Consider the following 72,089-nt stretch of genomic DNA (forward strand, 5'->3'; position numbering starts at 1 on the left):
ATTGGACTGCCTATTACTCCTGGTGAGAAATAAAAAATGCCAGCTGTGGGATCCTACACCAGGAACTTTCTTTTTGCAACATTTTAAATTAATGAAAAGAAGACTGATAATATTAAATATGTGTGTGTTTGTGTGTGTGTGTGTGTGTGTGTTTGCTCTCACACGACAGGAGTCAAGAGAACAACAGAAAAGGAGCTAAAAGAAGGAGAAATTGATTTAAGCAGTAGTATAAACTCTACATACAACACCTTAAATCTCACATACACTCCTGAAGACTTCCAACGTTTGGTGAACCTCACTAAGTACAACATTACCAACAACAAAAAAACTATAATAAGAGCACTTAAGACATTTTTAAAATTGGAATAAAATGATCTTGTTTGCAATTGCCTAGATGATAATTATGGAAACTGCAAAGTTAAATAAGGAATGATGGATGAATTTAGGATTGAGTGTATTAGGTGTTAGTTTAAACCACAGCACAGTTAAATTCTTAAATCTGATTACCATAAATTAACCATTAATCGATTTTTATTAATACTAATATGTTACATTCAATAGCTACAGCTGATTCACAGGGATTTTATGGCAGAGGATAATAAGACTATGTAACACTTTTCGCTTTTTGTCTTTTTGGTTGAGGGTAAAGCTCTAATATTACCAATGCATAATTAAATCCTTCATCACAGCACTCCAGTGGCTTATTTTCATGTAAAAGCATGGTCTGTTGTGAGTTTTCCATTACATGTTTTGGGGAATTATTGTGCTTAGCATTTGTGTTTGGACCTACAATATGTGGAGATGAGTAAATATTTTCTGTAATGACTTTCTGGAATAAAATGGATCTGATTCTACTACAGTATGTCTTGATCTGATATTGTTTTGCCAGTCAAATGAGTGAATGTAATTCAGTTAATATGCACCTGTCTGCGAAGTGTAAGCGACACATAGGGATCACGTGTCTGGCATAGGGATCAAGTGGTGGCATCCGTTGTCTGTCATCACATTTTTATTTTATCCGAAATTTCTCCAAAATGGTTAACAGGAATTTTATTCAATCTTTACAGAACCTTTATAAGGAAGCACTAACTAGGTAACATTACTTTTTCCCTCTACAGCATTAAAATGGAGCCTGTGTAGTTGGCAGGTAAAATGTCTTCTTTGGAAGAAATTTTATTTTTTTTCATTCTTTGATATTTCAATTGATTTATCCATGCCCAAAGCCTTACTGGTCAAAGGCAAACCGTCAGGTTGCTCTTGCAAAAAAAATTAATTGAACATCCCCTGCCTCATGAAAAGCCCAAATCTGCTAATGCACATGAAACAAGGTTTTACAAAAGTGCACCCACACCTTGGTGTGGTTTTATTATCTGAATAAGATTATTTGGACTTTAGTTGGCACTATGAGTATCAGGCTATTCTGTATAAACTTATTAATATGCCTATATGTCTTTCAAGCTTGCAGTCACCTCTTGAATAATATGAAAAAATATTGTTGGTTAAATCAAAATAAATAAAACATAAATAAAAATATTAATAGTTTTAACAAAATCATGTTTCATAATTCTTAGTTCCCTTGCATTTTTAAAAGTAAAGAAGGTGATTGGATGCCTCCTTTAAGCGATTAATTAGGAGGACTTACCAGCAAGCTAGATGACAGTGATCAAATTTTAGAGTCCGTAAGTGCAGGACCTAAAACCTACGGTTACAAAACTCTAAAAGGAAAAACAACATTAAAAGCTAAAGGTATTATGCTAAATTATACAAACTCTGAAATTATCAATCTGAAATCTCTGACAGAGCTGGTGGTCAATCGAGTGAAAAATCCCAATTAATTCGATCAATTTATAACTTTGTACAATCAAATCATGCGAGATAAAATACGGTTTCATTTGAAGAACCGTTTACAGATTAAATGATTCAGGGTTGTGTACGATAAGCGTGTTTTATTATCTGATTTCACTACTATTTCTTATGGTTATTAAGTTTGTTCATGTTTATATGTATATATGTATGTGTGTATCTATGTATATAGTTCATTTGATTGTTTCTGATGATTTGTTTATTAGTTATGGAAAATCTAAATGTGACTACGTTTGACACGAGGATGCAACTACCATTTTCTTGTATCGTGTGTGGACCTAGTAATAGCGGTAAATCGTATTTTATTAAACTTTTGCTGGAAAACTGTGATGCGGTAATGTCGAAAGCCCCCGAAAACATTGTGTGGATTTTTTCATGTTGGCAACCTCTGATGAACGAGAATAAATATAAATTTTATTCAAGGAATCTCTAATTCTTTGTGTTATAATGAACTGTTTCCACCCAGCAAAACAAACTTATTGGTAATAGATAAGTTAATGGAATCCGCAAGTAGGAACGACGAAGTAGAAAAGGCTTCTACAAAATACACCCACCACAGAAATCTGAGCGTCATCCATCTTGTTCAAAATTTGTTTTTTTAAGGTAAGACTAGTAGAACAATCAACCTGAACACCAACTACATAATTCTTTATAAAAATCCAAGAGACAAATTACAAATAAGCGTACTGGCTCGTCAGATGTATCCGAGTAACAGCAAGTATTTTTTAGAAAGTTTTCAAGATGCCACCGCTAGACTATACGGTTATTTATTGGTTGATCTAAAAGCTGGAATGCCAGAAGAACTACATCTCTGGTCAGGGGTGTTTCCACAAAAAAAAAACAGGTTGTTTACATCCCCAAGAAGAAGGAAAGACTTTAAATTAATAAGAACAATGTCTTATCGATTTTAAAAAATTTCCTGCCGTATTTAAAAACATTAAACAAATCTACACCACAGCAGAGAAATGATATATTACGCGATGCAAACAAAGATCTAATTTTGAGCATATGTAAACTTGCCTTAAACGTGCTCAGAGGGAACGTGCCGCTGACACTGAAAAAACTGTAAAAAGTTATCAAACTTTTTGCTGATAAAAAAACATCTATAGAAACAAAAAGGAAAGTTATTAATCAATCTGGAGGATTTCTTCCTCCGTTGCTCAGTGTAGCCATTCCCTTTAATAACCAGCTTAATTGCATCTCGTAACAATTAACATGGAGACTGCAGAGAAACTGTATTTAGTCCCTCAACATCAGCTTGATTTTAGAAAAAGAGCTTGAGAGTTTAAGAAAAACTGTTGAAAACAACTTAGACGAGGCAATTCGTCACATTTTGTTAAGGTCAGATCTGAAAAAATATGAGAAGGCTAAACTCTACACGTCGACTCTGCAAAGGTTTTTAAACTTGGTTAAACTAGGAGAGCAGAAAACCACTGAACTTACCCTAAGCCTACCTAAAATACCGGAAAGCAAAACAGTAGCAGCCGTCAATGAACGTTCACAAACTCCCAGAGAATAAATTGTACAAGAGGTAATTGCCAACGTTTTTGCAAGGAACAAAAGAAATGCTTCATACATTATGGAAAAGATTCTTAAATCTGACAATGTTGCTTCATGGAACGATAACTGTGAATTTATTTTTTTAAGGAAACACTATCAAAGGGTCTCACATGGGTGATCTGCTGAAGAATCTCACTGCACCTTATAAAGTATCTGAAGATCGGAGACCTTTAGGTTGGAAGGAATTGTTACACGAACCTAGACATACCCTTTTTTAACTATACCTAACGGGGATGTTCGACGCAAAATAACAGACATAAAAAGATCTAAAGACCTGTACTCCCCCAGTCTTGTTTCCTGATCACCCGCTAAAAAGAAAGACTCTTTGACCCCCGAACGTGTTTTTAAATCACCCGAGCCTAGCACATTTGTCTGGTTGGATTTTTAAATGACTGACAAGGAACTACATTTGTTGCAATGTATTTTTTTACCATTTATTTCAATAAAACTCTTTGCATCAAGAATTTTTGTGAAGCATCATCAACCTTTTGATTGACCACTGCACACATTATTAAAGCATATTCAAAGAGCTAGTGCATTGTACACAACTAAATGAATGCATTTTATTTACTCTAGGGTAAAATTTTTAACAAAAGCCACAATTGCATTATCATTGCTACTTACATAGACATAATATGATTTAACAATAACCTTTAGCTCTATGGCACAGAAAAAATATACAGTGTTGTCTGCAACAAACGAATAAAGTATAACCGTTGGCATACTCCTCTCTGTTGATCGCCATCGACTGATCCTTTAAGACAGTTACTTTCTTCACAAAAAGAGTGGCGTTGAGTACAAATGAAGCCACGTCAAATAGCCGCAACAGGGGGATATCGTACAGCTGCCCTATGGACGCCCTAGTCCCCCCTCCTTTTCCTTTCCAGAAAGGCGTGTCAAGATTTTACAGTAAACACACCCATTCAAGCCCTATTTATTCCAGCACTGGTTCCACCACTAGATGGTACTTCGTTCTCAAGAACACGTTAACACAAGCCAGCAATTTTGCAATCACGTGATTATAACAACCCACCCCCGCCGAACTTACGCTATCAAACTGCACTACAGAGATGAAGATGGCGGCTTAATAGACTATTTGCGGTAAGTGGTGTTTTATTTTATAAAATTTGTTCGGGATTAGTTTACAGTTTATTTCCCAGTTTCGTTTTTTATTGGCCATTTTAAAAATCACTGGCAGCACCAGGAGCGGTCAGATGTGACATTAGATAACTTTATGATCTGTTTACCAAGTCTGGAGTTAACATTACAGCTTACTGACAGTGTCACAAACTCACAATGTCACTCATCTTTAACTAAAAAAGACACTAAAGCTTCGAAAATACTATTAATTGTCCCTTTTACAAAAGTTGCACTAACTGAGAAAGGTTTTTGTGCTCTCTGAAAATACATTCAGAATCTGACTGCGTGTTGTCTGGATAAATTCAGCATTTATTTATTCTTTGGGTAAGAGTTTATCTGCAGGTTATTTCAGTGGCTGGAATATAATTTGATGCAGTTTATAAAGGACACAAGCTGAGGATAGATGTACAGGAGCTAGCAAGCTAAACGCTCATAACCGGGTTTATATTTTACCCATTTTGACCGCGAGTTTGCACAGTAGCGCCAGCGCTTAGTTAACGAGCTGGATAAAAACCCTGAAGTGTTTATCAGTTAAGGAGTGGGGGAAGGGAAAGGGGTGGGGGGAGGTGTGTGTGTGGCAGCGGGGCTTCAATACTCGGTAAGTTATAGTTTGGCTTCAGAGATAAACTAATGCACATATACGAGTGTTATATCACTTAACTTATTTGTATGAAAAGCACATTAAGTAAATTCTCGGTTAATTTAATGCAGATGATAATACAGACAGACAGTTGTTAACACTAACAAAGTTCACTGGTTAACGTTAGCACAGGCAGTTTATTTACATTTCAGAATTCTTAAAACAGTATTTTACACACTCTGTGGTGTAGGTTTACTAATATATTTTATATTTATTACAACTGGATATTCTGTAAAGTTTCTTTATCTTTGTCTTCACTAAATTCTCCTGTTGTCTTTAAGCAGACCTCCGCTGTGGAGGATTGGGGGGTCAGACGGATGACGGTTGGCCTTTTGGAGCAACTGGAGGAGCCCGAACAAGCTGTTGAGGAAGCTGTGGGAGGGATGACATTACAGTGCAACAGCTTTAGAATGATGTTTGGTCAGGTCTACTGTATATTCTGAACATAGAATTGCAAAACGTCTGATACTGCATTTTGTGGCATTTTGTGGCTACTTAGATATTGCACGGGGAGGGGAGGGGAGTTTATTTCTGTTCTCTTCATCCTAGCTTAATTTCATCTGAAGAAATAATAGTAAGTTTTGGAAAGTCTGAGTTCATCTTCCCAGCCAGTGTTGTGTATGGACAGGGTAGCATCATGGCAGGATTGGTGTAATTTTTATGATCTTTTTAGCCGTGCTGCATAAGAGAAGAGTAGTGACAAATTCATTTCTTTCGTTACTAGACATGGTCTATTTTGTCCGCAAGTGAAATGCATCAATACGTTAATAATTTACACCACGATAACATTAGTGCAGAAGGATCTGAAAAGACGTGACTTTGAGACGTTCAAAGTATATTCAAACCGTAGACAGTGTTTATTTTGCAGAACATTACCAAACAGCCAGGTCCAATAAAACATAGAATCTTAATAAACCACATTGGTTTCGAGTTAGAAGTAAAATTAATGAAAGACTGAGAAGCCCCGTAAACTTGACCCTGACAAAAATAGTCGATTGTTTTTATAATTATGTTTTTTTTATATATTTTTAAATGTTTAAATGAACGTTTTAATGTATATAATTTGTTGTGTCATCTGTTTACAGCGTTGGCTGATTTTGTGATTGAGACCCATGGGTTACATTGAAATAATTTTTTATTAGTAGTAGTAAGCCAGGCTTTAGTAACCTTGGAAAAATCACAATATAAGCCCTCTCTCGCACACATGTGCTCTCTTTCTCTTACTCTCTCTCTCTCTCTCTCTCTCTCTCTCTCACACACACACACACACACACACACACAAATAACACATGAAATCGCGTAAACCCAAATGAAACTATGGCGAAAATATGTAAGCAGTGAAAAATACAGTAGTATACTGTAGGTGATTCCTGTCCTGATAACATAACATCAGCTATTATAGCTGAACTGCCTGCCACCTAACACACTGTATAAATGCAGATCATTTACTGCTTTCTGTTTTACCCAAATGAGGATTGGTTCCCTGTTGAGTCTGGTTCCTCTCAAGATTTCTTCCTATTACCATCTCAGGGAGTTTTTCCTTGCCACTGTCGCCCTTGGCTTGCTCACCAGGGACAAACTGACCATTTTGATTCATACAAATTCACATTTCATACAAACTTAAATAATTCTTTTGATTGTGTAGAGCTGCTTTGCAGCAATAAAAATTGCTAAAAGCGCTATAAAAATAAAATTGAATTGAATTGAATAACAGGCACTAACCCTCTGGAACTGTTTAGTTCTGTTAGTAGTGTTTTTAAGTGTGAATGTTTATGGGGATTTAATCTGTCTCTGCTGCCGCATCTATTCACAGTTGTGATAAGTGATTAATGTCCCATCAGATCAGAAACGTTATGCTGGTTAAATGACTAAAGACATATACTGATTCATATGGACAGATATTTATTCCAGATATTATGCGTTATTAACGGATTTGTTATGCCAATTTTTGACTATTAGCGTTAAAAAAATCTGCGAAAACATCAAAAATATACCGAAAACAAACCCAAGCAGAAGTTGCTTTGTAAGCTTTGCAGCAAAATATTATCTACCAGTGTGTTAAACAGAAATAGATAAAATACACCGTAATGTAAAATATTGTACATACTGTAGCCCGCACTTGTATTCCGTACCTACAACGACTGGTATAGATAAATTATAGATGTTACTGTGTCTTTAAGGATTATTAGGAATGTCGTGAAAAATATTGCAATTAATATTTTAAATAATTAATTAGTTAAAAATAGCATAAGCATCATGGGTTGTGTATTGAGTGATTTAAATCTGTTTTATTAATAGTTTTTTCCCTCTTTTTTTACCACATCATCTATTTATGAAACTACGTTGACGTAAGTTATGTTATATATAGAATATATTAACCAGCTGCTTGGACACTGCAGTTAACCGAAGCAGTCAGTGCTCCATCTGGCGGGATTATACAGCATTGCAACCATCTTTTTAGAAAGCACATGGGGCCTTTATGGGGCGGGGCATCATTAACTGCGTCATCGCAGGGGATCACATTCAGTGCATGGATCGAGCATGGTCCTGTCATGGACCTGTCATGCTCCAGGCGGCTGTTTGACCTAGCTCCCACTGTATTTTAAGTGTGAAATTGGCATTTCCTTCTTTCATTAAGCAAAATCCATCTTTACTACAAACCATTTTAATCCTCAAATCGACGCCATTGAATAAAAGTTTATCTTAAATAAAAATATATCTGAGTGAATATGTCCAATCAGGTTAAAGGTGTTGCTTTCAACACTGAATCAAGCCCTTTTTTTAAGTCCATAGTTTCGACCATCCGGATCAGTGACATCCAGTGTCTTTGTAAAATATTCCGGTGCAAAATTGTGTTTCCAGGATATCTTTTCCATAGTTGAAAAGACATTCAAAAGCAGCGTGGTATGGGTAGGTACTGCTGGACTGAAAAATAAGACAATCCCATAAGACAACATCCACTTGTGAAAAAAGTGATCCTATAGGATAGTTAACAAATGCCACCTTTGCATCAGTAGCAATGTTGGAACCATCTGCAGTTACAATTTTACCAGCCCCATACATGGTGGGAGTTCCATAAATTCCGGGCAAGCCATTTCCGGCTTGTAATATTCGATATAGGCTTGCGGATCTATATAACCTCTATCCATCATTTTACAGACAGAACGAATGCTTAGCTGGTCTGAAGTGTATTTTAGCTATAAGTGAAAGGTATAATCTTGTTTTGATCAGACTTGACTTCAATTACAATATCGGTAACGTGGTTCTTGGTAAGCGGTAATGTGGCTTATCATAAGTAATAGTGACAACTTTGTTGTTCTTACCCGATATCTGTACACATCTCAGTAACGGGACAAAGCTGTCACCGACTCGTTGATACTTAATAATGTGCGTCTATACATACATTGTGTAAAAACCCGCATGAATATTCACGGGATTTCGTGCTTCTTGATGTCGGAATTTCACTGGTATGTCGGGTATTGAATCGAGCATATAGGCTAAGCTTCCATTGGCTTTAAAAGTATATGGTTTTAAGCTATTCACGCATATTTTATTTTTCATAGGGTTATAGAACATCTCCATGTCAAGTTTCAGTGCTTTTATAGGTTTGTTAATTTCATTAAACAGTTCTATGATACTTTTATAATACTCAGGACTGAAAAAAATGGTTGTGGATTTGATTTCCCTCCTTCACATTAATGTGACATAGAGAGTCTTGCTGTGTTAATAAGAGGTACCAGCTATGGATACATTATATTATTCGGATAAATATCCTTCGATGCGTTGCTTGGAAGGGTCACAAAGAATCCGCACTCATTTATGGCTTAGTGATTAAAGGTAACAGTTATGTTTGTAACGAAGAGGAAGAAAAGGCAAAGGGAGATGATAAAGACGAAGAAGGTTCGTTAACAGAAAAATCCCAGGATGAGATGACTTCTCCCGTCACAATGGTGGAGCGAGGAAGCTGCTCCGCTCTCCATGACCTGCGATTAATCGAGATGAACAACAGGATTACACATCTTTTCTTCCATTAATATTTGCTCTCTTATATATTTATGCCACTAATGTTTTTCCCAAATCTAACCTGGTTAATATGACTAAAGTTGCGTATAGTCTACTTTGCAACTTTGCAGTGTACACTACTGTCTCATAATTTGCCTAACTGCTCTGGTCGCTAAATAGTAAAGCGCAATGAATTTCTAATGTTCCTAAACCCTGTATTAAAATGAAGGTACTAAAATTGCTCAACCTGTTAGTGAGTGTGTTATTGCTTCTATCTCTCTAAAACCCAGTCTCATTTATACAATGCTAGGGCGGAGTCTTTAGGGAGGGGTGGAGGTTGGGGTTTCCGCTCAGGGGAGATCAGAATAAAATCATGTAGTTTTACTCTTATTTTATTCTCTTATTTGTTTTTTTACCACATCGTCGAATAATTAGTCGATTTGATTAAAGTAGCATTGCAGAACGTACCAACTGGTTCTCTCATACCTGAATTCACAGTTCTCTTTGTTATCAGATGCGCAGTCATTGACAGTAGTACCATAAAAGTGCAGTGAAACCTGGTCCTCTGAGAAAATTGTGGCTTTGATGCGATATATCTGTTGCAGAGATGTACTGTTTTTCCATTTTCGCGTGTAGGCCTCTGATGAAAAGAAACCCATTTGAACAATGTAGTCAAACTCTTTGCACCATTTGCGAAAATTTTTCAACCACACTGATCAAAAGATACGGTCTCAGTAGCGCTGCTCCAGTGGATGTGACCAGGTCCTGATAACCTGAACAGCACTACGACGGCTGAATTCACATTGAAAAAAAAGCCGGCTGTACACCCCTTTGATAATGACCAATACTTAATATTTGCACACTCTAAACTTTTTGAACATCTTGGCAGAATAGTTTTTTATTTTTTTGGGGCGTTAGGACAAACGGCCATAGTTGCACTAGCAAAGATATTCTTCTCAACATTTTAAATTTTCCAAGAGGAGAGAGCAAATTATTTGAATGCGGTGTGTGTGAGTTTGTACCGAATTAGCGTATGGGATGGTGGTGGTGGGGTGGCTGGGGTCTGTGGAAAAGGGGGGGGGGGGGGATTTTTGATGACTCAGGGCGTTTGTGGGTATTTTGACGACATCGGGGAAAATGGGTTTGTGATTTGTCAGCATATTTATCAATTACTTGTCAACATGTTTTTTAATTACTTCCTTAATTACTCGTAGGCATTTTTTACAAATTATGATGACCTTTGACCAAGACATGTCAACATATTTATTAACTATGATTACCCTTGACCTTTTTGACCTTTAAGCAATCAATCAAAATTATCCTACTTTTGACTAGGAATGGAATATACACTCCATTTCTCTCTTTCTGGGAAACTGGGTCGAGCATTATTGATGGTTGTGTTGAGTGGGCATTTGTTTTGTCTGGTTATGTTCTGTTTGAGTTTGTTCAGTTATAGTTGGCATTTGATTTATGGAGCTGTTTAAGTTAAGTTTGTATTTGTCTTGATTTAGTATGTCTCTTTGTCTTTGTCTCTCCTAGCAGGATTAGCCTCTAGGAGAATTAGCCTCTTGTGTGTGTTTACCCTAGTGTATAAGTTACCACCTCTTGCATTTTTAGTTCTTAGTCTGTATAAATACTAACCATTGAACTACTAACCTGTTTAGATTCTAGTCTGTTTAGTCTCCTAGTCTGTCTCGTCTTCACGTCTGTTTAGCTACTAACCTGTATAGTTCTTAGTCTGTTTCATACCTAGTCTGCTGTGTACCTAGTCTGTTCGTCCCTTGGGTCTTTGGCTACTAGTCTGTTTAGCAAAAAGTCTGTTTAGCTACCATCTAGCTTGGCAGCTAATGTGCATAACAGCTAGTAGGCCTAGCCAAGTCTGTCTTGTGTGTTTAGTTCCTTGCATGTTTAGTCCCTTATGTTTAGTCCTTAAGTCTGTTTAGTTTGTTTAATCTTGCTTGTTTAGTCCCTAGTCTGTGTATTATTTGATTTATGGTTTTGGTTAAAACATGCTCCAAAGTAAAGGCAACTTCCTTTGTCCATGTTTAGTTCATGTTTTTTTTTATCATTAAAAATACTTTTTATTTTACCATCATCCCCTCTGTGCCCATGCCTGCATTTCAAGCCCACAGTCCAACATTTACAGTTCATTACAGTAATACAGTAAAAGTGGCTGTAATGTACTTACAATACAATAAATATACACCTAAATTTCATTAATTACTGTCAGTTATGTACGTTAGTACACAGATAGCCATATACTTTAAGTGTACTAAGTATACCTAAAGTTGTTCAACTTTAGCACACAAAAGTATACTAAATACACTTAAAATTGTGCTTTCGTACAATTTATTTACAACTTAAATGCACTTAGTACAAAAGTAGTTGTTACAAAATAGCAAACTTTAAGTTTACTAGTCATTAGTCTGTAGCGAAAAACAGGGCTCCTGAGAGAGCAATCCAGGAATCACAGTCCAGACCCCCTTTTCCCAGCATGCATGGCGTTATCCTAATAACCTTATCGTCTGTAAAACTAAGAAACTCCACAAGGCCAGATGATTTGAAGTAGCCCCCGAAACCGAGGGTGCAAATCGGCTATTCGGGAAACAAAGCAGACAGTTTTACAGCTTCACCCCGAGCTGGGGGGAGAACCTATCACAACTGGACACTCTCTTGACCTCTGGAAGACATGCCTTTCAATGAACAAAGGCATACGGCATGGACACTTTGGACACTATTTTAAACATCTCTAAAGTATGCCAGTAGGGCAAAACGTATTCACATATATTTACTCAGTTCCTTTTATTCCCGTGTATATGTTTGATTATTCTGCATAACTTTAAAGGTGTAATCAGCATTTACAAACCTTTTTATTAGATAAAGGAAGGAATGAGTGGGTAAGATATGTTATGTTTGGTGTTAATCTCAAGCTGGCTTTATTCCAAAAATGTTAGTGAACACGAGAAATTGGTAGCATGAACCGAGCTCATGCAAAATTACTTTTTATAAAGTATTAAAAACTCCAACCGAATGGCTCACACGTGACAGCTGAAACACTGGGCTAATTTATGCACAACAGAAGGAACCACGTGAGGCGTGGCTAAGCCCCGCAACCCCATCCGATTGGACCAATCACCCGTGGGGCAGACTGACCCCGAAGGGACAAAAACCCTAAGGAAGTCTACAGAAAGTGGTAAAAGAAAAGAGGAGAAGAGAAGTTAACATCACAACTGCAACCTACAACATCTTCCAAGCAGCTCGGACTCCCGCCCTTGCTGGCATCATTTACTCTTCAAGAACGCTCAACGAGACTTTGTGCCAGAACTCCAAAGTCCCGCAACGAAGGAAACCCCCCTCAGGCAATTCCCCTCAGGAGAAGTTCCAGAGCGCAGCCATCAGTAACCAGGCAACCAACGCCTCACTGAAGGGCTTTCCCAACAGACGTCATCTCTACAACAGCGCACAAACCAATCAGCGACGCCTTAATTCCCTTCGCTGGAGGCGAACCAACAGATGAGAACGAAACATGACGCAAGTATACAAACAAAGCTGCATACCTTGCTGAACTTGGTGCTCGTTTCATAACTAAACTGTAAGATTAAACCCAAGACTCTGCTCTTGTGACTTTCGTTGATCTAGTAAACAGTACTAGAATAACCTCATTTCATTTTTATCCTCCAAACTGTTTGTGTGTATGTGTGTGTGTGTGTGTGTGCGTGCGTTCAAGTAGTGGAGTTTCATGTATCGTAGACTAGTCAAATAAATTCTCGTTCCTTTATAAAGTACTGTTGTCTTGATCATGTATTTTAAAGTCTAAACATTTGCCCAGATCTTGTTACCTTTCTCATAATTGCTAAATACTAGATTTTGTGTTATAGCCGTTGGCCATGTGATAACCAGAACTGGTAAGATACACTAAATTGTGCTAAACGTGGGACGGGTAGTCGATAAAGTGTACATTATAAATTTTGATTCAGTTAATCAAATTAACCCGCATCGTTAAAGATTCGATACAACTCTGACCCAGAGCTAAACATTACTTATTAATGATGAAGGATGCGTTGGCATTGTGTCCACAGTAAAATGTCTACACTTATTGGTGTACAATGCAACCGTCATTCGTTGTCTTTATTATGTAAACCCTACATATTAATGATTGAGAATGCCGGCAGCCATTCATTGTCATTATTACGTTAAAACCCTACAAGTCTGAAGCAAGTAGACTTAAGTATGCTTTGCCATGCTAGGAATTAATATATTTACTGTATCATATATTTTTTTTCTTTTTTACTTGGGTGCAGTGCTGGTCCCAAGGCCAGATAGAAAAATAGGAGGGTTAAAGTTTCACATGAGTGTCGCTTCTTCAATGTAATACAGTTTTTATCACTTGTTCTGGTGAAACTGGTTCCTACAGTATCACTAGTTTATCATTTAAATGCAATTAATTATTTAAATGTTTTAAATTGGTTTTCCTTTTAATAGCTTTGCTGGCAAAAAGAATCAGGGCGTGGGTTATTGTATAAGTCGTTACAAGCAAACTGGTTAAACCAGTTGTCATAACCTTTCAAGCATATCTTGCATACATTAGTATTAGGCTTTGTTCTATGAATGTGTCCTGAATTGATAAGCTGTTCTCAGGTAAATATGAGACAAAAGATGACTGCAGCATGTGGGGACGTCACAACAGACGCCTCCCCAGTAAAAAAAAAAATTGTTTGCACTCACTGTCATAAAGCGATACTTGCACAAAATGCAGCAGCGTTATAACTCAGCAACTATTCCAGCCAACCCAAGACTAAAATCGGCGCCACACCAGCCAATCAGAAACTTGAGGCAGGCAGATTCGGACTGTCTGTTTCCTGATTGGCTGGAAGCTGCATCATTGTGTGCGTTAGTTCGTATAGATATTATTTTATTTTTATCGGCATAAGGTAAATTAAACGTTTTTTGTTAGGTAATTTGTAATTAAGTACATACTTTAAGCTATAAAATGTATTGACTAATGCATTATTGTTAATGTGTTATGTACTTTGCTTGAGGTATAATGGCTCCGTAGCTCTCGGCCTATTTTCAGTCTCTGTGTAACAGCTAGAATCAACACACCAGGTTTAAACTAATACTGTACCTGTATATTCTAATACTAATGTCCAATTGTGTTTACACAACAGTTGAAATTTTTGTTTGTGTTCCTGAACACGTTTTGGTGAACACAAATAAACTATAGTATAGCTTTTTTGTAACCATGTGCAAATCTGTTGAACTCATATATTACTGATGTAATGCTTTTTAAAAGCATGTTATAGTGTAGAAAATGCATTTAGCATTTGTAAATTATCCTAAACACCTTTAGTGTACTGGTAACACATTTGCAATACTGTAGTATAGAAGGTTGTGTGTACTGTATGATACAATAAAGTATATTTGTATTAACCACAAAGTGTACTTTTTTAGAAAGGCTGCACTGTAATTCCCCATACAGTGTTGCATGTATAATTCTGCCTGTGGGGTGTTCCCTATGTTTAAATCAATTTTGTATTTTTCTTTATGCTATGCAGTGCTGTAGTACTGTCTTGTCCTTTGTTCTGTATTGCAATGATATTAGTAGTCAATAAATAACAGTAAAAACAGTAAAAAGAGTAAATGTGTATCTCTTGTGACCTCCTACATATATTAAAATGTATAACTTTATACTGTTGTAAATAATATGTGCTATACAAAACTGCAGACTTGTTTTTTCAAAATATGTGTCATCGTCTATACTAATAACATGCATGTTTGAACTGTCTTGTCTGTGCATTTTATCCAGGTGAGTCATCCTTAACTGTTGCTTTCCTGGTGGACCTGTAAAGAGACCTTGATCTTTTTTTGAGAAATGTTTAGGTAGCATGGTGGCATAGTGGTTAGCACTGCAGCCTCACACCTCCAAGGGTTCGAATCCTACCTTTGGGTCTGTGTGCATGGAGTTTGCATGTTTTCCCAGTGCTTGATTGGCTTTCCTCCAGGTTTAAAGACATGCAGTTTAGGCGAACATTTCCAAATTGTCTGTACTGTGTGTGTGTGTGTGTGTGTGTGTGTGCGTGCGCGCGCCTGTGTTCTTTGATGAACTAGCAACCCATCCTTGTACACAGTCTTGTGCCCTGAGACCACACGAATAGGCTCCAGGCCTCCAGCAACCCTGTACAGGGTAAGCGGTATAAAAAAAAGAGTGAGTCAAAAAGTGAGGAATGCCCCAAAGGTACTGAGAAAAGCAATTTCGCCTTACACTTCTTGTAGCATCTTCAACAAGTTGAATTGATTCACCATATTGTTCCCATAGCATGTCAATAAGCTTGAGTGATTGTACTCACAGAAAGGGGGCACTTTTTCCCTAAATAACTTTTGGAACAGTGCTTTGGGTTATTTTCCTGCTGTAGGATAAAACTGGCTCCAATAGTATGGCATGGCTTTGCACAATGCAATATAACCTTCCTTGTACAAGATTCCGTTACCATTTTACTAAGATTAAATCTTTTGGCAACACATTTTCAAGGAAAGGGGCTTCCAATACCTCTGGTATGTGTGCATGGAGTCTGCATATTCCTGAAGAGTTTCTAGTTTCTTCCAAAGTTCAAAATGCATTGTAGCCTGATTGGTTTGGAAAAAATAAAACAATTGTTTGATTTGGGCACACACAATATTATGCAGGTGGTTTTAATTTCACAGCTGATTGGTGTACACTAAAGGGTGTGGTTTTATCACTTCCTGATTACAGTATATAACTAACGAGAAAAACTTTGACATATTCAGTCAGGTTTTTCAGGCTTTCCTTTGTAACAGACTGTTTACACCACTTCTTGTATAAGAAACTATTGTTTCTTTCTTTATCTAAAGCGAAAGAATATTTTGTGGAAGTTCAAAATGCAGGTACCATTTTCTCAATTTATTGATTTTATTAAACACTTGTAACATTACTGTTTTAAATTACTGGTGGTAATTAGTATCTACATACTATAAACAGATAATTTGGCTTTAGGATAATAAGTAAACATGTACATGCTGCAATCAGAAATTTGTTTTAGTTTAATTTAAACAGTTAAAACCAATTCTTATGCTTTTACAGTTACTTTATCATAGCACAGGGGATACTTAAACACAGTGCGACTCTGGTGGGCCCACTACTCACAATAAGTGATGAGCAGCAGAAGGACCATAAAAAAGTGGCAAATTTGTGTTGTAATCATATTAAGTGTGTAAGAAAAAAATTAGATGTAAAGAAAAACTTCTTAACAAAAGTAAAAGAAACAAGTTAAAAACTAAGTTAAATGCCACATAGTCAGGTTTAAAACCTTTATTATATAAAAACAAATTGGAAAATTTTGTGACTAATTTAATTATTACAACTGGGGTTCTAGCTGTGAGGGGAATGGGGAGCGAAAAATCCAGTCTGTCGGCGGCGTTCCGTGCTCAGGTGTGTCACAGGGACAGGCCGCCGGGGTCGCTGTGTTGGGGCCGGCGTGACAAGGTGGCAGGTGCGTGATAGCGGCGGATAGTGGCTCGTTTGCGTTCCCGAATGATGTCCCTCACGGACGTCAGAATCTGAAAAAGAGAGACAAGAATTCCTCCTCCTATTCTTCCTCCCCACTGGCATGCGCTAGTTCTCTTTTCTCTGGGGCGGTCGACCGGTGGAGGGTAGGTTTTTCCCTGTGGCCACTGCCGGTGTATCGCAGCGCCCCGCCCCTTTTTGGAACACAGAGTGGTTTGTAGTTTGGGGGTGGCTTTTCTTTAGCGAGCGAGGAAGCTTTCTCTCTCCATGTGCACAATTTATGTTTATCTGAGTTATCCTCTCACTCTTCTATGCGCTCACTTTCATAAAGCTAAACTTGCACAAACTGCAGCATCGTTATAACTCTGCAACTACTCCAGCCAACCAGAGACTAGAATCGGCGCCACACCAGTCATTCAGAAATTGGAGGCGGACAGATTCGGGCTGCCTGATTGGCTCCCAGTCATCCGCTTCTAGTTTGAATTAACGGCTGGAAGCCATTATGATGATCATAACAGCCTACTGCATTTAATTCTTATAATAACGCAAAAACACATCGACATCTGCTGACGCAGTAGCACGGCCTGACAATGTTAGAATTTTTATGATAATTTATTTTTCGCTTATTTCAGGTAATAAATCTACTACAAATTTAAAGAGATAAAATATAAGATGACAAAAAACATACATTCATAGCTTTTCTAATTACACATGATAAAATTTATCATCTATCTAAAGGCTCACTGTGTTATGTTTACTTTGCTTAAATTCGATCCTAATAAGATTTAATTTAATTTAAATTCTACATTCGTACTATAATTTTAATACTGTGATTATGAATTCGTTTGACTACAATGTTTCACTTGTTTTAATCGTAAAAAAAATTAACTGATGCCCAAGGCGTCAGTCTATAGTTATATAGCGCCACTCAGCGGTAGAAGCCAGCAAACACACAAACCCAAATGTCGCCACCGTGAGGCGTGGCGGTAAAACCAGAATACCGCATGAGTATTAATTAACATCTGTAGTTAATTTCATAGTTTTTGTTAGTTAATTTGTAATTAAGTACATACTTAATCTATTGTCTAACGTGTAAAACATAAAAAATGTATTTTCTAATGTGTTGTTGCTAAATCTTATGTACTTTGCTTGTGGTATAATGCTCCGCAGCTCTCGGCCTGTTTTCAGTCTCTGTGTAACAGCTAGAATCAACACACCAGGTTTGAACTAATACTGTACTTGTATATTCTAATACTAATGTCTGTCTGTGTTTACACAAAAGTTTAAATTTTTAGTTTGTGAACACATTTTATTGAACAGAAATAAACTATAGTAGTGATTTTTTGTAACCTTGTGCAAATTAAATCTGTTGAACTCATGAATAAATTTTTCCTCATAATTACTGATGTAATGCTTTTTAAAAATATGTTATAGTGTACTGTATATTAGTATATAATACATTTATCATTTGTAAATTATCCTAAAGACTTTTAGTGTACTAGTAAAACATTTGCAGTACTGTAGTATAGAAGGTTGTGTGTACTGTATAATATAATAAAGTATATTTGTATTAACCTCACAGTGTACTTTTTTAATGTTTGTAATTGATCAGAAGTATTGCAGCATGCTACTGTTGCAACAAGAATATACTCATAGTATATTTATCATGTATTTGTAACACAGTAAAAATAGCTGCAATGTACTTATAATACATTAAATATATTCTTAAATTGTATTAATTACTGTCAGGTATGCACGTTAGTACACTCATAGCCATAATCTTTAAGTGTACTATAAGTTGTTCCACTTTAGCACACAAAAGTATACTTAATACACGTAAAATTCTCCTTCTGTACAATTCAATTACAACTTAAATACACTTAGTACAAAATTAGTTGTTCCAAAATAGCAAACCTCAAGTATACTAATCATTAGTCTGCTGCAAGCATCCTTAAATATGCTTGGATTAGATATATTTAGCATACTTTTTCACATTTGTACACTTGGGTTTACAAATGTGCAAACAGAGCTACAGAGCGACAATACAACAACGTAACACGTTTCAGTCCTTTTGTTGTAATAAGGTATGAGTTGAGGTGGTGAGAGAAAAAACAGTAAACATTTAACATCTTGTGCAAAAAATAGCAAGAAGATAAATATTGTGCAATATAGTGAGAGATGTTGAAGTAGTAAGTAAGAACATCTGCCAGCTGTTCAGCACATTCTCTGAGCACTCTGCCTGGGATGTTGTCTGGTCCAGCAGCTTTACGTGGGTTGACTCTGCGTAGAATTTTCCTCACATCAGCCGTTGTGAGACACAGCACCTGATCGTTCGGAGAAGGTGTGGTCTTTTTCGCAATCACATCGTTCTGCATGTTGACCCGTGCGTAGAAGCTGTTCAGCGCATCTGGAAGGGAGCCGTCACTGTCACAGGCATGTGATGATGACCTGTAGTTGTTTAAGGCTTGTATGCCCTGTGCCCCGTGTGACACCGCTGTCCTTGAAGTTGTTGTGGATTCTCTGGCCGTGGGCGCGCTTTGCATCTTTGATGGCCCCGGGACAGTTTGGCCCTTTCTTGTCCCCCACCTCGGGTTCTCAGAAGTGCATGCACCTCCGCAGTTATCCACGGTTTCTGGTTGGGTCGTGAGATGCTCTTGAAGACAGTGATGTCATCTGTGCACTTATTGAACATTGATGATGTGTACTTCTTCAAGTCGGTGAAGTCACTGTAAGTCGCAGCCTCTCTAAACATGTTCCAGTCTTAAAACAGTCCTGAAGAGCAGAGGTGGCTCCTGCTGGTCAGATTTTCACCTGCTTCAGAACCGATTTTAAACGCCTGACGAGTGGTCTGTATACTGGAATTAATTAAGCCAAGATGGGGTTGGGGCTCTGTCCGATATGGGATGTTTGTGTAAACAAGATCCAGCTTTATTTCCCCGCTCATTGCAAAGTCCACATACTGATGGAATACGTGAAATAAAATTTAGGAAGCACTGATTTAAGTGGCTTATTTTAAATCAGTTTACAAAAAAAAATGTTTAAAACCAAAATTATAAAAGTATCTAATGATAAATCATCATCACTTTATGCCTTTAAAAAAAGGGTGTGTGCTGCTCATAGGAGCGTGGGGGTGCAGTGTGAGTGCATACTGTAGGAGTGTGTGTATGAGGCTCATAGGTGTGAGTGTGCTTAGGTGAGTATGGATGTGAGAGAGTGAGTCTGGTCTGATGCCCTTGACGGCTAGAAGGAGTGACTGGATGCGGGCTGGCGTGAGGCAGGATGATATCCGAGTGGAGTCCCATATGACGCCCAAATAAGAAGTGACGCATGAAGGCGTAAGCACACTCTTCTTGGTGTTCAGACATAACCCCAGCACTCTCATGTAATCGAGAACTAAGTCTCAATGACGGGCCACCATAAAATGGGCAAGAATCAGCCAATCGTCGATGTAATTCAGGACTCTGATACCTGACAGACGAAGCGGGTTGAGAAAGCTAGGCCGAATGGAAGCACCCAATACTGGTACGCCTTGCTCCCAAAGGTGAACTTCAGGAACTTCTGATGTTGAGGAAGGATGGAGACGTGGAAGTACGCGTCCTTCAAGTCTATCGTGATGAACCAGTCGCCTGGGCGGATTTGCTCCGGTTACCTAGTATGCCGTTAAACCGTGGTGGGGGGGCTTCTGAACTGAATCCTGTAGCCCTCTCCCACTGTACCCACTGAGACATGTCTGGAAGAGCTTTCCACTCGTTAATGCGTTCTACTAGAGGAACCAGCCTAACAAGACTGTTTCCTGGTGATGGGGTCTCCGAAGAGCTGAGTGGAGCCAAGCTCGTGGCTCCTGGTTGCGGTTGCGAGAAAGAAGCGGTAACGACCACAGGGGCTGACGAGTTTCACTCTGTTTCTGAGTCAGACGATGGGAGGACCTTGAGCTAGTGCTGGGCTGATCAGTGGCGGCATGCACATAATCATCTTCAGGACCTCCAGATAAAGGCGGCGACATCGTGGACGGCACCGCCAAAAAGCCCGGAATGTAAGATCGGTGCGTCCAGCAAAAGCTTCCGATCCTTCTCCCCAAACGACGCCAGGCTGATGCCTGTAGGGAACCACATTGGCCGCGGCCTCCTTAGCCGCCCTAATGGAGAGATCGGTGGCGCGACACAGCTGCTTAATTGCTTCAGGGCCTACTCCCTCTCCCCCTTATCCAGCTCCTGCAGGAGGTGAGCCTGGTATGCCTGCAGCAGACTCATAGTGTGCATGCAGGCTGCAGACTGACCCCCTGCCGTATAAGCTAGAGGCCGAGAACACGAGAGAAATATGGCTTTTTCCAGGAACGAGTTGGCTCATGATGCACTTCCTGGAAAAAGGGCAGACTCCTCCTTAAGGGTTTAATCCTAGGTTCTAGGATGCGTTTGCCCCATTTTCCTCAAACTACTGCTTCCTGCTGAACTTGTCGCCAGGAAATATCTAATTTCTCTGTAGCCTGAACTAAACACTCAAGCAGCTCTGTATCACCTATAGGGGGATCATGTTTCACTGGCTTGTGCACCACATGCGGTGCTGGCCCCTCCCCCTCCTCCATGTCTGACTCAGACACTTGGAGATGCCGAGGCGAGCTAGCGGCTAGCGCTAGTGGCGCACTAGCACAGAATGTGCCTAGGCACATCATACACAAAGCGTTTGTATCACCCAGCTCGATGAGCCTGGAGCATGGATGAACACAGCGCTTAGCCGCACACATAGTTTCTGTTTTATTGAACATGAGTGTAAGTTAAGTATTGTGTGGTTTTTCAGTATTTTTGTGAAGGATCAGTATTCTGTCTCTGCTTGTGAAGCAAAGGATGCTGTAGTAGGTTTGTCTGACACCTATACTCTTCCGCGTGCCGACATCAGACAAAGCTGCGTCGCTAAGGCGATGACGTCGTAAATGTGAAGTTGATTAAATATGTCTTCAAGACGTGATTTCTGGAAGCAATCTTCGTAGCTGTCACTACGTGACGCGGCTCGAAGTTCCCCTGAAAGGGAACTTAGTGTTTGGCATGGGTGTATATTGTCACAGGTTTAAGCTGCGACGAGAGTGCGCCCAAATTTTCCCTCCTTGTTTACTCCTTAGGCTCCCTCCTATGGTGGCACCCCCTTCTGCAGGTGTGTGAGGTGGCGGGGCTGCCTGATACATGCCACATAAAAGTGAGGCAGGGAGCTTGCTTTAAAGTACAGAATAACAATGGCGAGAGTTTAAAAGTCTGAGTTTAGGGCACAGAGCCTAACGTTAAGCAGTGAATGCTAAAGGCGAGATCAAGCAGTACCATGCCATGTGTTGCAAGGACTTCGAATGCAAGTAAACTGAATGCCATTGTTTGATCACCAAATGGGAAAGAGTGATCAAAGGACTGTGCACCTTGCTGCGGCACTTTTATCTGCACCAGGCACCAGGTTTTGCAAGCCAGTGACATGGTTGATGCACCCCTCTACAGGCTGGGCACTTCCTGCACCAGACTTGCAACCTTCACTACTTTCCCCGCTTTTTTCCTTCTTCTCTTCTCACTTCCCTTTCTTTTTCCTCACTCACTCACTCACCTAATTTTGCATAAAGGGTCACAGGGGGCCTATCCCAGGAAACTTAGAGCACAAGGCTGTGTACTCCCTGGACAGGGTGGCAATTTATCATAGGGCACATGCACATACACACACTCACATGCTCATTTACACATTATGGGCAAATGGAAATGCCAATTTGCTTAATTTGCGTGTCATTTGACTGTGGAAGAAAACAGGAGTAGCCAGAGGAAACCCACCAAGCATGGGCATACCATTTGGGTGTGCCAACAGCAAAGTGCATGTACCAAGGGTGCAGGCATTAGCTCACCAAGATGGCGTCGGTGAGGTCATCTGCCAACACAACTGCTCGGACCCCCTTTTCTTTAAACAAACTTGATGACCTCATAACCAGGGTAAGGTTTCAGAGAAACAGAACTGCAGTCTCCTCTGCTTCACTGAGTCATGGCTGAACCCAGCGGTGCCGGACCACGCCATCCAGCCGGCCGAGTTTTTCTCAGTTCACCACATGGACAGGATCATGTATCAAGTATCATGTATCATGCATGCGCTTCCTGTTTTGACGTCGGGTGTCACATGATCACAACTAAGCCAACAGTTTTTCTCAGTTTTGCGCTGCGGAATTGTAGGTAATCGTCTCCCCTTCTGGGTCTTAGTCGCTCAACAGGGAACGCATTCTCATTTAGGTGATAGCGGTTAGCAGAAACTGTTTTGCAGTTCTACTGTGTGTTAGGCAGATGGAAGTTCAATGTAACAGAAGACGTGTTAATAAATTAATATTGTCCAGTTCATTATTGGAGGCTTAAGTACAAAATTGTAAGAAATTTCAGTCCTGAACTATCAGGTGACTGCTGTCACAATTCCTTAAAGAAAAGCTGGGACCATTCCCAGTCACCACATGCATCCCAAGCAGAGCACATGGGACCTCCATGCCACAAGATCTCCAACCAGAAGCAAGGCACCAGGATGAGTCAAGCAGGTCTAGACACGGCCATGATTAGTCTAAGTATTGAAAAAACAAATACTGTACTTCTTGAGTTGTTATTTAAAGATTGTCAAAGACTCTGCTGTACAGACATCTAGAAGAAGTTCGTTCCACCGCCTAGGTGCCAGAACAGAAAAGAATCTGGATGAATATCTTTTTCGATCCCTAAGAGATGGGCATGATCACAGACATGCTGAGATCGAGGTGGAAACCTGAGTGTCTAAGGGAGGAAAGGAAAGAATAAGCTATGTGACATCTGCATAACAATGGTATGAAAATCCATGCAATGATATGACCTTACCAAGAGACCAGATATAGAGGAAGAATAGAAGAGCCCTGAGGGACAGCAGTAGAGAGTCTGTGTGGGGCAGATCCCCTCCATGTCACCTCATACAACCTATCTTCTAGGTAAGAAGCAAACCATTGCCACGCTGTTCCACAGATTCCAAGGCTTGTATGAATAGTTAATAAAATCCTGTGGTTTTCTGTGTCAAATGCAGCTGACAAGTGCAGAAGGATGAGGACAGATGATAGTTTAGCTTATCCAGCAGCATGCAGCTTTTCAATGACTGACAGAAGGGCAGTTTCTGTGGAATGTGCCACTTTAAATCCACATTGGTTGAGATCATTAAGGTTGTTTTGTGAGAGATAGTTATAAACAGTCCTTTTAAGGATTTTGGAAATAAAAGAGAGAAGTGATCACGGGCAATAGTTGCTAACTTCTTCTGGATCTAGGCAGGGTTTCTTGAGGATGGGAATAACCCTTGCCTTCTTAAAATCAGCAGGAACATGCCCAGATGAAATGGAATGGTTGATGATGGTTATGGTGAAGGGAACGAGTTCTCGTGAGATGGCCTGGGGCATTGTGGAAGGGATTGAGTCTAATGAACAGGTGGTGGGGTTGAATGATGATATGATCTGATAAATCTTATCAGATGAAAGGGTTGAAGAATTCTGCTAAGGGAGGGGAGGGAAGGTCATGAAGTTCTGGTGTAGGATTTGTGTTAGGAGCAAAGGACTCACTTATACCAAGAAATAACTGCTAATTAAAAAATGTTCGTACGTACCCATTTTTAAGTGAAGAATTAACTATTTTAACAGGGGTTCCATTATTTCTCGCACTATTTGTTTAAGAAAATGTTTTGGCAAAGCATCTAGTACACAAGTTGATGATTTGTCAGAAGAGATGAGTTCACTCTCTTAGAGGGAAGAGATGTGCCTTCGTTGTAGGGTTTAAGCGCAGAGTTGTCTGATGTATGTAGGTACTGGCTTTTGGCCCACTGTAACACAGTTCTAGTCTCAGATCAGAGGTGGTGACTGTGAACTCAGTGTGCTCTAAAGTTGTGGTCTTTCTATTAATTAAATTACTAAAACAGACTGGATTAAGCTCAGGGAATAGACACAGTCTCAATATGGTAAAACCTGAGTTAGCCTGTTTGTCTGCTACCTTGCCTGGTCTCTGGGTAGTCCCTGTTTAACTAGACCTGTTCAAAGACAATGATTGAAAGAAATGAGAGCAGCACCTTCCCAAGTGGGATGGACATCAACCTACCCTAACAGGCCAACTTTGCCCTCAAAAGTACTCCATTTATCTATAAAGCCCACATTATTTTCGAAGCATTACCTGGACATTCAACGACTATTTCCTGTTGTAAGTTATGTTTTCATGTCGCAATGCAATTGGGCCAGAGTGTACTAATACATTAAACATTACCTTCGATATTTTTTAAACTCCTCTGTGAAGTTATTCCTGCTAATCTCTGACTGATGAAGGCATATATTAGCTTCAGATTATATTATCCTTAAGAACCTATGCTGTCCTTAGGCCCTGAGATTATCTTTTACTGTATGTCTGGAGCCCTGGTTCCCAAGATACACCTAACCACTGCCTCTGGTGCCCCTGAAGGCCTAGCCAAAAGTAATGAGTGCCTCCGTAAAGACTGTGCTATAAGCTGAGCCATTTCAGGTTTCTCAGTTGCTGCTTTACTGAGAAGAGCAAATCTATTGGACACATAAAGCGCAGAGCAGGTATGCTCTGGTGGGCAGAAGAAAAATAACTAAACATCTGTCCTGCCCTCAACATACTGAACAAGCTGAATGTTAGCTATGAGAATGGACCAGAGTCTGGATTTTGTTGTTAGTGGATGGATTGCCGATGTAGTAAACGATTGTCCGCTTTTTTTTCTTTTCAGTTTTCTCTTTTTAATCTTTGGCTTTGTCATTGTCTCTGTTACCAGAGCGACTAGTTCTCATACCTGGTACTACCTGATGTGTGCACGCCGAATGGCAATTCTTGGGGGCTTAAGTAGGCACGCAGCCCGATAGCATGCAGTTCTTCAGATAACGTCATTTGCTTTGTCAATGCTCCAGTGTAACACTTTGAATGCCGCTTCCACCTAACTGAGCGTAATAATGCACATACATGATAGTACATGTCGAAAACAGGGAAATAAGAGCAGGCCCAAAAGAGGTTTAAATGTGGTTGTTTAAGTTTAGTTGATACAATTAACTTTAAGTGTACTATTTTTTTTGGTAAGTATATGTTCTATGGCTTATGTTTCTTGTAAAAATAAAGTATAAACAGGCCTTTTAAACATGGGAAACGAATCTATTGAAAGAAAGTGAGAAATTTATATTTTTAACAAATTTGCAATTATTACAGATGTTTAATGATGATGGTTATGTCTATGTGCCGCACAGCATATCGTGCAATGGATATTTAGTTGGCATTTCTGTGGCAGTTATTTACACGGTTGGGTTTTTAGCTCAAGCAGCGAATGTATCTGAGCATTTGGGGGTAAAGGACCTTGCTCTAGGATCCAACAGTGTCAACCTGGCAGCATCGAGGCTCAAGTCAGGGACTTCCTGGTCAGCAGTCCAACACAATAACCACTGAGCCACCCCCTTCTTACAGATGTTTATAAGCCATATATGTACAACTGCCTGTGTTAAATTATCAAAATATACACACACTTAAAATAGATATATTAATTAATGGTTCATATTTCAGTTCTTCTTATTACCTATGTGTTATAGAAAGCAGAGGGACCTCACTGGAACCTTTCTGTCACCATACTACGAGGAGAGTTTCAGCATTCATATGACCTCTGTACGTCAGCACTCATACACACAGTTTTATACTTTTGTAATTAATAAGCATAAACTGTATAAAAGAAAGAACGGAGGAATGATGACAAATATAAATGCAACAAAAGTGTGAGAATTTTAATGTACTTTGACACGTTTTATAAATATTTTACAAGAAATCTCTCTCACAACATAAGACACTGCTTTTTTCCTTATTTTTTATTACCTGTTTGTATGTTGATGTACTAGCTGTTGTTCTTGTTAAATACTTGTACATGTGACACAGTGACTAAAAGCAACACTGTTCACATGTATCAACAGTTTCACTGCCTGACCTTTATGTGACATTACACCTACCCACCGCCTCAGCTTGTATTTTGAGAACTAGGACAATCAAAAATTGCAAGACACCTGAGTGGACTGAAACCTTCTGCTTCCGTGCTTATAGCCAGGTCAAGGTGAGTGAACAACCAGGCTAAAAATCAGACCCTTTGGTTTCATCCCTGATTCAGAAGGGTGCAGGTCTCTTTTTTGTAGTCCAAGCCTGAGACCTAATACCAATACTCAGACACGCTTGATACAATTTTTTTTTTATCACAAACACTATGTGCAAATTAAGCTATGAAAAGCACCTGTACATGTATAATAGAATGTATAACATTTCTAACATTTTTTGTGTCGTTTCTTATGTTTAGTAAACGCAAAGTATTGTTTTGTTAGTGTTAGTTCTTTTGATTATTTGTTAATAGGACAAATAGGCATAGATTACCTCTAGGCCTTATATACATATAACACAAACTGCTGTGCAATACATTGTACACTGCTCTAGTTTTGCCAAGAATATGTCTATTATTTAAAAGGGAAAAAATTTAAAAGAGGCTTTTTGTTCGCCCCACTAGAATATTCTGGAGCTGAATTTGTATGATGAAGATCTTATCAAGGATGAACTATGCACCAGTATCCTGTTTGACATCAGTGCCCTCAAATTGGGTCAGAAAGAAAAAAAGATGTTTATCACAGATGATAAGGTCAGTTACCAGGAAATTTACAAGTTCAGAAATGACTCATCTGGTGTCATAGGCATGGTATTACATACAGTAGTGCTACAGAATCCTATTAAATCACCTTTATCTTTATTTTAAAGTACAAAAATGAATAACAAATGGGCTTAAGTGGACATACTGTACTTGGGCAAGGGAATAAGAGCTTCAATCAGCTTTGCACTGCAGAGAAAAACAAGAGGTTTGATTACTGCCCTTAGCAATTTTATTTATATAACCGTTGAACAAGATCTTTGGTACCCTTCGCTCAATGAAAGAAAAACTTACAATGGTCACAGAAATAACTTTAATCTGACAAAAGTAATAATGAATAAAAATGCTATGAATGTTAACCAATGAAAGTCAGACATCGCTTTTTAACCATGCCTTACGGAATTATTTTGTTAGAGAATAAGAATTTATTATTGCTTCCGATACCTCAGTGTTCACATCACGCAGGACCTGTCATGGTCCTGTCACATCAAGACCGTGGTGAAAAGGCCCGACAGCGTCTCTACCACCTCAGACGCTTGAGAGACTTTAGACTGCCCTCTAAGGTGCTCAGGAATTCCTACTCCTGCACCAAAGAGAGCATCCTGACGGGAAACATAATGACCTGGTTCGTAAACAGCAGCATGCAGGACAGATTAGCTTTACAGAGGGTGGTGCGATCAGCTGAGCGCATTATCCACACCGAGCTCCCTGACCTGCACTCAATCTACAGCAAGCAGTGCTGGACCAAGGCCAGGAAGATCCCAACAATGGACTTTTCTCTCTGTTGCGTTCTGGGAAGCGATTCCGCTCCCTAAAGGCCAATACAGAAAGAATGAGGACGAGCTTCTTCCCTCAGGCAATAAGGTCTCTCAACCATAAACCAACACAGGACTAATACCATCTTTTAAACTTCCAACATTGGCCGGACAATTAAGGACACTATGGACACATTTATACACACTTATTACGCACTATATATTTATACTTTCATTTCTGAACCATTGCACCAAGACACTTTAATAAGAAACTTCAGTATGTCACTTTTTATGCATATTTGCACACCCATGGTCACTTTCAAATTTTTAAAAAACTTTTTTTCTTCTATATTTCTATATTGTAATATTTTTTTATTATGCCCTTATTTGTGACATGGTGTGTATCACACTCAACGTGGACCAGAGGAAGTGAAAGAAAGAGTTGTCTCAAGATATTCAAAAGAAAATTAAAGACAAGCACGTTAAGGGTAAAGGGTATAAGATCATCTCTAAGCAGCAAGATGTTCCTGTGACTACAAGTGCACATATTATTCAGAAATTTAAGATTGTAGCCAACCTCTGTGGACATGGCCGCAGGAGGAAAATTGATGACAAATCAAAGAGATGGATAATCTGAATGGTAACAAAAAAGCCCCAAAAGACTTCTAAAGAGATCCAAGGTGAACTTTATGCTCAAGTAACATCAGTGTTAGATTGCACCATCTGTCGTTGTTTGAGCCAAAGTGGACTGCGTGGGAGAGGACCAAGGAGGACACCATTGTTAAAAAAACAAATTATTAAAAAAAGCCAGACTGGAATATGCCAAACTACATGTTGACAAGCCACAAAGCTTCTCTGAGAATGTCCTATGGACAGATGAGACAAAAATTTAACTTTTTGCCAAGGCACATCAGCTCTATGTTCACAGACAGAAAAAATAAAGCATATCAAGAAAAGAACACTGTCCCTACTGTGAAACATGGAGGAGGCTCTGTTATGTTGTGGGGCTGCTTTGCTGAATCTGGCACAGGGTGTCTTAAATCTATGCATGGAACAATAAAATTTTAAGACTATCAAAGGATTCTAGAGAGAAATGTGCTGGCCAGTGTCAGAAGACTTGGTCTCAGTCACATTTCAGGGGTCTTGCAACAGGACAATAACCCAAAACACACAGCTAAAAACACCCAAGAATGGTTAAGAGGAAACCATTGGACTATTCTATAGTGGCCTTCTATGAGTCCTGACCTCAATCCTATTGATCATCTTTGGAAAGGACCTGAAAGGACCTATTTTTTTTTATATTTCCATTGAAACATGGTAGAAAAGCAATGTCTGATTTTCATTGGTTAACCTTCATAGAATTTTTATTTATTATTACTTTTGTCAGATTAAAGTTTTCTGACCATTGTGAGTTATTTTATTGACCGAAGGATACCAAAAATTTTGTACACGTGTACAGTGTATATATATATATATATATATATATATATATATATATATATATATATATATATATGGCAATACTTCCTTCTACTGTTGGCCATCCGGGAAGATGCCTCTGAGTTAAGCCTTTTATAATTCGATGAGCAGTAACCCTTACAGTCAACAAGGTATTACAGACCATACAGTGTGGCAGGTTTTACAGCTCTCTGATATCATAATTTCATTCAGTGAGAAAGTGGTGACGAGAGGAAAAGAAACAAGGGTGGAGTTAATTGTCCTTGAAGGACCTTTGGGATAGGACAACCCAAACCTCAGTTTCTGAGACAACTAGAGGGACAATGTGGCTGAGGTAAAACAGTCTATAAGGCAGCCTGTCCTTTTATATGAAAGGGGAGTTTGTTGAAGGTGAGGGTTGCAAGAGATGCAGAATTATAATTCCAATTGTCATTGCGTTCAGGTTCCCATTAAAAAGCAGGTACAGGCCAGACTGTGACAGCCCTCTGATTGGACAGTCCCTTTTGAACTTTTGATGGAGAAATGTCAAATTCCAGGAGGAAACCGGATTAATAATAAAATTCACACGCTATTCGATATATATCTATAAGATTAAACTGAATAAGACTATCAATTTACTGTAGTGTGTAATAAGATTTATACTAAATAAAAATGACAAAGCTAGGGTATAGGTAACCTGAAACAAAAACATGAATACAGCTGCTAACAAAAATAAAATAAACATGGCTTTTGGGATAAAGCTTATTTTGTATATATTTATTTATTTTTTAAGTCAGACTAGTTGATCTTGTGGTCCGCGTTGATTTTAAGCTCATTACCAAGGAAATGCATTGTCATAGCTGGTGTCATACGGGCGCATTACAGTCACCCAAATATTAATACGTGCATCTAGTCGTTACCGGTTCAGCTGTGCTACTTTTTCTTGTAGTCGGCGCGTTGACTGATAGTTAATTTAGCCTGAATCACAAGCAACTTTGATTAAAGAGGGCTACCTGGTTAGCTTACATGCAGCAGTTACTGGAGGTATATTAGCATACTTGCCAAAGAGGTAAAAGTGTAAAATATTGTTATAACTCGGGAGAAATGCGGGAGAATTTTGACCGCAGAGTAAATTACTAGCTAGTGAAAAACAAGAGGATAAGCAGGTCTGTATATTTGTGAGAGGGTCAGTGTTTTGTAACACCCCAGCATTTTATTGTCTCAAGCGGTGAAATTAATAAAGTTCTAACGCTAACAACCTAACTAAATGCCTGCGTCATGCTAGCTTTACAGTTAACAGTTTAGCGTTCATTCATCACTTCACCACTTCGTACACCCTGCAAACATTCTACAAAGAAAGATAAAAAAAGCTCAGACATCTTAGCCGTTTCTACCTCATACTGTACCTCAGACCAGCCTAAAAGTTTGTGTGTAACCTAAACACGGTAACAGTAATACATGTTACATATAGTAATACTTTTTTAGTCATATGTGACTTAGGTGAGTGAACATGTGTATACAGACCTTGTATTTAACATCATTTTCCCTTAAATGCACAAGAAGGATGAACCGTCATCAGCGTTCAAAAGAGTAGACACAAAGCTAACAGCTGCTGAATACACCGGTGAACTTTGGGGGAGGGGCCAAGCAAAGTTCAACCCAGCAGCTGGGTTACACAAAAACTACCCAACTCTTTGTAAATAACCCAGACAAATGACCCAACAGAGGCAACCCAGCGTTTGAGTAGAAAAAAACAACCCAGCGTTTTTTAGTGTGTAATAATTTTAGATCGATAACAGCATATTTCAATGAATTAAAGAGTAGGGTAACAACCATAATAATTAAAAACATGAACTGGTATATCAATGGCTGGTTACCACCACAATGCTGCATCTTTTTTTTCTCCTGCAGTCAAAAGTAGATTGTGAAACTTACAGGTAAAGTACTGTATGTCTCCGCTAGTGCAATTTGAAGCAACAATTATCCTAACATACAGTATATAGTATATAATATAATATTAAATATTATTATTGTATTTATATGAATATAAAATATCGCTGATGGATGATTGCTGTTCTTGTTTTCAGTTGAAGGATGAGTTGTGGGTGGAATTTGAGCTCACAGAGAGGTAAAATAGATAGAGATTACAGATAAAAAATTATGGAGAATATTTTAGAAATATTTTACAAATAGTTTATAGGCTTAAATTAATCAATTATTACAAAAAGAAACACACACCTAATGCTATCATTTGCAAGTCCATGCTACAAGGATGTATGATACTGTACATACATTAGACTCTATGGGAATTTAAGACATTATAGAAGCTTTCCTACTATTTCAGTTTGTCAGTAAAGCATGCAACTGAACAATGCTTTTATTTTTATTTTTTCATACTTTTCTTAGGTAAGATATTAAAATAATATAAGCATATTTTTATCTATATGTGTTTGTTTTACAGTGCTGATGCACCTGGTCAGTACCACTCTAATAGGGTTCTGGTGGTAAGCACTTTTTTAACTATTATATTTTAAACAGCCAGACAATTTTAAGTGATAATAGGAAAAAAATGAAAAATACTATGGTGTAACTATATATGTGATTTTGCAAAAAACTCAAATTTAAGGTAAAAAATAATTAAAGTTCCAGCACACCCCACTCACATACTGTACTACGGACAATTTGGGAACACCCATGAACCTACAACACTTTCATGGCCTAGAAAGAACATGCAAACTCTGCACACACATACTAGAGGCATGATTCAAACCATTAACCCATCCTAGCCACCATGCTGCTGTACATATATACAGTGGTGATTAAAAGTTTGTAAATGCTTTAGAATTTTCCATATTCTTTATAATATCAAGATAATTTATGTATTGAGTGTTTCACTAATTAGTTTTGGTCTATTTTGCTAAAGAATTATGCTAATTAGAATGATGGTGTCCTTTTGACACCGTCACAGGTGGGCCTTCAGTAGGTTAGATAGGTTTGCAGCAGAGGGTGAGGTGGTCAGTAGTCTAAACAGCACTTCTAAATCTAAGGCCATGTTTCTCTCCCAGAAAAGAAAGAACCCATCCCATCCAGTTGGAGGAGTTTAATTATCTTAGGGTCTCGTTCACGAATTATTGCAAAAGGGATTTTGAAACTGATTGAAGTAGGGGTGCAACTTCTGCAGTAATGTGGTCGTTGTGCCAAATCTTAGTGGTAAAGAGAAAATTGAGCCACAAGACTTCTGATTTACCAGTCGATCTACAACCATACTCCCACCTATGGTCATGAACTTTTGGTAATGACCGAAGCAAGATGGCAAATACAAGCTGCTGAAATGAGTTTCATTGCAGAGTGGTCAAACTTGCTGTACTGTATAAGATCAGATGAGAAGTTTTAAAATCCAGTTGAGGTGGTAAACTTTGTGCTTGGACTCCAGTTATTTGTCGAGAACTTAGAAGAGATGGGAAGATAAATGCATACTTTATGTGGGTTCAGTATAATACTAGCAGAGAAGGATGCATAAAAGTAAAACTTTTCAGCTAACCTATCTTTGAGAGCAGCCAGGAGCTGATTGACAGACTGATGAAAGTTGGAAGGTAGATGACATTATTGAAAAATTCATTATTCATTGTAACCCTAGTCATAATGAGACTGTGAAAATTTTCCTTTTTAAAAAAAAAAAAACATGTAATTTTGGAACTTCGAGAGACTCACTTATAAGGAATAGAATTATTTGTGGAATTCACATAAGAGGGAGATTACTTTGTGAGAAGACTACAATGTTGGACACATGCATACAGCTTTGCATAGAGCTATTACACCAGTGCATAGTGTAGAGAGTGTAATTCAAGTTTTTTTTTTGAAAAGACATGAGAAAAGCAAACATTGATACCCAGCATGTAGTAAGAAGAGCAAATGATGTGGCAAAGACAACTACTTTGCAGCTAAGTGCAGAGCACGCACAAAACAGAGAAGGCACAAATTTGTGCATAATTGTCATGAATGGGTGGTAATGGCTGTTATTGACATGGGCAGAAAAGGGCAGGCATAGGCACAGGTCATGTTAGTATAAAATAGTCTTTAATCAGGACATAACATAAAACAGGAATCACAAAGTAACAAAACAAAGAAACGAACACACTCAAGTTATACTACCCATAACTAAACAATACCCAAGCTCTATGACAAGATACACAAGACATAAGCATTATGATGAAACACGTGCTCAACTGACAATACACAGGCTCTAATACATGTTACACATGACGTAAGCTCTATGTTGAAACACAGGCTTACTAACGAAACACAGGCTCTAATACCTGTTACAAACAATGTTACACACAATATAAGCACTATGGTGAAACACAGGCTCTAATACCCGTTACACGAAATATAAGCACTATGTTGAAACACAGGCTCAAGAACGAAACACAGGCTCTACAAGCTAAGGATAGAGCTAAAACAGGGACAAGACAAGACTAGAGACACGGAGAGATGAGAGACTGGGCTAGAGACACAGGAGGACTAGAGACAGGGCTAGAGACACGGGGGGACAAGAGACGAGACTAGAGACATGGAAGGACGATAAACGGGACTAGAAACAGGACTACGGCTAGAGACATGGGAGGAAGATAGACGGGACTAGAGACAGGACTACGGCTAGAGACACAGGAGGACGATAGACGGGACTAGAGACAAGACTAGGGCTAGAGACATGGCAATCAGCTAAACATGACAATTAGCTAAACAATCATTTAGGTAAACATGTCTTTAACAAACACATAGCTGCACCTACCAGATAGCTAAACATACAACTAGCTACACTTACCAATAGCTAAACAAACTATGTCCTAAACATTTAGGAAACTAAACATACAGTGACCTAAACATCGAGGAAACTTAATATACTAAAGCTTAACATCCAAGGGACTACAGCAACACTAGAGAGACACATAGACTCGGGCCACAGAAGCACAGAGACTAGGGACACAGAAGCACAGAGGCTAGGGCCACAGAACACAGAGGCTGGGGACACAGAGTACTTACTGTACAAAACCTGGAATTACACACAAGACTACCCAAGACCGAATCAGTTTCACACACACTTGAACACCAAAGACTTACATACAATCACACTTAGCCTTGGGACATGCTTAGTGGTTATGGGACAACATGAACAACAAAATAACAAGATAAAATAAACAAACATATTGTAGCGTTTTACCGCCGGAAAGGATGTTGGAGAGACGAGTGAGTTTAATTGCTGCCCAATGCAATGGCTGGGAGTACTTTATTCATCACAGCACTGTATAGCATGAAAAACACATTTACACGAGAACCACATCCAATTCAGCCTTAGCATGAACCGGAGCACATTCAACAGAACATGGCCAACTCACACAACATGGTCGAAGCCACTAACCCAAACACCCTTCCCCAACAGGGTGAACACATTGAAAACCCCCCGCAATGCATGATGGTCGTCAGCTGCTGCCCCGCCCACGCCACACTGCTCCCACCCGAGCTGTGACCATCCCCGGTCACCATGACTCTCTCAGTCTTGGGGCGTGAAGGCGGTCGGCGCTGGCGGTGTGAACGCCGGGGTCCTTTTGTGGAGGAGGGAGGAGCGCAAACATTGTCCTGAGGTGGTCCGGCCTCCGCAGAGTTCGACGTTTCGCCGGCGTGTGTCGACACCCATACGCTCCATAGGTGCCCCCACATGAAAGTCCTGCAGCGGTGCTCGCGAGCGCTGGGTGGGGCCATTCTTTGCCATGCAGAGGTCGCATCGGTGAACAAAGGGTTTACTGTCGGTATGACAGCCCGGCCAGTAGAAATGAGCGCGCAACTGCCGCAGAGTTTTATTCACCCCGAAGTGTCCCGAACTGTAATGTCCATGCACCTGTTCGCATGCGCCAGTACACATGTTCGCAAAGACCTTGGTACCAGCAGCTGAAAGCATTCGCCCGCGCCGCGCGACCGTTCCCAGCGGCGGTAGAGTAACCCTTCGTGCAACGCTAGGTGCTTTTACCTCTCGCCCTAGATGAGCGACTGCGGTGTAATCCGGTATCACACCCGCTTTAACCCAATCTAGCACCCTATGCAGAACCGGATCCTTTTCCTGCTCGGCAAGCACGATTTCATACACGTCCCGACCGGAAGTTGAATGCACTGGTTGGGGGAACAATGACGGTTGCGGGAGGAGCTAGTTTAACGGCTGCTGGGGTACGCTGTCCCGTGCCTCGAGACTACCGTTGCAACATGTCATCACCGCGAAACCTCGGTGTTCGTTGTCTAACCATGAGGGGTAGCCCTGTCCCTGGCTAGATTCACCTACCGAGCGCCCCTGAGGTCGCTCAGCTCTTTCGCCGTGATGTTCTGCCATTATGGGTTCAACGCGCTCCGCCTCGCATAGTGCTTTAGAAAGGGAAGCTGGTGCCACTAACCTGATGTGCTCGAAATTTTCTGTATAGAAATAAAAGCAATTAAATGCTTTCAGGCAGCCACTAATCAGTTGGCACATCATCTCGGAGGAATTTTAGTGTTAAGGTGTTTGGTGGTATAAGTGGTTGGTGGGTTTAGAAAAGTATTATCAGAGAATGCAAAGTACAAAACTGGAAGTTCTACTTGTACTGTAAATATTTCTTTAAGGAAAGCTTTCCGTATCTCCTAAAGAAGCAAATGGCACGATCCTAAAGAAATATTACTTTTTTTTGCATTACAGTACAGTATATATACTAAAATATGGTTTATCTATACACATAGTTTTAGCTTAACAGAAAAATATGGACTAAAAGAAATAATATGGGCAGATTCCATTCATCTTACACGTTTTGATTTTAGGCTGCCCCATTTTCTACTCTGGAGGTGAAGTTGGACAAACTGCCAAAAGACAGTAAGAAGACAGAAAAGTTTCCAGTGAAAACTATACAGTATATTGGAAATTTTACACATAAGTGTCCTCTATTTATTGTGTGTATTTTAGTTAATAATGACTTGCACTTAAATGTACGGGGAGCATATAATGAAAAGCAAGTGATCTCAATGTCCAGCAAGAACAGCACCCTCATGCAGACTCTTCGTTACTACATCAACAAAAACCTGGAGACTGAGATTGGACTACAAATGGTATAATTTGTTTTACATTATCATGTGTTAAGAACTGTTTTTAAAAAATTACATATAATATAATTTACATTACACATAAAGAAGCTTAAAAAAATCTTATCTGTGAAATACATAGGAAGAACCATTGCTTACATCTAAACATTTTAATTCTTTGGGAAGGATATGTGTTATTATTGATGAGGAGCATTTAAGTCAAACTGGGTATGTTAAGTGCACAGAATCACAGTTTTCACACAGTAAATAAAAAGTTATTATACATTTTTTTTTCTCAGTAAAAAATATTTTTATTTCTCTATATAATCCCATGCTACCCTAACCTTAGTGTTTTACAAGTGCTTGGTTACATCAAGGTAGAAAGATTTCTCAGTAGCCATGATTAGACTCCTTCCTTCACACTAAAACTTTGGGCTCTCAGAGTCATTATTTAATGGTCCAAACATGTGGAAATGACTTAGATTGACGTCATGACTGTATGGAGGATATAGAATTAACTCCCATTTCTGGTATTGTTCAAGTGGTGTCCCTGAATAATTGTGTATACAGTTCCAACAAAAACATGCGTCTCTTCAAGTTGCCGACAAGTCGATTTATAAGGATTAAGCATTCAACTTGCTGTATGCTTAAAATCATCAATGTACATCAGTGAATGATGTTCCTGGCTGAGGTGGCTAAAAGTGTACTGTACTGTAGTAGTTTCACCAATGTTTACTTAAAACTATTTCATTTTGCTCTAAGCTACCTTGGCCAGGAACATAATTCACTGATGTACAGCCTTCTTTAAAACGTTTGCACCATTTAAAAGTTTCACTGTGGCTAAACGTCTCATACAGTACCATACTGTGCTCGAAATCTTCTTTAAATGTCAGTTTCACTCCATCGTTAATGAGAAATTTAATCACAAGTCCTGGTTTGATATCAATACCCACATATTTTCTCTTTTGGTTGTTTACCTGTCTAATCTGTTTTGTTTGAGGATAGTTGAAAGATGATACAACCTCCAGCTCTGCAGTAGTTCCTGTAACCCCTTTTGTTGCCACCAGTAAATTTACACTCTCTCTTCCTTTGGCAAAGGTGAGACAACTCATAATATTAGTTTTAATTACTCTTTACATTTAACATCTCTAAGTTTTTTCTTTAACAAATGGCATCATTATTATAGTATCATGTTGTAGTAATCATAAAGGATTACTGTATGTGCTAATAATGTTTGTTTTACTCCTCAGGAAAAAGTAGAATTGCATTTAACCAGAGTAGAAAGGTAAATATTAGTGATATTTATTATAATTGTTATATTATTATTATAAATATTATAGTGGAAAAAAATAAATAGTTGTCTGTACAGATCATACACATCGCGTCTAAACTAGATTCACATTCACAACATCCTCATTAATGAAGTTAACTTATTCATTAATAAAGAATAATGTAATGTGTTAATAACAAGGACATATTGTCTTACTGATTCTTTCTTGGAAAATGCTTTTAACTTTTTATTACTCTATACCTATGACTTTCATTCTGTGTGTGTGCGTGCGTGTGCTTGTGTTTGTGTGTGTGTAGCTCTGGGGAGGACATGAAGGTGCGTCTGGATTTTGATATACCTGCAGAGGAAAAGGTGTTTCTGGTGAAGAGGAAAGAGGTGGTCTCTCGTGCGCTGCAGAAAATTCTTAACCTTCAGGTTCCATTGGATCCCACTCAGGTACTGTCAGGATGAACTAACCTAGGCGACCAGATGACTTAGCTTTAGCGATTAGCCCAATGTAGCGTGGATGGTGAACCCAAACGCGAAAGAAAGCGAGTAGGTAGGATAACCACACTTTTTAGTCTAAGGACTCTCACAAAAGGGGAGCAAGGGAAAAACACAAATTTAACCCGCGTCCTATAAACACACACTCAAGATCAGAAAGCGAAACCCAAATAAAGTGAGTACTCACGAATCGATGATGGACAACCAGAACCGACATGGGCTGAACTCAATGACTGAGCGCTGAATCATGGTTTGTTTACTCCTCTTATATATCCTGATTCGCGACCGCTTTACCTCCGGGTCCTAGTGCCGGTCGCCGATTGAGTGTGCATGACAGTACCCCCCTGTCCAGGACCGGCTCCTGACGGTCCTGGGGTGGAGGATACCCGACGACGGTAGTCCCGGATTAATTCGGGGTCGAGAATGAACCGGGCCGGGACCCCAGACCGTTCCTCGGGGCCGTAGCCTTACCAATCGACCAGGTACTGGGTGCCCCTGCCCCGAGGGCGTGAGTCGAGGATCCGGCGCACAGTGTAAGCGGGACCACCGTCGATGATCCGGGGAGGAGGAGCAGGGGGGGTGGGTGGATTCATTGGAGAGGTGGTGAAGTGTTTTAGTTGGGAGGTGTGAAAAACTGGGTGGATCCGGAGCGCCGCAGACAGCTGGAGCCAGTAGGTGACAGGGTTTATCCGGTGGGTGATGCGGTATGGGCCGATGAACCTGGGAGATAGTTTGCGGGATTCTGTATGCAGGTGCAGATTCCTTGTGGAGAGCCATACCTTGTCACCTACGTGGTACAATCGTCCCGGAGGGTGTCGGCGGCGATGCTGGGCGACGTAGGTGGTATTGGCACGTTGGATGGTGAGGTTGGCTTGGTTCCATAACCGCCGACACCTACGGACCAACTGTTGGGCCGATGGTACGTCAACCTCCGGTTCTTGATGGTCGAACATCGGAAACCATAACATACCTCAAATGGACTTAGGTTGGTGGCTGAAGAGACGTGGAGGTTGTGGGATAGCTCGGCCCATTTGAGGTAGCGGGCCCAGGAGCGCTGGTGATCCGAAACAAAACACCTCAGGTAGCGCTCCAGTTGTTGGTTGGCCCATTCCGTCTGACCATTAGTCTGGGGGTGATAACCGGAGGACAGACTGCAGGTGGAATTGATCAGACGGCAGAAGGCCTTCCAGAACCGGGCGGTGAACTGGGGCCCCCTGTCCGAGACGATGTCCTTGGGGAACCCATGCAGGCAGACTACGTGTTCCAAAATCAGCTCGGCGGTGTCTTTGGCTGATGGGAGTCCGGTGAGGGCCACCAGGTGTACGGCTTTGGGGAACCGGTCGATGATGGTTAGGATGGTGTTCTTTCCTTCGGAAACCGGCAGGCCCGTGATGAAATCTAAGGCGATGTGCGTCCAGGGCCGTCGCGGAACGGGCAGAGGCTGGACCTCCCTGGAGGTAGGCTGGTTGGAGTCCTTGGCCCTGGCGCACACCGGGCACACCTGAACGAACTCTTCAACGTCCCTCCTTATGGTGGGCCACCAGAACGCCCGTCTTACAAACTGTAGTGTGCGCCGAGTCCCTGGGTGTCCTGCGACGGGCGAGGAGTGGCCCCACTGGAGAACTTCGGGAACCAGACGCTGAGGAACAAAGAGTCGTCCAGGCGGCGCACCTGCCGGCCCAGTCTCCGCAGCCTGAGCCTGGCGAACCCTTGTCTCTATGTCCCAGTGGATGGGTGCGATGATCCGTGAGGTGGGGATGACAGGCACGGGGTCCGCCCGGGGCATCTCCTCTTCTTGTTGGCGGGAGAGGGCGTCGGCCTTGGTGTTCTTGGAGCCCGGGCGGTATGACAGATGGAAATTGAAGTGTTCAAAAAACAATGCCCACCGTGCCTGTCAGGGGTTAAGTAGTTTTAAATTCCGGATGTTGATGAGGTTCTGATGATCCGTCCAGACCATGAACGGCTCACTGGCGCCCTGGAGCCAGTGACGCCATTCCTCCAAGGCCCACTTTATGGCCAACAGCTCGCGGTCCCCTACCCCGTATCGCTGCTGAGTGGGGTCAAATTTCTTGGAGAAGAAGCCACAGGGGTGTAGCTTCTGGTCTGGACCTCGCTGAGAGAGAACAGCGCCAGCGCCCACATCTGACGCGTCCACCTCTACAACGAACGGTTGGTTGGCATCTGGGTGAAGAAGAATGGGTGCAGTGGTGAAGCGGTGACAGAGTTCTTGGAAGGCGGAGGTGGCTTCAGGAGTGAGATGGAAGGGACGAGAGGAGGGCCTGGTCAGACTGGTTAGTGGTGCTGCAACTGTACTGTAGCCCCGGATAAAGCGACGATAGAAGTTCGCAAACCCGAGAAACCGTTGAAGCTGTTTGAGCGTCCTGGGTAGGGGCCAATGACGGACAGCTTCCAGTTTCTGCGGATCCATGGCCACACCCTGGGACGAGATGACAAAACCCAGGAACGTGGTGGAGTGCTGGTGAAAAGCACACTTTTCCAACTTACAGTACAGTTGGTGAGCGAGCAATCTCTTAAGAACTGCCCGTACATGTTGGATATGTTCTTCGGTGGTGCGAGAGTAGATAAGGATGTCGTCTAAATATACAAACGCCCATCGGCCTAACATGTCTCTCAGGACATCGTTTATGAACTGTTGGAAGGCCGAGGGTGCATTGCATAGTCCAAAGGGGATGACCAGGCTCTCGTAATGTCCTGTGGGAGTGATGAAGGCCGTTTTCCACTCATCACCCTCTCTGATGCGCACCAAGTTGTAGGCGCTCCGGAGGTCCAACTTTGTGAACATGGTGGCACCAGAGAGGGCGTCCAGGGCTGAGTTGGTGAGCGGCAATGGATGTCGGTTTTTGATAGTGATTTTATTCAACCCCCGATAGTCGACACATGGACGAAGTTCTCCTCCTTTCTTCTTCACAAAGAAGAAGCCGGCGGCCGCTGGCGGCGAGGAGGGCCGGATGGTTCCATGGCGAAGGCCACTGGCGACGTACTCCTCCATCGCCTGTGTCTCAGCCGCCGACAGTGAGTACAGATGGCCACGGGGGGGAACAGAACCTGGCTGCAGCTCTATCGCCAGGCGATGGGGTGAAAGGTGAGTAGCTCTCCGTTTACAAAAGACTGCAGCCAGGTCACGGTAGGCAGAAGGAATGGCGTTGTTATCAGGGGCCTCGGACTCCGTGGAACACGTCCCAGCTGGGTCCCGTAGGCACAGCTCAGTGCAGGTCGGCCCCCACTGGAGGATTCTATTTTTAGTCCAGGAGAATAGAGGGTCGTGTTGTAGCAGCCAGGGGTATCCGAGAATGATGGAAGGTGAGGAAATGGAGGTGAGGTGGAATTGGATGGGTTTGTGGTGTTGATTGATAATGAGGGTGATGGTCTGAGTCTGGTGGGTGATGGGGGGCTGGATGACAGAGGTGGAGGTGATTTGCACTGGCTGGGATAACGCCTCAATCTTTACCCCCAGTTCTTTGGCATAAGTGGAGTCAATGAAGTTGCCGGCGGCACCGGAGTCGATGAACGCTGCACTTCTGACTCGTTTGTGGCCAAATTGGAGGATTACCTGAATAGTAAGACGAGAGGTGGTTGTGTTGGTTGTGCTGGAGATTTGGAGGGAGCCCGGTGAGTTTCTCCTCCGGCTCACCGGGGCTGCGCGTTTCCCGGACGAAGAGGGCAGATCGCCCGGTGGTGTGCCGCGGACCCACAGTAAGCACACAACCCCCTCTCGATACCGGCGTGCGCGTTCTGCTGTAGTCAGGGAGGCGCGTCCTAATTGCATGGGTTCCCCGGCTCCGGTGTCAACCACAGCAGGAGGTGGAGATCCGACAGGTCCAGTGGTGGCAGCGGTGAAAATGGTCGGTGGTGGAGGTGTAGGATGGTGAGGGGTAAAAGCAGGCGGCAGGGTCCTCGGGGCTGGCTTCGGACGAGAGAGAAGGCGCTGGTCGATGCGGAGGGCTAGCTGGATTAATCCCTCCAGCGTAGCTGGAAGCTCTCGTCCGGCAAGCTCATCCTTTATGCGTGACGCCAGCCCCTCGTAGTAGGATGTCCGGAGCGCCGCGTCTCCCCAAGATGTCTGCACGGCGAGGGTTCTGAATTCCGCGGTGTAGCGGCTCACGGACAATCCACCCTGCCGCAGGTGATAGAGCTTAGTGTCGATCTCCACCTCGCCTGCAGGGTGTTTGAAAGTGAGTCGAAGCTGGCGTGTAAATTCATTGTATGAATGGGCGGTGTCCGAGTCTGATTTAATCACTGCCGTGGCCCACTCAGCTGCCTGCCCAGTTAGCAACGAAACGAGAAGAGCAATGCGTAGCCGATCGGTGGAGTATTTGGTGGAATTAAACTCAAACACCAGATCGAGCGCTGTTAAGAACACACTACACTTCCCGTCCGTCCATTTCTCTGGTAATGCAAGAAAGACACCAGAAGAAGGGGGGGGGGCGGGGTGATGCGGAGTCGCGACCGCCGCGACGGGAGGCCGGCTCGCCGCGCCATCAACAGCCGCCCGGAGATCCGCGTTCTCCCGCCTGAGCTCCGCGACCTCGCGGCGCAAGGCCGCGACGTCTTGGACGCCCTGGCGCAGAGTAGCGACCTCCCCGGTTAGCTTATTGATTAGCTCGGCATGCTGGTCAACCACGTCGCAGAGATGCGCGTAATCCGCTGGGTTCACCGCTTTTGGCTCAGTCATTCTGTCAGGATGAACTAACCTAGGCGACCAGATGACTTAGCTTTAGCGATTAGCCCAATGTAGCGTGGATGGTGAACCCAAACGCGGAAGAAAGCGAGTAGGTAGGATAACCACGCTTTTTAGTCTAAGGACTCTCACAAAAGGGGAGCAAGGGAAAAACACAAATTTAACATGCGTCCTATAAACACACACTCAAGATCAGAAAGCGAAACCCAAATAAAGTGAGTACTCACGAATCGATGATGGACAACCAGAACCGACATGGGCTGAACTCAATGACTGAGCGCTGAATCGTGGTTTGTTTACTCCTCTTATACTTCCTGATTCGCGACCGCTTTACTTCCGGGTCCTAGTGCCGGTCGCTGATTGAGTGTGCATGACAGGTACAAGTCAAATACCCACCATGCCTTGCAAATGTATTAACCCCTTTACCATGAAATCTATTTAACCTATGTTACAATCAGTATCACCTAACAGGGGAACTTAATCTTACAACAGCTGCTTACTTAATTGGATTATATAAAACTAAATGTAATGTAATCACTAAAGTCTTACCTTGAGGCTATGTGTAGAGTTTGAGTCTAATTAACATCCCCAAATTGGCCATAGTGTGAGAGTGTGTTGTATACCCTGCAATGGATTAGCACTCCATCCATGCTGTACCCTGCCTTATGCCACAAACACCTTGGCTCCAGACCTCCCATGACCCTGTGTTGGATAAGCAGTATAAAGAATAAATGTGATGGAGATCTCTATTGTGCTGTTTTAAGAAATTATTTACTATATAAAGGTATATTGTTTGTGTGTGTGTGTGCTTGTATGGTTTACGTAGGCTGTGGTGTGTTCAGGAGGCGGCTCGAGGGCCATGACAGGGACATACGGCTCTCTGAAAGGACTGCAGAGCCTCGGCCTGTTGGATGTCATCACTTACATGACCTCTGTGTCTGGCTCCACGTGGTTGGTGGCTCCACCTGTTGCTGGATCTTATGTTGTCTATTAAGTGCAATAAAAAAAATAACCTAATGCTTCCTTAAGTATTTCCCTTTCTCTGTTTTAGGACCACTGCCAATCTCTACACTAACCCATTTTGGTCAAAGGAAAATCTGGATGAAGCGATAGGATCTGTTCAGAGGGAGTTGTCTAAGAGCCCAGCCAGTCTCTTTTCTCGTATGCAACTACATTATTATCGCTCTGAGCTGCAGAACAGAGAGAAAGAGGGCTACTCAGTCTCATTCATCGATACCTGGGGTCTCATTATAGAACAGCTTGTCTTTGGAAAGGTCTGCTTCCCTATTTGCATAGAAATTACACTGTTAGAAAAAACGTAATGAAATTAAGGAGTTAAAAAAAAATACTCCAGTGTTAAGATGTTAGAATGAGTGCATAAAAATAAGCCTGTGATTTATATTACAAAGCTTCACCTTTTATAACAGTCTAAATTGAAAAACAATAATACTGTTTCTTAAACAGTAATCTGTTTCTCAAACATCAGCTTACTGTTCAATGTTGCTTTCAAATTCCTTACAGATAGATTTAGGGATGAAGCTAAATGACCTAAATTAAAACACCAACTCAAACTTTAAAAAACACCATTGGCATACAGATACGATTGTAACTGAATATGTATGACATTTTCTAAGTAGTTGTCTAATCAAATTGTTCTTAAGACACCAACATAATATTTAAGTGCGTAAATGACACATTAAATCTGTCTTTCTGTACTAGGAGAAAGCTGTTACACATACATGGTATCATAACGTTCCCTGGAATGGAAGAAATTGAGATTTTCCTTATCATAACATGCGCTGTATTGTTCTTAATCACTTTATACACAACCCATAATCTTCATGCTATTTTACAAATGGAAAATACAAATGGAACAATTTTCTCTGGTTTATTTATTTACATTTTTTATAAAATATACATTTTTAATAATACCCAATAATATATGATATATAGATAAAACAATAAAAACATATAAAAAACAATAAAATTCCAATTTCTTCCATCCCAGGGATTAAAAACAGAAAACAATGTTAATTTTAGAATCTAGAATCCAATTTTTTTTTAATTTACACAAATTTAAGAAGAGGCCTGAAGCACTGCAGGTCTTCAGAAAGGCCACAGATTCATAAAGGTCTTAAAGTGGGAAGGGGTGCATTTTAGTTTCTCTGACAGTATAGGTGTAAACAGCTGAGACATGTTCACACCACACCTGGGGATTTGAATGGAGTCTGACTTTGTAAAGCACACACAGTATCACGAGGCCCTGATTATACAGCATAAATATTATTTAGTACAAAAACTCATATAAAACATTTATACAAATGTAAGACAATTTACACTCTAAAAAATCTAGCTTGGTCACTAGTGGGCAGAAGATGTGCTAAGTTTTTTTGACCCAAGTGCTGGGCTTTACCATTTAACCCAGGATTCTGGGTAACTGTAAATGTTAATGCGCTGGGTTAATAATTTGACCCAAACAATGGGTAAAAATAACACTCTCCAATACATTCCATTTGATTTAGTAGACAGAATACATTTTGTTGTCAAAAAAATTCCCAAAATGTAAACAACTTCACATAATGTAAATAGGTTGTCACATAATAAGAATGCAAATTACTCAATTTTGACAGACAGAATAATCCATTATAATCCTATATAATCCCAAAATGGCAATTTGTAAATGTAACATAAACACTCGGTAATCAGTGAAACAATAAAAGCAAGAGGCTCTTGTAAATCTTATTTAAAAAGGGTTTTTTTGTGTTTAATACAATGTAATACAAATAAAAACATTCTATTTATTTAGAAGTTTTCAGAACAAATCTTATAATGCCAACATGACATCAAACAGTCCGCATCTTACTATATTACAATATAAAACTATTTATTTTACCAATTTAAACTATAACTACTTTATTTACTGTTTACTTTAAAATTAAATTAAGAACAAAAACAATAAATCTTTTAACAATATTATAGATTTAATGTGTGCCAAAAATTTTACAGATAAGGACTCATGTCCATCAATCTGATATACAGTGTGCTAGAGAAACTCCCAGGTATACTATAACTGTATTAGAAGTTCTTTCCGAGATGAGGCTGCTTTGGGCGGGTACATGAGCACAGAGCTCCCGGGGATTGCATAGAGCTCAAGTCTCCAAAAACATTGAGGCAATTTTTTTTAATAGACGTAATCTTTAATAACCGATGGAGGTTTTGAGCTGTACACACCTGCATTCTCGCCTAAACAACTCTAAACTAAAACAACACATTGTGACATAATAACAGTAATACTTCAAACATTTTGCAGGCTGCTGTTTGGAGAAACCAGAGAATGAAGGAGAAACCAGTTGTGAGGATTTTTGATCATGTCTTTTTTTTTATCCTGTGGTTTTAAAATTTGACCACTATTGTTTTTGGCATGGAGGCATGGTGGCTTAGTGGTTACCACGGTTGCTCTGCACCTTCAGGTTCTGGGTTTAATTCCCGCCTCAGGTCTGTGTCCATGGAGTTTTAATGTTTTCCGCACACTTGGTGGGTTTTTCCGGTTTCCTTCCACAGTCCAAAGACATGTAGATTAGGCGAACTGACCAAATTGCCTGTAGTGTGTAGCTTCTTTTATGTTGTTTTACTGATGTTAAAATTCGAAAATTATCTGTTTCTAAATTAAACTCAAGTTAGCTTCCTGGTCTGACTATTGTGTGTTGTTAGCAACATGGGGAATGATACATCAGATGAGGATGCTAACAACATTGTTGTGATCTCACTCATATATATATATATATATATATATATATATATATATATATATATATATATATATATATAGAAACAAACAGATATACTGTCTGACCAGAAGAAGGTGGTCTCTGAGGGCCAGAACCCACTCCCAATCTACACAGCAGTGAACATAAAGAAGGGAATAAATGGCTCAACAGTCCCCGGTAAAGACTGCACATTAACCTTTATATTTCGACCTGCTATAATCTGAATGCTGGTGTCATATATTACACTTGGTCAAATGCGTTCAAAAATCAATTGTAGTAATTATTTTGACTTTCCTTTAACAAAAATTTATTTTGTTAATTTCAGAGTGGTGTGAGTTTACCCCATTTGAGGTGGGATTCTGCAAGTATGGAGCCTTTGTCCCTGTGGAAAATTTTGGGAGTGAGTTCTACCTCGGTCATGTGGTTAAGAAGCTGCCAGAAACACGCATTTCCTTCCTCTTGGGTCAGTGCAATGTTTGTGAGAGAAAGTTGCTCGTTTACATTCTCCAAATAAATCAATAAATAAATAAATAAATATATATAATATATATGAAGGCATATGGAGCAGTGTTTTCTCTACTAATCTGATGCACTTGTGGAGGACTTTTACTGGCGTGACACCATCCCACACAGGAGAAAAGGTAGACAAGATTGGTAAGTACATTTTCATATCAGTTTTCAAAGTTTGTTTAGTGCTTTTAAGAATGGGAATTGTCACATAAAAGCAGATTTTAAAATATATGTATAGAAATTAGAAAAATGTAAGGAAAAAAATTTGCATGATCAGTTTTTCCTGATGAGCACCAAGGTGACCATGACAAGGAAAAACTCTGAGATGACAATAGGAATGAACCTTGAGAGAAACCAGACTGAAAAAAGGAACCCATCCTCATTTGGATAAAACCAGACATTGCAATCATAAATCACTCCCTGCTATATGTGTGTCGCAAGCACGTCTTCAATCACCACAATCATTCCCAAGTAGACCACACAGGTCTATCAGCAGCAACAGCCAGAGGCCACCATGTGATGAGAACCAGCAGTGTTCACCATGTGAACCCTGACACATCTAACCTCTCAGATCAGTAAGAGTGGGAAAAGACAGCATCCAAACATACCAGCCTACAAAAAGACTGTATGTCCACGAGTCCTCTGGATCTTATACTTTACCTAACAGCAAACCTATTAACAAACAAAGTTTGGCTAAATACATGAATATGTTTTCAGCTTAGACTAAAACACTGAGGCTGTGGCTGAGTCTTGAACATTATTCCATAACTTTGTAGTTTTTTTTTTTTACAAAGAAAAAAAAAAACCCTGCTTTGCCCATGCTCTAGTTTTCATTACAAGGCTCCAAAAAACAGCCTGTACCTTTTGATAAACAAGAGATGTGAGCAAAACATAAAATACTATGATTCATGCTTAAATCATGCTTTAAAAGAAAGGAAGGAATCATGTAAAGAATTTTAGCAATTAAGACCTTAAAAGGATCCAAGAGGCATCTCAGTACTGTACTTATATCTATGAACATGATATTTTGAAAGTTCTTGTCTACTGTATGTGATATTTTGCTGCTTCACATTGGTTGAAGAGTTTTCCTTGTCTAAATTAATTTGCTTATTATCATTAATTCCAACTAAATGTCTACAAACTTTTGGGCAATATTAAGAATAATATCTAATTCTCCTTCTCTCCACAGGCATATATTATTCATGCAACTAGTTATATTTATGTTTTTAAAAGTTTTTTTCTATTTTGTTGCTGGCCAAACCTTTTATACGAACAAACATTTTTTTTACTACCTTTTTGTATAGTTGCACTTTTGAGTAACATGCAGTTTTCTTTGGCTGTTAGAGAAAGATGAAGGGTGTCCAGCACTAGATACATTACGGGTCGATTCAGTGGATTCAGCATTGAGCAACTTCCTAAATGGCCGCCCCCTTATCAGTAGTGTGTTCAACTTCCTTAGAGGATTTTTCCTACACAACTTGTACACCAAAAGCCCAAATTTCAACATCTCAAACGGTCAGACATTTTATTTGACTTTATTTTTATGTTCACTAATTTTAATATTTGTGCTAACAATATTTTTACAATATTCCACCAATATTTTTGTCATAATTTAAAGTCACTGAACATGCGTTTATAACCTTTTATAAATGTACAATCACTGACTACACTAATAGGATCATACACTCAACAAAAATATAAATGCAACACCTTTGTTTCTGCTCCGATTTTTCATGAGATGGACTTAAAGATCTAAAATTCATTCCAGATACACAATATTACCATTTCTCTCAAACATTGTTCACAAATCAGTCTAAATGTGTGATAGTGAGCACTTCTGCTTTGCTGAGATAATCCATCCCACCTCACAGGTGTGCCACATCAAGATGCTAATCTGACATCATGAGTAGTGCACAGGTGTACCTTATACTGCCCATAATAAAAGGCCACCCTGGAATGTGCAGTTTTTTGCTTTATTGGGGGTCTGGGGACTCAGAACCGGTCAGTATCTGGTGTGACCACCATTTGCCTCATGCAGTGCAACACATCTTTTTCGCATAGAGTTTATCAGATTGTCGATTGTGGCCTGTGGAATGTTGGTCCACTCCTCTTCAATGGCTGTGCAAAGTTGTTGGATATTAGTGGGAACTGGTACATGCTTTTGTATACGCCGGTCAAGCACATCCCAACAAGCTCAACGGGTGACATGTCCGGTGAGTATGCTGGCCATGCAAGAACTGGGACATTTTCAGCTTCCAAGAACTGTGTACAGATCCTTGCAACATGGGGCCGTGCAATATCTTGCTGAAACATGAGGTGATGTTTATGGATGTATGGCACAACAATGGGCCTCAGGATCTCATCACGGTATCTCTGTGCATTCAATCTGCCATCAATAAAATGTACCTGTGTTCTTCATCCATAACAGATGCCTGCCCATACCATAACCCCACCACCACCATGGGCCACTCGATCCACAACATTGACATCAGCAAAGCGCTCACCCACACGCTGTCTGCCATCTGCCCTGAACAATGTAAACCGAGATTCATCCTTGAAGAGAACACCTCTCCAACGTGCCAGATGCCATCGAATGTGAGCATTTGCCCACTCAAGTCTGTTACGGCGACGAGCTGGAGTCAGGTCGAGACCCCTTGCTCAAGGGCCCAACAGTGGCAACTTGGTGATTGTGGGGTTTGAACCTGGGATCTTCCGAACCGTAGTCCAATGCCTTAACCACTGAGCTACCCCTGGATGGCATCTTGATGTGGCACACCTGTGAGGTGGGATGGATTATCTCAGCAAAGCAGAAGTGCTCACTATCACACATTTAGACTGATTTGTGAACAATGTTTGAGAGAAATGGTAATATTGTGTATCTGGAATGAATTTTAGATCTTTAAGTCCATCTCATGAAAAATCGGAGCAGAAACAAAGGTGTTGCGTTTATATTTTTGTTGAGTGTAAATAAACCTGTTACCTCTTTAACAATTATTATGTGTCAGCAGGACCACATTTTAAGTGTAAGAGCTTTTGTTACTATTTGTGTCAGTTCTCAGAATAAAAAAAAAAATGCGATTTCACAAAGTTTGGCTGTTGAAACAGTGGTGTATTCTTAGCTCTACAGATCAGAGCAGAATGGCCAGAATGGTTTAAGCTGACAATAAAGCGGGTGTAACTCAAATAACCACTGCTTAGCAGTAAAGCATCTTAGAATGCAAAACACATCACTGTCTTGAGCAAGCTGGGTAATAACAGCTGAAGAAAAGATATCTGATACTACAATACCTCCCTGACCAATCACCTCTGACCTTGCTCATGACCAAAATGTCTGTCAAATGCCTAAATGTAAATGTAACAAAAGTATGTTTTGCTTTTTATTGCCATTTTCATTTTCATTGAATATTATATACAGACTCAAACCCTGATGCCTTTCCAAACAAACTGACTCCAATGGACTCAACTCTTAGCTTGGTGGATTCTGCATTTGCCATTAACATAGCTTTCCCTCCTGTGCTGCGACCCCAGAGATGTGCCGATATCATTCTGTCTTTCAGCTACTCCTGGGATGAGGACCCTTTACAGGTAACATAAAGAGCGGAGAAAATTTAAGGGTGGTATTTTATTATATTCTCTGTTTATTTATCATTATACAGTCATTCTAAAGTCATACTAGAATGCTTTTCTCATCTTCAACATTCGTTTTATATATATTTAATATATATATATATATATATATATATATATATATATATATATATATATATACACACACACTCAGGTTTTATGAAAATATTCTGATCTCACTCACCATTTTCAAGGAATGTTTAACGGTTAATGTTCTTGATATGTTTCTATTGTGTAAGGTCGTGAAGAAAACTCAGCAATACTGCATTGATCATCAGGTACCATTCCCAAAGATAGATTTCAGCAAGTATACATCTCAGCACAAAGAGGAAGTGTATGTGTTTATGGATGAGAAAAATCCTGATGCTCCCATAGTGCTCCACTTTCCGCTGGTCAATGTCTCATTTAAGGACTACAAAGCACCAGGTAACTGTACTTTATTTACTTGCATTTTGGATTTAGATCATTAAAGTTTTTTTGCGAATTTGCTTGTAAATTTACATCAAGTTAAGTAAAAATAGTGCACAAGAACTTTTTCAAATAATAAAAAAAAATGCCAGGTGTGGAATGCTACACAGCAAAATTTCCACTGTTGAATCAATACCACGAATGTAAGATTATCACTGTACAGTGTTTATGTAGGACCCAAATGAACTTTTAAGTCAGCACTGAGGATTTTATGATTCATGCATCTAGTAAGAATTCACTGCAGTTAACTTCTAAAATGAGCATTATCAATAACTAGAGTGTAGTTCCACTGCACTGAAAAAACAGCTTGAATGAATAAAAGAAGACTGACAACATTGAACGTGTGTGTGTGTGTGTGTGTGTGTGTGTGTGTGTGTGTGTATGCTTTTTCACACTGCAGGAGTAAAGAGAATAGGAAAGCAAGAGTTAAAAGAGGGAAATATTGATGTGAACACTAAGTACTCTCCATATGTAACCTCAAACCTCACCTATTCTTCAGAAGACTTCCAAAGACTGGTGGACCTCTCTCACTACAACATTGTCAACAACAAAAAAACCATTATAAATGCACTAAAGAAAGCTTTAAACAAAAAGGGGGCTTGTTAGCATGGTACAAATAACTGCAAAGTAAATGTGAATAAGTGGTGTATGAAACAAAGTTAAATTCAGCTACACCACAACACGGTTAAATTCTTTAATCTGATTTATATGTGTTAACTATAAACCAATTTATAATAATAAACTAGTTCTAATATGTTAGTTTATCTAGCTACAGCTTATTTACAGAGATATTCAGTGTCATGCAGCAACACCTCCGTATGTAATAAGTTATTCTATTATCTTCTTTGGGGAATTACATGTTCTTGTTCATATTTTGACGTATGTAGAGATGCGTACAACTTCTCTGCAATGCCTTTCTGGAATAAATTGGATCTGATTCGGCCATGTCTTGATTTGATATTGTTCGGTCAGTCAAATAGGTCAATGGATATCAGTTACATTGCACAGAGCTTTATTAGACGTGTTATTTGTGTGTTGCCTGTCTGCGAAGCATACTGTAAGTGACACATAAGGATTACATAGAGATGTCTTGAGTTGGTGATGGTGGTGGCATCCATTGTCTGTTGTCATCACGCTTTTCTTCTATCCACATCTCCTCTGAAATTGTTCAAAGAAATTAAATCAAATCTTTATAGAACCTTTACAAGGAGTCACAGATGTGCACTAGTTAATTGTCCAATAACATTAACTATAGATATATTTTTTATATGTAGTATATTTAGCAAAGTAGCACAGTGGCTTTGATTCCCAACTCTGTGTGCATTTAGTTTGCATGTTCTTCCTGTGCTTGGCGGGTTTCCTCCCACAGTCCATAGACATGCAGAATAAAAGAAGAAAGAAGCACCCAATAGTACAGTACAAACTGTTTATGTAACAAATAAATACAATACAATAAGATTTAACAGAACAACTGTTTTAATTGCTTAGTTAAAATTGCCTTCAGCAGAACTGAGCAGCACTGTTCCTGTACGATTTATTATTATTATTTTTTTTTGCATTTGGGAACAGAGAATTTCTGACCAGAGGGAAAAAGCTAAAAAAGATTTTTTTTTAATTCACATTGAATACAGACAGTGACAGTAACACAATTACAGTTGATTTAAAGTTTAGACCAGAGTCCATGATTGTTCCCAGGTATTTGTGCTCCATAGTTTGACCTTTAATCGAGATGGCTTTTAGAAACATTAAGCTAAAGACAAGACTCATCACACCATTTGACAAAATCATTCACAATTGGCCTTTGGCATCCTAAAGCAGACTTACAATAACTGCAATTGTCTGCATATTTTAGAGTGAGTCTATTTTCATATTGGCTCTGACAGATGTTTGTAAACAATATAAGAAGGAGGGATAAAAGTACACAGCCTTGTGGTGAGCCAGTAGAAGTGCAGACATGTGATATAGGATCTGTGTCTATCCAGGTAATTAAAAACTAAATTCAATAAAATGATGGCAAATTGTAGATGGTTAAGTACCTTTAAGATTAAGTTTCTTAAGTTTAAGGGTTAAGTTTCTTTAAGGCTTTACTTAAGGCTTAATTTAAGGTATTAAAAATACACCAGTGTTAAGATGTCAGAATGAGCACATAAATACCGTATAAACCTATGATTTCTGTTACTGAGCTACTATTAAAAATTAAATCAACCACTACTGACCAATCACAACGAGGAGTCAAGAGCACTGTACATAAGAGAGAGTGCTGTTGCACTCAATATCAGCATAGCTTTTATACAACAGTTTCACAAATGCCATTTATTTTCACCAAATTATTATTTGTTTATTTACACTTTTCCTTCCAAGACTAGTGGAATAAATTAACTGTGACTGGAGAAGCTGTCAAATGACAGTAAGCTACTGATATTAGTGTAATTGACAGTGGAAAAGGTAGTTTTTCAATTCTTTTATTTCATAATGTAAAAAACAAGAACAGGATCAAAATCCATGACAAAAGGACATAAGGCTTTTTAAAGAAATATATGTGACATTAAGTGTATATTTAAGAATTAGAGTGTGACTTATGTACTACATGTATGTGTGAATGAAAGTAATTTTAATTCTATATGCAAGATCTGTAATGGAGGTTTTCATAGGCCTTGGAGGCCAATGTACACATTAAGTTTTGGTGACTGATGTTTGAAATCCTTACCCTCTGTAAAAGTGGGTATACCCTGTTGTGAGGTGACATGCCTTTTGCTAGTAGTTCAATTGTACACTGTAAAAAAGTCCTAATTTTACAGAAAATAACTTAAAAATTTTATAGTAATTTTCCTTTAAAAAAAAAAAAAACTACATACAAATCTCTGTAGAATTACAGACATTATCTGTAAATTATTAGGTTGACTGTTATTTTAAGTATTATTTCAACACTGAAAATATAATTTTTTTCACATTTTTAACAGTAAAAATACCATACTATTTTTGCTGTTTTGTTCTGTTTTTTTTTTATTATAAATTATGTACAACTTCATGTAAAATTACAATAATCAATTTAAATTAAATATGAAACTCATTAGATAAAGGTTAATGTCCATACCTAAGATTATTTTTTTTCTTTGTAATTTTGAGGTCAATCCTATTAGTTTTATAATACTTTGACATTCAAGTTCTTGATGCAAGTTTAGCATTTTTTCATAACTTTTAAAAAGATTATCCAAAGGAAGTGGCACAGATTTTCCCTGTTGAGTCTGGTTCCTCTCAAGGTTTCTTCCTATTGCCATCTCAGGGAGTTTTTCCTTGCCACTGTCGCCGTCACCCTGGGCTTGCTCATCAGAGACATTTCATTCATCATTCATTCATTTCATTATTATCTAGACACATTTTTCTCACACATACACACTTCCAAATATTTTCTTTAAAAAAAAAAAAAAAAAAAATTCTTTAATTTTTTTTTTTTTTTTTTTTGTGAAGCTGCTTTGAGACAATGATCATTGTTAAAAGCGCTATATAAATAAAATTGAATTGAATTGAACAGATAAGACAGCAGAAGTCCCACACTTACATGTAGGCTATAGTATCTGCTTCATGCCTTCAATGAATGTAAAGATAATGTAGAAGACTGATATACTCAGTGCTGCACAAAAAAAGATTTGTTTATTTTGATAAACGAGATTCAAAGAAAATAATTCATCAACTTCCCACACAACTGTGTAGCTGTTTAACGCAGTGCAGATTGTGGGATTTTTCTGCTGATTGATTTCCAGTCCTTAATTTGGGTGATTGCAATTAAACTTTTTTAGCATTTAACAATAATTGAGTGAAGTGGGGGCGTGAGACGTCGGAGGAAGTTACATTTTGATATTTGGCTTGTATGAGGGGAACTATGGTGTTATTTTTGTACCAAAAACTTTAGCAGAAACTCTACGCGCTCGCCACGCTTTTTGTCACAGCCAATCAAAACGCAAAACACGCCTGAGTTTATTGCTCAGGTATCAGACACAGATGTAACATGATATGAACCAGCCAATGGGAAACAGGCGTCCTTCAATTGTTTAGCCTGTGCAGAGGTGGTCTGCAGCCGGTTTATGAGTACCGATACATGATACTCGGTATTCATAAACCAAGACTTTCTCATTTTTCAAGTTAAAATTTATTAAAAAATCTTTGCTCGCTTGTGGAACTAGCAATCCAAGGTTTCACTGTATACTAGTATGTTTGTTAAAAATGTCCATGCATATGTAGCTGCCTACTTCTGTGTGATATTTACATTAACTTTTTCCAACTGTGTTTATTGCCAGTGTGTATACTGCAATAATGAAACTTGCTTACATTTTTAAATCAAACATTGGAACATGGGAGAAGAGGCATCCAGTAGAGAGACAAGTCTATCACTATTAAGTATGGAGTGCGATATAAGACTAGTTTGAATCTTTTTATGATGATTTAAAAGGGAACTTCAACCTTGGATCATTTTGGGGGTAAATTCTTTACTGTGTAGAGATCCTTTCTGTATTGTCTTACTTATAATGTTTATGAGTCTGTTAGTGGTAAAAAATAAGTTGTTTATATAAGTTGCAAATTGTTTCTTGTTAACTGAAACATGTTTTAGATGAAAATGGCATATTTAAAGTTTTTCAGTCAGGTTTTAAAACACTTCATAGTACTGAATCTGCTCTATTAAGAGTCATTAATGACATCCTGCTGGCATGCACTTCCGGTAACCACGTTGTTCTTGTCTTGCTTGACTTAACAGCTGCTTTTGACACAGTGGATCACAATATTTTAATATCCCGCTTAAGTGATCTAGCGGGTATTGGTGGCACAGCACTACGTTGGTTTAAATCTTATTTGACAGATAGATCTTTTTCTGTTAGTTTTTCTGTCTTCGAATCACCTTCTGCTTCTTTGCCATGTGGCGTACCACAGGGCTCTATTTTAGGGCCACTGTTATTTTTATTGTATTTAATTCCTTTGGGCTCCATCCTTAGAAAGCATTGGATCCACTTCAATTGTTATGCTGATGATTAAAATCTATTTCCCACTGAAGCAGAAGGATGGGATCTCCATAAAACATCTCCTGACATGCTTAGATGATATAAAAGCTTGGTTGGCTCTAAACTTTTTAAAGTTTAATGAACAGAAAACAGAGGTTTTGTTGTTTGGACCCAGCGGTCCCTGTGAACCAACCTCTGTTCAATTGGGACCCTTGGAAGTATATTTCAAACCTGTTGTAAATGACCTTGGTTTTAAGTTGGACAGTGATTTTAAATTGGACAGCCAGGTTAGTGCGGTGGTCCAGTTTTTATCAGTTAAGGCGACTGGCAAGAGTGAAATCTTTTCTTTCTAGGCAGCATTTTGAATCAGTGCTCCATGCTTTTATTATTTCCCGTTTGGACTATTGTAACTCACTTTATGTGGGGGTTAGTCAATCGTTACTCTTACGTCTGCAGATGGTTCAAAATGCCGCTGCGAAAATGTTAACAGGAACCCACAAAAGAGAGCATATAACCTCTGTGCTGGCTTTACTGCACTGGCTGCCTATGTCTTATAGAGTGGATTTTAAAATTCTTATGTTTGTTTTTAAATGCCTTCAAAATCTGGCCCCGCCTTACTTATCTGAGCTTCTTCACCCTACACACCCTGTCGGTCTCTTAGGTCAGCTGATCAGCTTTTCCTGGAAGTACCGAGATCCACGAGGAAGCTCAGAGGGGATAGAGCTTTCACCATCGTGGCGCCCAAACTGTGGAACAACCTGCCTCTGCATGATAGAACGGCATCATCACTGTCAATTTTTAAAATACGTCTTAAAACCCTTTTTTTTTCTTTTCTTTTGGCCTCAGTGAGACTTAGTTTCTTTTATTTATAAATGTAGATTGTTTTAGTTTTTAATGTACAGCACTTTGTGTCAGCTGTGGCTGTTTTAAAGTGCTTTATAAATAAAGTTGATGATGATGATGATACACAGGTCATTTTTCAGTCTCTGAACCTTGGCTGAAAGTTTTCCAGGATTTAGCTCCAGCAGTATTTTTTTTTAAATACCTCAAAAGTATATTTTAGATTTTTGGGGTATCTCAGATCCAAGGCATAGGTTAGTCCCAACAGATAGCAGCAGGCTCTGCTAAGATCCCCAAGACCGCTAAGGACAGTGATGCCCTCGATCACAATGCCTACGTCAGTAGGCTCTTCAACTGAACAATCTTGGTTCCGCAGCAAGTATATCTTCATCACCTCCTCTGCCAACTCATCTTGTACAATGTCAGGGCTATTAGCAGTGTCCTGCAGACATTGTAAATATAAATAGTTAGAGCTAATTTTCTTCAGTTTTTTCTTTCATTCCCACTTTTCATAGTTTAACTAGCCCCAGAACTGCTTATCTAGTTGCGTTGATTTTGGTTTGCTTTACCCTTTGATCTGAAATTTTCCTCTAATAATTTCTTCCCAGCATATTTCAGCACCTGAACACACTTCCTTTTGCTGATAGTCAAAATGGTCCCCAATACAAAACTTACAGATAAAGTGCCCAGAAAAGCTTTCTACAAGTCCACTTAACGAATGAGCACCAAGGTTGTCTGCAGAAACACAAAACACAGTACCTTTGATATTTCTACCAACCTTAGGCAAAAAAAAATTCCTTCCTTCTCCAATGTTGTGAGGTCTTTTAAAAGAGGTTCCAGAACAGTTTTATAGCCAAATCTTTTTACATCATTTGCTTTACAAAGGAGGGCCAAATAAATGTATGTTAGTTGTGATCTTAGTTCAGAAGGTACATCAAGTACACTGCAGTAACTTTGTGTTTTTGTCTTAATGTTCCAAGGGGGTTGCAGAGTTCAAAATCATCTACGTAAAGTATGAGGAAAATACAGAACTCCTCATTAGCATAAAATTCATTCTGATTGAAATATTTACCATCATGGAAGGATATCAGCTGTGAAGTTTTAGATTTCTTTGTCAATACGCAGTTTATGTCTTCATTATACAACAATTGTAAAGTTTGAAGAACAGGCACATACTGACAGCTAAAGTTCTCCTTTGGGACCAAAATATACTTTACAGGCTGAATTATACAAAAGTTTTCTTTAAAATATTTTCCCCTCTTAAATTTCGAAGAAAAGGGACCATCAGGACCAAAGGCTGCACTTAAGGGATTAGAGTGGCATATTTTATCTACCAATTCACTGACAACACCTTAATCGACTGCACAGTTATTCTTCGTAAAAATATCACTAACTAACGTAGATGATGTGCAGATAAACTGAAGCTGTTCTACCAAGTCATCAACACATCTGCCAGAGATATTATAGATGCTTTCCAATTTCATCAATAGAGAGCCAATACTTTTCAATATTTCATTTGAAGTATCCCTTTCACAACCCAACTCTAAGGTGGTATCTATGTCTACATGATCATGTGATTCCAATACCATAAATGTTGTTGCACACTCAGTGAAAACTTCATGTTTTGCTATTACATCAGTCTTATGTGGTACACTGCAGTGTCTATTTTATGTACAATACATATGTGCTACTTCTACGATCTGTCTACATGTACGAATGTTCATAAAACAATTGCCCATTTATATTTGCAGAAATGTTAAAGATAAGCCAGAGACTACATGTAGTCAGCATGTATTAACTTACCTTTAAGGCCATGTCCATGTGTGGCTGGGTAAAAAAAAAAAAAAAAAAAAAAAAAATATATATATATATATATATATATGTCTCTCTAATTTGGCCTTTCATTCAAATGGAAATGCAGTTTTGGTAATTGAAAACAAAGCTTTTGGAAAACTCAACTGAAGATTTTTCAAAACTTTGTTTTTAGTGGTGTTGTGTGGACAGCGGAAACAGAGAGCTTGGCTTGTTGTAATGTCACCTTGTGTGCTGCTGATGTCATGTCTGTGTGTCATTCTCCTGGAATTGACATTAACTTTGATTATGTGGATATTTTGTGCACTGGAGGACTTATTAACTTGTAAACTTGTGACTGTGTTAACACTGCCTACCGGACTTTTTACATCCGTGCACATACACTTGCAGTTACTCGCAAATTACTTTAACAAAGAGGTTCCTGAATATACTACGAAGACACAGACCCCACAGACAGGGATGGCAGTTTTAGATGAGATTCGGTCGGACTTTTATATGGCTGGTTCGGTAATGACGTTTTGTCTAGACTTCTGATTGGCTCTCTGTTATTTAGGGATCCTCTCGACAGCACTTAACAGGGCATTTTGCATTTTCATGTGGACAAAGATATTTTTAACATTGGTCGTGTGAATAGAATAATAAAAAAATCAAGTAGAAAAATCTCTGTTTTTTTTTTTTTAAATACCCAGCTACATTTGGACATGGCCTAAGTCGTAATAAAAGTCTCTTTCTTTCTTTCTCTCTCTCTCTCTCTCTGCTTTCTGACTGTGACAGTGCTTTGTTTTGTTTTGCAGGGTTTGGTCGCTGTGTCTGCAGCCATTTCTGATTCTGATTCTGAACACTTGGAACATGATTAAGCATGTCACTGAGGGAAGACAAAAAAGCAATTATGCATAAAAGTCCGCAGCTGGCTGTACTTCATTATTTTCAAGTATAAGTAAGATTTTATTGTCATTGAAACCAGATACAGTTCAGTACACAGTGAAACAAAACAACCTTCCTCCAGGACCAAGGTGCTACTGTACATACAACATAAATTAACAACATAATTTAACAAAAACTAACTAAGAAACCTAATTAGCTGACAAGCTGAGACAAGACAAATTGACAAGACAACATAAATTTACTACATAAATAACATAAAACAAACTAGCTAACTTAGAAAGTTAATTATCTGGATAGTTGAGACAGAACAGATTGACATTTTAAGTTAACAGAAAAACTATCTAAGTTCTATACAAAAGAGACAATACGCAAAAAAGTAAACACGAGCGACAAAGTGACAACTCGGCATGACATTTTAATACTTTTTGGTAATGAGGTAATAAGGTGATTTAGGGGGAGAGAAAACAATAAGCGTAAGTAACAGTGCGTAAGCATTCCTTTTAAGTAGCAGCAAACATAAAAATAGTTTGTGCAAATTAACAAGTCATGAATACTGTCCAAAAGAGCATTTACAGGTTGGTGTGTACAATAGTTTGATAGTGTTGATCAGTGTGTTTGCGTGTGTTTGATTTTCAGTCCAGTCTAAATGTTTTGTGGTAGTTGAGTTAATTTGAGTGATTGTGTGTGTATGTGTGTAGCAGTCCAGTCCCTTTGTGTCGAGAAGACAGATGGCTTGTGCTCTTGTGGTAGATTTTTATCTTTCCCTTGTTAATGTTAACTTAATTAAAAATATAAACAAACGCTGTATCTCTAGTCAAAAGGGACTAAGGAACGACTCAGGACTCTGTGCAGATCTGGATAAAGTAAGCCGGATTTATTGCAGCAATAAAACCCAAGTAGGCCGCACTTAAAGGCTTTGGTCATAAATCCAAGCCTAATCAAGAGCAGACTGTCTGACAATTGCATGCACACTCATTATATACAGTTTTCACGGGGAGGGATGTACACCTGATCTCCTCCTCGGTACTGTCACACCTGTGCCACCACCATCGCCCCGGGGAATAAGGTCAAGTGCTCCAGATTACTGAGCCACCACATTGTCTCCCCCTAGTGTGTCTGTGTTGGTATGTCTCCCAGGAATGTCTGATTAGTTTCACCTCTGTCTCTCCCTTGTGTGTCACTATTTAAACCAGCTGAACCCGTAGGCACCTGTCCGTTCACTGTTGTTTTCATGCCTGTCTATGTGTGTCAATAACGTTTGTTTGTTCCTTGGCTCTTTCCTCCTCAGGACTAAGCAGTGTCTGCAGGGACCGGGCCGGTGCACATAAGGGAAGCGTGTCAAGTTCAAGGCTGAGCAGTTATCAGCGGGAGGTTATGACCTCTGTTTCTTATTTCTGGTTCATAGAGACTCTCTGTTGTTCTTTTCCCAATAAGGTCCTGCCTGCAGACCTGGCCTGAGGAAGTGTTTGTTTCCTTTGAGTTGTTGGAGTTTTTTGTGTTTGATTGTTTTTTTTTTTTTGGTCATCTTTGATAAATCAATAAAAGAAAAGACTTGCAAAATAACCCCTAAGTACTTTTCATTCCTTACCAAATGTTTTACCCATTATAGTCTAACTTTTTCCAAGAAATTCTCCCATTATGTTTAAGTTTTTCTACCATATTATGTAACGTCATATACCTCGTCATCTGTTTCCCTATGTCATCTGTACCCATGATTATTTTTTTTTCCATTATAATTGAGTTTTTTGGCCAAATTACTTTCCATTATCTTTACACTTTTCTTGTTTAATTTATTAGGTGGTGCCTAAATTTTACTATACATTTCTGGTTTTTCCTGTTTATTCTACAGTTCTCAACACACAGACCATACTGTAGGTAAGCATCCCTTTTGTACTATTTCAATTTCTTTTCTTGCTTTCCCAATTTGTTGTACTAACGTGTTTTATTTTAATCTTATAGCTGATCGTACTTGCCCAAGTGCTCATTGCGTCCCTCTGGACAGATTGGATAGCATGGACAGTACAGATTATAACCTTACTGAATCTGCCATTGACCGGGCCTCTGTAGGCTCCAGGAAAGAGGGCTTACGTATTTTAGGAAGGATGACTCCAATCCTGGTCCTTTTAAGTTAAGTGGAGAACCTCTACCGCTGTCCAGTTCCAGGTCACCGGAGAAAGCGCTCCCATTGCCGAGGCAAACGCAGCGGTCGCTAAGTGAAGCTTGAAGCCTGTTTGGGGTGTTTTCCTGAGACCTTCCAATCGATCTATGGAACTGTTCAGTACTGTATTATGTCTTGGAGTTTCACGGACGCGGTACCCTGCCTGGTACCTGTGTTTTGCTCGGATGAATTTTTTCGGTCGCATCGTGACGCTCCGCGTTTTTTGCCGGCTGCGAGGGCTGAATAGAGGGAACCTGCGCTCGCTTTGTCTGGCGCCATAGCCTTATCTCAACCCGCCCTCGACTCTAAACAGGATGACCAAGATGGACCTGGTAAATGTCACTAACCAACAAAACTTTCTAAAGGAGAGACGTGGCTGAGTGTTAATGAGCACAGTGCCTTCTCTGAACTTCTCCCCTCATCATATGCCTATCTAAACTCCCAGAGAACATCGGGTCGAGGAAAAGGAATCGCGGTGTTCTATAGGGATAACTTCTATTGTAAGCAGCTGTCGTTACTGACTTTTTCCAGCTTTGAGCTGAACTTATATTATTTTATTATTTATGTGAAGCACTTTGGGCTTTGGGAAGCAAAGGCACTCCAGCTCCTTCTGTTCCAAGGCCTGTTTGTCATGTAAGTGTTGCCACTCAGAACGATGTTAAAGTGTTCGTTAGTACATGAACTACGAGAGTGCAACTGTTGGCACCCAAACAGATTTTCCTCCAGAGCCTGCACCAATTCTGAACCGCGGCATTTTTGCCCTTGTCCCCCTTACTGATCTTGTGGGTTGTTCTGGCTCAGAGAAGGTTAATGTTTGATATGTCATTTCTTATGCCTTTTTATTTTGATACTGATGTTTTTTGTTTGCTTCATGGTTTTCCAAATTGCCTCACATTATTTGTTCCACAGATGTATGTATGTATGTGTGTGTGTGTTTGTGTATGTGTGTGAAGCTAAAGTAAGAGGAGAGGAGGGGTCAGATCCCCGCTCCCTCTTCTCTTTTTACACGGTAACCCCTCCTCCTCTCTTATTTGAGTTTCACACACACACACACACACACACACACGGAAAGACTGTTTTGTCAAAAAAATTAACAAGGAACATCGCTAAAGTGCACGCTAACAAAATTACTGCTGTAAAGTAAAAATAAAAATAAAACTGTGTTTGTGTGTGTGTGTTTGTGTGTGCGTGTATGCTTGCGTGCATGCATGCATGCGTGTGTGCGTGTGTGTGTAAAGATGAGAGAAGAAGGTGTGTGTGTGTGTGTGTGTGTGTGTGTGTTTCCAATGATGTGCGCGCACACAAATAATGGCATTCTAACACAGGGAGAGGGCAAATGGATCTTTAACCACTTTAATCTCTCTTTTTTTTTACATAGATCTGTGGAACAAATTTTTTTTCCAAAAATCAAGATGGCGCCGGTGAGGTCGGCTGCCGTCACGACTGCTCCGACCACCTTTTCTTTGTTCTTGTTCTTTAAGTTAGTTTACAGCGTTTTAAAACCGGCAAAATTACCACCATGGGGTACATTAGTTATGATAGAGACACTCTTGTTTCTATTGGTATACAATGTACTCACAATTCGACGTTTTTAACTCCGGATCCGTGCTGGCCGAGTGAGATCCTGAGGGACAGCAAAGGACGCGACGCGAAGCGGCGGCCCCGAGGGAAACGAGCCGGCGTCAGGAACAGGCTGAGAGCCCGTGCACACCGCACACCTCTGCCTAGCATCCTGCTCACCAACGTCCAGTCACTGGAAAACAAGCTCGATGACCTCAGGGCCAGGGTAAAGTTCCAGAGAGACATTCGGGACTGCAACCTCCTCTGCTTCACCGAGACATGGCTGAACCCAGTGGTGCCGGACCACGCCATCCAGCCGGCCGAGTTCTTCTCGGTTCACCGCATGGACAGGACGCGGGACTCGGGGAAGTCAAGGGGAGGCGGCGTGTGTTTAATGGTGAACAGCAGCTGGTGCAACAGCACGAGTGTTGTTCCTCTTACACGCTCCTGCACACCAAACCTGGAACTACTGTCCATCATGTGTCGTCCTTTTTACCTTCCTCGGGAGTTTACATCGGTCATAATCAGCGCCATTTATATTCCACCACAAGCGGACACGGACACTGCCTTATGCGAGCTGCATGAGGCACTCACACAACAACAAGCACAACACCGGGACGCTGCGCTTATTGTGGCGGGGGACTTTAAATAGTGCCAACCTCAAACGCGCAGCGCCGAACTTTTATCAGCACATCACCTGCCCCACCAGGGGCGAAAGGACACTGGACCACTGTTACACTACAGTCAAGGACGGCTACAAGGCACAATCTTGTCCACCGTTTGGTAAATCCAACCACGCCGCCATCTTCCTCATGCCAAAATACAAACAAAGGCTGAAACAGGAAGTTCCGGTTCAGAGGGAGGTCGCGCCCTGGACGGACCAATCTGTGGCCGCGTTACAGGACGCACTCGATGACGCAGACTGGGACATGTTCAGAAACAGCTCCGACGATGACGTCAGCGTGTTTACGGAAGCGGTTGTGGGATTCATCGGGTAACTAGCGGACGATACCGTAGAAAAAAAGACTATTAAAACGTTTCCCAACCAGAAGCCGTGGGTGGATAAAACCATCCGCGACGCTCTGAGATCTCGCACCGCTGCCTACAACACGGGACTTGCGTCGGGGGACATGGAACCATACAAGGCTGCGTCATACAGCGTCCGGAAGGCGGTGAAAGAGGCGAAGCAGCGCTACGGGAGAAAACTAGAGTCACAACTCCAACAGAGTGACTCTAGGAGCCTGTGGCAGGGATTAAGGACAATAACGGATTATAAAGCACCAACATCCGGTATGGTATCCGGCATCTCAGGCCGTATTCTCAGAGCCTGCGCAGACCAGCTAGCACCTGTGTTCACTGAGATATTCAACATCTCTTTATCTCAGTCGGTGATCCCCACATGCTTCAAAGAATCCATCATTGTTCCTGTCCCAAAGAAACCTCATCCTGCTTCCCTCAATGACTATCGCCCTGTAGCCCTCACCTCAGTAGTGATGAAGTGCTTTGAACGCCTGGTCAGAGACTTCATCATCTCTTCACTACCAGACACACTCGACCCACTACAGTTCGCTTATTGTCCAAACCGTTCCACGGACGATGCAATCTCTCATCTCCTCCATACATCTCTCACTCACCTGGACTCTCGGAGGGGGAATTATGTGAAAATGCTCTTCATCAACTACTGTTCTGCATTTAATACCATAAATCCCTCCACACTTACCACCAAGCTGGAGCACCTGGGACTTAGCTCATCAATGTGTCAGTGGATCTCCAATTTTCTGACTGGCAGACCACAGGCAGTAAGGATGGGCGGACATGTCTCAGCCTCCCTCACTCTCAGCACTGGAGCCCCCCAGGGTTGTGTTCTGAGCCCCCTGCTGTACTCTCTGTACACCCACGACTGCGTGGCCACTACCAGCTCCACCACCATCATCAAGTTTGCTGACGACACTGTTGTGGTGGGCCTGATCACGAACAACGATGAGATGGCCTACCTGGAGGAGGTTGGAAATCTGGAGAACTAGTGCCAGAGAAACAATCTCCTCCTGAACGTCAGTAAGACAAAGGAGCTGATAGTGGACTTCAGTACAAAGCAGGTGAGGAACTACCAGACCCCCGTCATCAACAGGAGCCCAGTGGAGAGAGTGGACAGCTTCAGATACCTCGGTGTTCACATCACGCAGGACCTGGCATGGTCCTGTCACATCAACACCGTGGTAAAAAAGGCCCGGCAGCGTCTCTACCACCTCAGACGCTTGAGAGACTTTAGACTGCCCTCCAAGGTGCTCAGGAATTTCTACTCCTGCACCATAGAGAGCATCCTGACGGGAAATATCACGACCTGGTTCGGGAACAGCACCATGCAGGACAGACGAGCTCTACAGAGGGTGGTGCGATCAGCTGAGCGCATCATCCGCATCGAGCTCCCTGACCTGCACTCGATCTACAGCAAGCAGTGCTTGACCAAGGCCAGGAAGATCGTGAAGGACCTCAGCCACCCCAATAACGGACTGTTAACTCTGTTGCGGTCTGGGAAGCGATTCCGCTCCTTGAAGGCCAACACAGAGAGACTAAGGAGGAGCTTCTTCCCGCAGGCGATAAGGTCTCTCAACCACAACCACGAACTAACACAATCTTTTCATAATTGATCAAATCTATCAATCTTTTTACATCCATGGACACTATGGACAATTACACGCTCACCTTCCTTCATATCTACACTACATTTTATACATCTACATCCTGGACCATTGCACAAAAACACTTTAATAACTTTGCACACCTACCTTCACAACTACACTACATGTTTACGTTTACATCCTGGACCAGTGCACAAAGACACTTTAATAACCTCTGCACAAAGACACTTTCTTCTATGCATATTTGCACACCAGTACAGTATATTTCATTTTGTACAGTATATTTCTATTTTTATGCACATCATATTTCTATGTACAGTATATTTCTATTTTTATGCATATCATATTTCTATTTTTATTTTTAGTTCCATTTTTTTTTCTAGCACATTTCTATTTTTATTTTTATTTTTTCCTAGTTAAATTTAATTTTTTTATTTAATTTCTATCGTATTCTTTTATTTATATTTATTTCTTATTTGTAAACTTTAATTCTCTTTTAGGGTCAATAGCAGTCGTATAATACATTTCACTACATTTCGTACTGTGTATGTTTGTGTATGTGACAAATAAAATTTGAATTTGAAAATTTGAATTTTTTTATTTTGCATTTTGTGTAGCTGTCTCACTGTTTCATTTGAGTCCTAATGTCTCCAAATTTCTCCTCTAACCATGTTTTTAATAAGATTCTTATTCATAGCATTTTTTAAAGGGAGCACAACCTTTATCATTGTTTCAATGTTCAGCAATATTGTTCACTGTTTCATGTCCCTTTATATCACAGTCAGATGGAATCTACTGGAAACAAAATCTTTTTTTTTTTTGTTCTATAAGAATGTTACAAGTTTGTTATTGAAATATAAATATATATCTTGCCCTAAGTGTTCAATCATTCCACAGTTAGATGCAGGTTTAAATAACAGGTTTACCTTTAACTCTGGCCATGGATGAATTATATTATGCAAACCTAATTTTTCTGCTGTTATGTTATAAATCCATCCAAAACTATTATAATTTGAATTATGTTCCCAGCAGTATTTTAATATGAACTCGGTAAACTATTTACTGTAAGACAGGCATTTCCCTACTTTGTTTTTTTTTTCCTACTTTGCATTTCACTCTATTCTAAACTTAGTCTTGCTTCTTTAATATTTAAAAGAATTTCTCAGTCACTTTGAAACATTTCTCAAGTCGAAATCGAAATTTTCAGAATAACTTGTACAAACTATCAGCTAGTCATCTGCTCATATCAAAGAAGCAGTTTTTCATCATTTTAAACAAATTGTGAATGCTTTGGTACACTCATGCAAATATTGTATAAAATTGTGTATTTTTTCCTAGAACACCAGTTGTATATTATTCAAAGGCATTAATTATCAAAATTTATTTATACCATTTTTTCTGTTTTACTGCCAAAAATCATGGCTTAGTTCATTGCATAAGTTATTTCATGCAAAATGGCTAGTTGTCATAATCTGTTAAACATGTTTTTATGACATGTTTAATGCATTCTGACTTGATGAGTTGCTTTCAAGTAAATGCTGACTCCTTCCAATGGAAGGAAATGTTTTTGAGTCTTACAGTAGATCAACCAATAATGGTTACAGCATGTGAGGATGTCACAACAGATGCCTTCAGGGGTTGGATACGATGTTTATGTTCACACTTTTCATACTGTGTTGTAAATAAAAAGGGTGAAAAGCTTATTTTGTCTTTTTAGTTTGCTAAATGCATTGTTCTAATAAAATTCTGTTTTTTCTTTTCTGTATCACAAAGACATGATATGTCAAGAAATTACAGTACAAACAATGAAAGTGCAAATGTTCATTCTCAATCATTATCAAGTCTTAGCAATTGATTAGATCGTAGAATGCTTACAGAGTACATTTTTATCAGAACAAATATTCTGCTAGGAAACCTTGGGTTCTGCCATTCATGTGGATGTTACTTTGACACATACCTAAACATTGTTGGTGACCAAGTAGACCCCGTTATGGAAACAGTATTCTCTAATGCCATTGACCTTTTTTAGCGGAATAATAAAAATATAACATTGAGTTTGAGGTGTTGACTTGACCTCTAAATTCTCCAAGGCTCAATCCAACTGAACATCTTTGGGATGTGCTGGAAAAATCACTTTGATCTATGGAGACCTTACTTTACATTTTACAGGATTTAAAAGATATACTTCAACACTACACAAATTGTTTAGGAAAGTTCAAGGTGTTGACTGGACCAACAAGTTTGATTCACGGAGACTAGAATCAGATCTTGCAACATACAGAACTGAGGATCTGCAGCTGATGTCTTGATGGCAGAAACCACAGCACACATTCGGAGGTCTTGGGGCACAAGGGGTTGGAAGGTTGGCATTGCAGGTGGTTTAAATCTCATAGCTGACTGTAAAGGGTGTGGCTTTATTACTGCCTGCTTGTCATATGACAGATCAGGAACACATAAAACAGGCAGTTCTCTAGAATCTGTCACATTCAGGCTCTCCTTGGTAATAGACTGGTTACACCACTCCTCTAAGAAACACTTGTCTGTTTTCTCTTCAACCAAGCAATATTCTGAGACAGTTCTAAATGCAGGTACAATTTTTATTGAAAAAAGTTTTATTGAACAATTCTAATATTGCCGTTATGAATTATTAATGGTATTATAAATGTAGATACTCTGGTTACAGGCAGAAATGTATATTTCTAGAATTTAAACATGTTGGAACTGTGTTGCTCTGTTCTGCATCATTTCATCATTCCAAAAACTACTTGTAATAGATTTCTGATTGTAACTACATTTAGAGTATTGAATTGTATATATTTGCAATGCTTTCATAAAAAGTATAAACAATCAGATGCTTACTTAAAATGGGACGATTATGATGTGACAAAAGCAAATGTACTATATGGTCCACAGTTCAAATGGAAGATTTCAACAACAAGCACTTTCTTTACTTCTTAGCAAAGCTGATTAAAAGGCTATTTGCTCATTAATTTGTAGATTGGAAGTAAAGCAGTGTTTTGTGCTAAGTCAAGCAGTGTTTCGTGCTAAGTCATACATTCCTCTTAATTTATTTGCTGACTTCAAAAACACGAAAAATTATTGAAATGTTTAACAACAATGATCCTTAAAGAAAGATAGATAGACATTATGATATTTCACCTTCAACAATGCATAACATAATTAAAAGATTCAAGGAATCTGGAGGAATTTCAGTGCGTAAAGGACAAGGGTTCAATGGCACAACCTCCCTATCCCTCAGGCACTGCATAAAGAATCGTCATTCATCTATAAGCGACATCACCACATGGGCTCAGGACTACTTTGGCAAACCCTTGTCAAGTACCACAATACAAAGTTACATCCACAAATGCCAGTTAAAACTGTACTGTGCCAAAAGAAAGCCCTATGTTAACAGTGTCCAGAAGCGCTATCGACTTCCCTGGGCTCGGAGGCATCTGGGATGAAATGTGTAATGTGGTCAGATGAATCAGTATTTCGGATATTTTTTGGGAAAAATGGACGCAGTGTGCTTCAGACCAAAGAACAAAAGGATCATCCAGACTGTTACTAGCAACAAGTCCAAAAGCCAGGATCTGTCATGGTATGAGGTTGTGTCAGTACCCTTGGTAACTTGCACTTCTGTGATGGCACCATTGCTGAAAAGTACATAGAGATTTTTAAGCACAACATGCTACCTTTGTCAAGGACGCCCATGCATATTTAAACAAGACAATGCAAAACCACATTTTGCACACATTACAAAGTCCTGGCTGCAGAGGAAGAGGATACAGGTACTTGATTGCAGTCCTGACCCGTCTTCAATAAAGAATGTGTGGCGCATTTTGAAATGCGACAACGAAGACCCCGTACTATTGCCCACCTTAAGACTTGTTTGCAGGAAGAATGGGACAAAATTACACCTTACACATTACTTGTAGTCTTTTAACGTTTTTTTAATGGTTGTGAAAAGGAATGGCAACATTACAAAGTGGTAAATGTTTTACTGTTCCAACTTTTTTAAAAATGTGTTGCAAGAACTGAAATTGGAATACGTATTTTTAAATATAATAAATATAATAAAATAAAATAAAAGAACCACATTAAATAATGTGCTGTTGTATTGTTTGCAATGAAATACAAGTCAAAATAAATTTAGAAAACACTACTTCCTTTTTTTTTATTTGCATTTTCTATACTGTCCCAACTTTTTTTGATTTGGGGTTGTAGAAAATATTCTAATATTTTGATCAATATTATCCTTAAAATAAAATAATATTATAATATCACACATAATTTATATTTGCTATTCTTTTAAATGTTTTGTTACATTTATAATGATTTAATTTATTTTCATGAATATGATTTGCATTGTGCTAATAATTAATTAGAAATTAATTCTTGAAAATAAATGAATACATAAATTAGTACATTCATATAGCCTCTGTACATTATTTATGTACTGTAGTTTTAGCCAAGAAGACATGTGAAGCTGTTTGTTCTTCTTACCTTAATGTACGTGAGTAACATCAATCCACCTTTGATTTGTTTAAACACAATTTATAAATATAAATACACTTTCATATCACTCATTATAGAAACCAAATATAAATATGCATAATGAAAACAACTTAAATAAACCTAGCTTGTTCATTCCACGTACATGGTGGATTGTATAAACAATGTGTTCTTGTACACCACCTAAAGAGGTTATATGCAATTATGTTCCTCCAAAAAAACTGAATGTTTTTTCAATTCAACGATCAAGGTAGGTTTATTTGCATTTGTTTCATTGTGAATATTTATTAGCATATTTGCTTTTTAAAACATTTGTGAAATGAATGTGTTTATTTTGTATGTTGCTATGTGTTTAAAGAATTCATTGGTGGATTAATTATGAAGTTATTGAAGTGCACCAAAAGATTAACTCAATCCACGGTCTCATGTATTTTATCAAAGCAGTAATGTTAAGTAATACATCTAGTTACAACACTAGATATCTGATAGAATAGAATATCTTTATTGTCATTGTAACAAGTACAACAAAATTAGGTGCAATCCCTGTTTCAGAGAGATATATACATGCAAATAAATAAAAATAAATAAATAAGGAAATATAAAAAGGGAGCTAGCATGTGTACACTAATACCAAATATAAGTTGTACTTTAAATGAGGTAGGTTAAAAACAGTCTATTGCACAGAGGAACATATCATTTGTACAATGTAGTATCAAAACATGAATTGTAGTTAAAGGGGTCCTATTATGCCATTTTAAAGGGGTCATACGGTCCTACATGCACTTTTTCAAGCTGTTTGGACTGAAATGTGTGTTAGGAGAGTGTGTACACAACCACTCTCCAATGATAAAGAGCCGCCCAGTGTTTTTTTAATTTATTTATTAAAATAAGACACCCCTTCTGAAATCAGGCCAATCTCAAATGCCTGTCGATGTGACGCCACACCGACAGAGGCTGCTCCTACTATAGTTGATTGACACTGGTGTTTTAGCAAAGACCCGCCCCGAGTAAGAAGAGAAGCTGTCGGCCATTGTCGGCGAGTGTGGTGTACAGTTGTTGGGTGTAATAGCGAACACAGCAGTCATCATTCACTTCCGACATCTGAGCCGCTGGGGACGCAGTGGCTGAATTTTGTTTTTGAAGCTAATGTCCCCGCCTATCTACCTAA

The 72,089-nt window shown here is 39.6% G+C and overlaps 2 protein-coding genes across 2 annotated transcripts in view; both read left to right on the forward strand.

The window, feature by feature from the left end:
- The window catches only part of LOC128535717 (cytosolic phospholipase A2 beta-like), a 14,135-nt gene extending 13,419 nt beyond the window's left edge, over window positions 1-716 (forward strand). Inside the window, exon 15 of the mRNA XM_053509764.1 lies at window positions 170-716. Within this exon, the coding sequence (XP_053365739.1) occupies window positions 170-369 (200 nt within the window). The 3' untranslated portion in view covers window positions 370-716. The remainder of the gene's footprint in view (window positions 1-169) is intronic.
- Window positions 717-22,597: 21,881 nt separating this feature from the next.
- LOC128535718 (cytosolic phospholipase A2 zeta-like) lies at window positions 22,598-52,127 on the forward strand. Its single transcript, XM_053509765.1, has 21 exons — window positions 22,598-22,606; window positions 26,305-26,377; window positions 26,677-26,813; window positions 27,255-27,383; window positions 31,669-31,709; window positions 32,043-32,085; window positions 36,419-36,470; window positions 36,561-36,703; window positions 37,682-37,774; window positions 37,927-37,961; window positions 38,264-38,407; window positions 40,912-40,918; window positions 43,976-44,100; window positions 44,201-44,423; window positions 46,979-47,093; window positions 47,242-47,379; window positions 47,472-47,570; window positions 48,771-48,941; window positions 50,842-51,011; window positions 51,293-51,479; window positions 51,922-52,127. The coding sequence occupies exons 1-21, from the start codon at window positions 22,598-22,600 to the stop codon at window positions 52,125-52,127; spliced, it is 2,340 nt and encodes a 779-aa protein (XP_053365740.1).
- The last annotated feature ends 19,962 nt before the right edge of the window (window positions 52,128-72,089 follow it).

This window comes from Clarias gariepinus, chromosome 13 (genome assembly GCF_024256425.1).
Source record: "Clarias gariepinus isolate MV-2021 ecotype Netherlands chromosome 13, CGAR_prim_01v2, whole genome shotgun sequence".
Classification (NCBI taxonomy): Eukaryota; Metazoa; Chordata; class Actinopteri; order Siluriformes; family Clariidae; genus Clarias; species Clarias gariepinus.

Bases quoted from the DNA above. Each gene is read 5' to 3' on its own strand.
- LOC128535718 (XM_053509765.1), top strand. The intron at 32,086-36,418 runs GTAAGCACTTTT...TTTTGATTTTAG, and splicing joins ACTCTAATAGGGTTCTGGTG to GCTGCCCCATTTTCTACTCT. The intron at 51,480-51,921 runs GTAACTGTACTT...TTCACACTGCAG, and splicing joins TAAGGACTACAAAGCACCAG to GAGTAAAGAGAATAGGAAAG.